General features: G+C 43.8%; 2 protein-coding genes across 2 annotated transcripts; one reads left to right on the top strand and one right to left on the bottom strand.

The window, feature by feature from the left end:
* Positions 1–18,225: 18,225 nt before the first annotated feature.
* Positions 18,226–32,532, bottom strand: ptar1 (protein prenyltransferase alpha subunit repeat containing 1). The gene is made up of 7 exons (XM_083978922.1): positions 32,423–32,532; positions 31,134–31,303; positions 30,431–30,497; positions 29,485–29,589; positions 27,969–28,218; positions 25,016–25,386; positions 18,226–20,871 (listed from the first exon to the last, which is right to left on the bottom strand). Exons 1-7 carry the CDS (start codon positions 32,506–32,508, stop codon positions 20,487–20,489), a joined length of 1,434 nt encoding a protein of 477 aa, XP_083835048.1. The 5' UTR covers positions 32,509–32,532; the 3' UTR covers positions 18,226–20,486.
* A 10,472-nt stretch (positions 32,533–43,004) lies between these two features.
* mamdc2a (MAM domain containing 2a) lies at positions 43,005–69,314 on the top strand (the record flags this gene model as incomplete). The annotated part of the gene is made up of 14 exons (XM_083978625.1): positions 43,005–43,129; positions 43,318–43,490; positions 51,537–51,787; positions 55,249–55,333; positions 55,407–55,544; positions 57,438–57,694; positions 59,586–59,679; positions 62,555–62,701; positions 64,236–64,501; positions 64,605–64,701; positions 66,013–66,159; positions 66,274–66,533; positions 69,065–69,149; positions 69,253–69,314. 14 exons carry the CDS (start codon positions 43,005–43,007, stop codon positions 69,312–69,314), a joined length of 2,187 nt encoding a protein of 728 aa, XP_083834751.1.
* Positions 69,315–72,089: the final 2,775 nt, after the last annotated feature.

The following is a 72,089-nucleotide window of genomic DNA, read 5'->3' as shown; positions in this document are numbered from 1 at the left end:
TGCACCGGTCAGCCAAACTACCACTGCGTCGGCTGCATTTCGCCTTGCGCCAAGAGTAGACCAGGTTGGAGCTGGCGGGCTTTCGGCGCACTCTCTGAGGGAGTACAGCATTGCAAACTGTCTGTTTGTATTGTAAACAGGTCTGTAATGGACCAGAAACCATGTTCAGTGGTGGCTTCAGAGGTGTTAACTGGACACCACGCCAACTGCTCCCCTTCATGTCTCTATGCTAAGGGGGGCTAATTCCAGCTCTGAACTGAATATGGAGACAAAGCAGATGAGCATATATCCCAAAATGCAATGCTGTACTCCCTCAGAGAGCTCCTGGCAGCCCAGAGATCCCTCACATCATACAGGGTAGTGAAGGTATAGTAGCTTTTATAGTGCCAGTGTACAGTGGTTCAGCTTCCTGCCTCAGGACACTTTAAACTCTGGAGACTGGAGATCCAGGTTAATCTTCAACCAGCACACTGTATAAAGGAGAGATACTATAGAGCACTGTCAAAATCACATCACCCACACTGATGTTAGCTGTGCTCCTGTCGTTCTCTTCAGCCAACAACAACACAAGCTAATTACAGAGTTCCAGACTGCCCTAAATGGGGGCATTTTGCCCTTTGAGACAGTGCAAGTACATTTTTCATCTACTTGTATGTGCAACCAGTAAATTTCCCCCCTTCCCACAAATTTAAATAGTTCCAGGTGTCTTAAAGACATGTCTGTGACATGCTTTGGTCAAAATACCCCAAGGATCAAACATCACGGCTCTTTTCATCCTCTCAAAACAGCCCTGTTCAGAACGGCTGGTTTCAGTGCCTGTCCCTTTAAATGCAAATTAACCACTGCTTGCCCCGCCCCACCCCTTCTCCTGGTCCCAGGTAGGGGTGGTATTATGCAAATTTGAAAGCTAGTTACATCACTGGATGACAACTGAGGGAACAGCTCGTAAAACCACGTGGATTTCATCCTAGGGAGCCTGCACATTACAGATTTATCTTGTCAGTTCTCACATTTTAGAGGCCGAAGGCAAGACAAACACCCAAACATATGTTAATGAGCCTTCAAAAAGTGATATTTTCCTTTAAGTTAGGGGCCATTGTGCTCCGAGTAAAAAAAAGTAGTCTGGAGCCCTGAATTACAAGGTAAAATGACTGTACTCAAAACACTTTATACCACAACATTCATACACTGATACATCAGGGGAGAGTCTGGGTTCAGCATCTCAGTACACTTTGACACCTAGACTGTCCCTCTAATCAGTGGCTTTATCTTTTGTCTAACAGCTCCTCGTTGGAGGGATTTATCCCACAACAAAGTGTCACATCACAAAAACTATTCACAAAGGGTTGAACAGACTGGCCCCCATTTAGATCTAAGTGCAGTTCCCTGCTCTAGTCTAATCAGGTCACATCAAAACACACCAGAAAACCACCATCTATCCTCAGAGTGTTTCAGTCTTCAGTCGCTGTGCTGTCAGAGGCGCAGTCCTCGCCTCGGGCTGCTCACGGAGGCAGAAATGTACATCGCCGAGTGGATGCAGTCTGGACCCATTTCCCCACGTACATTATTCACTCTGAGTGCGTTTATACTGGAGGAGGCCTCTCCCTGCCACCGCTCCACCAGGATGTCCACTTATTTCATCCTCTGTGGTCTGAAGCCAGCGCTGACTGAGGCCGAGGCCGCCTCTGTCCACTCACATACAGACAAACAGGGTGAAGCTGGTGGACGGAGGTGGAGCTGTCAAAACAAGGAGCCAGACCGCAGCACTGACGAGTCCGACCTCTCAGGAGAAGCAACTGGCTTCTTGAATCCACCCTCACTGATGTAGAAGCTTCTTGTTTTCAGAGCCTGAGTTAAGAGCCCAGTAAACATGCACGACGCAGCATCACATTATTACATCAGTGTTTTCATTTCATTATCACCTCAGAGGAAACTCAGCTCATCATCCTCTTCTTTTATTAGGAATAGCTGTGTCTTTGTGTTTCCATCAAATCAAATCAAATTCAGTTTGATGCATGCGTATAAAGCACAGAACGCGACACACACTGATAAACTGAGGGCAGAGCTGCTGCCTTCTCTACAGCTCACGCAGGTTCAGACTGAAGGAGGTGAATCTTATTTCAGTGTTTCACTGAGCCACGTACGAGTTGTTTACTGCTTGGTCCCTTTCAGCTGCAGTGGAGCTCTGTCCAGAGGCTGCTGATGCAAATCAAACTGTTCCTGTTGTTGCAGCTTAAGCTTCTTTTAAAATGTGAAGGAAACACTATGTGTTTGTTACAACATCAGTCAAACAACATCATTTTCGGAGACACACTCCTGATGGAAACACCCTGCTGGAAGGACGCAGGGGCTGATGGACTGTGATGTAGAGGGTGACAGGTGGATTTGAGACACAATCAAAAATCAGTTGACTTTTTTTCAAACTACAGGACTGATAGAAAAGCATTGTCCAACCACAACTGGCTGCACTCGGCCTTATAGTAGAAGATCTTGCACTCTTCATGTGACACACACACACACGTGGCTTGAGAAGTATTTTTCCTACAAACAATCAATGGACACGAGAGGCTGTGAAACACAGAGTACTACATCTTTCTGTAGGAGCAGCAGAGGTGTGATCGAATTATGAGCCAACAGGAAGTCTGCTCGCCCTCACATGCTCTGTGAGCGTCCAGTGTTCAGCTGTGAGACTCACAGGAGCATGCGTCCTACTTACAAGTAGGCAAGCACCAACGAGGAGCCCACTGCCGCCCGGTGCAGTGTTTCAGATTCCTCCTGGATCATCGTCTGGACTGGAGTTGAAGTTGAAGTTGAGGAATTTTAGCACTTATGTACTTTTTGTTAAAAACTCCTGCACACTGTCTTCACTTGCAAAAGGAACATTTATTTGCAATGTTTCCGTACTAGACCTTTATCAGGTAAACAGTTAGTCACCAGTGACAGGGTGTCTTAATAAGGGAGTGATTACACACATGTACTTTTTCTATACATGTCTATCATACACATGGTCCATTTTAAAAAATTAGGTGACCTACTTCAGTGTGTCTATTCATATAAGAATTTACTGTAATCTTTGATCTACTGTAACATGCCTGTTTGAGGCAGATTTTTTTGTTACCCAAAGTACCCACACTTAGTCTGAGTTTTTTATATTTAAAAAAAATCTCTTTAGATGATTAATTTTTTGTTGTTGTTATAATGTCTTTTGGTTAATCCTATGATTGAAACTCTGACGTCATGATGATAATGGGCCACACATGTGTAATCACGTCCTTATTAAAGACGCCCTGTCACTGCTGACAAATTGCTTGCCTGATGAAGGTCTAGTACTGAAACCAGTGGTGTAGCCTAGTCTATGTGATACTCAGGTATACTCAGTATACCCACTGAAAATGCATACCCACTACAAATTTGGTCAACAAGCAGAACTGAGATCAGAGATCATTAAATCCAGGTTTAAAACATTTATGTTTTCATGTTGAGCTCTTTTAAAGAAACTTAAATCCTTATCTTGGATTCACACTTTAAGTCCTCTTAATTGTTTCAATACAAATCAATATTTCATGCTGAAAACTCATATTTTATGCACTATTTTATTCTAGTTTTATATGTGTATGTGTTAGATTAATTATGTTCATTTTGTCTTCTCAAATATATTAGTTATATTTTTCTTGTGTTCAGACAATTGAAATCAAGAGTGATGTTACCTGCTTGACAGTTTCGACTGTGACTCCAGTCTTCCTCAGAAGCGTCATCCGACGTGTTACTGACGTGTCATTTATCAGCTGGTCGGTACGGCGGACCTGTCAGAGTCCGCCGTACCGACCGCGCCCCCTCCGCCCTGGGTGGTCTCTGGAGCACGGAATCCCAGGTGTGCGAGAGAGTGTACGCCCCCTCGTCCCGGTTGATGGTGTCCCTCGCCCGCTTCCTGATCTCTATGGCCTCTTTTATCCAATAAACGCTCCAAAAAACGTTCAAACGCTGGATAAAAGAGGCCATAGAGATCAGGAAGCGGGCGAGGGACACCATCAACCGGGACGAGGGGGCGTACACTCTCTCGCACACCTGGGATTCCGTGCTCCAGAGACCACCCAGGGCGGAGGGGGCGCGGTCGGTACGGCGGACTCTGACAGGTCCGCCGTACCGACCAGCTGATAAATGACACGTCAGTAACACGTCGGATGACGCTTCTGAGGAAGACTGGAGTCACAGTCGAAACTGTCAAGCAGGTAACATCACTCTTGATTTCAATTGTCTGAACACAAGAAAAATATAACTAATATGTGTATGTGTGTTTTGTTTTTATGTAAAGCACATTGCCCCTTGGTATGAAATGCACTATATAAATAAAGCTGCCTTGCCTTGTCTACAACAAAACTATCTAACTATAGTTTATGTGTTACAGGTGAACAGTGCACCCACCATAAAAGCAGTATACCCACTGCAACAAATTAGACTACATCACTGACCAAAATGTAAATAAATGTCCATTTTGTAAGTGAAGACAGTGTGTGGAGTTTAAGTCTGTGGAACAATTTGCCCTCCTACACACCTGTCTGTTTAAAATAGATGTGCAGGGTTCTTTTCAAGTCAGCACTTCCTGACAAACAGTCAAAGTGTACATGCTATTACCAGCTACACTGTTTGCTAGCTAACTAGCTATCTCTCTGCCGGGATTAGGGTTAGCATCATCTCTCTCTCTCTCTCTCTCTACAACACACAACACAACCAACAAATGGATCTGTTCCAGAAAGGAGCTGCTCTGCTCCTGCCACAATATTCTGTCTCAAATTTCTCAAACCTACAGCAGAGCTCACACAGAGATGATACATCCCATAGTGAAATATCAATATCAGCCCCATTCAGTCCCTGAATTAACCTGCATCTTCAGTGATCTGATCCCAGTGGTCAGCTCCGAGTTACAGACAGTTAACCTACTCACACCTGCTGTAAAATCTGACTCATGTCTGATTGTTGTAGCTATAGCTCACTCAGTAGAGCAGGCACCCCATAAACAGAGACTATGGTCCTCACTGCAGCGGCCCTGGGTTTGATTCCCTTTGCGGTGTGTTACACAGTGAGAAAATATTGTCAGTTCATTATGAAACTGTGTTGGGACTAATAAGACTCGTGCTTGTCCTTCACTGTGGTCAAGATGCATTTGAGTTCGCACTGCTAAGAGAATGTGGACGACGTGATGAGATCTGGCGTTGGTGTGTTGTTGGTGAGCCGTCCACTTGTGATCAGATCATGAGGCAGATGTTAATGTCAGGTCTGAACAGGGCCGTCATCATGACTGATCTCCGATAAGCATTCTAATCACCAGGTAAACCTAGGATTATCTTTGCATGCAAACCTCTGAATTAAACTGCTTTCCCCTCTGCTTAACAAGCTCTAGGCTTTCCAGCCAATGGGACACAGCCACCCACACCCAATAGAATGATAATAATGATAAAATGACTGGAAGTCCAACTCACACAGAGAGAATAGCCTCCGTCTGGCAGGTTCTCAGCAGAGGTTGTCTGAAGTTTTGTTACCATGACCACTGACTTCTTAGTCTCCTAGTTTGGCTGGACAGATGTGTCCTCGTTCCAGACTCCTTCAGTTTCATAGTTATTGAGGCCACTGTTACAGATATTGAGGCCACTCCTGGGAACACTCAGTGTTTTAGAAATGATTTCGTACCCTCAACCTGACCTATGCTTCTGCCCAACCAGGTTTTCAGAGCACATCATGTAACAGCTAAGTTAAACCTACTGCTGGAGGGACAGAGCACCACAGAGAACTACCATGGATGATGAACCTGAAGCACAGGTGAACACGGGGCCAAGCAGAGGTCTAGACCAAACTGGAACTTGTTTCACTGTGTATTTATTTTTACCACTTGGCAAACTAACGGTTTGATCTGGATAAGACTGAAGACAGAGCTGGAGTCTGTATGGTGAAGATGTGGGGGGGGGTTCTGGTGTACAGGTGGGTTGGCACTTGGCAGCAGGAGGCAACTACTGTAGCACCCCGTTTACACCTGGCATTCACATGCGTTTTCAGTGATCGGATTGTAATCGGATAGCGCTTGACCACATGAAAGTACAGGTGTAAAACGCACCCAAGACACATTGAGGACGGATTGTGATCCAATTGGCCATCCCTCCTCCAAAGGTGGTCAGGGACGCATTGTGACCACATTAAATACACGTCTAAACGGTGATGCGTCCTGTATCCGCATACAACTACCCAGGCAGAAATACTTCTACTATTTATCTTCTCTTTTCTTTTTTAATTTACCTGTGCAAATATGTGATCGGATCTCAATGTGGACACTGGTGACGCATATCAATGCCCTTTCCTGCATGTCATTCCCACTCTCTTTGCCTCCCCATTTCCTGTCTCTCTCAACTGTACTATCTAATAAAGGCGTGCTTAAAAAAAATTGTATCCAGATACAATCTGGCTACGAGGCACATGTTAATGCCAGGTGTAAACGGGGTGTAGGAGGCCCAGCCAAACAAACACAAAGACAGAGCTGGAAACAAGTAAGAAATATAACAGAGGGAAAACAGAGGGGAGTGAAACTCACCAATAATATACCTTCTCATTAAGAGATGGAGCCAGCTATGATCATCCTAATTCAGTGAAATAACCTTTCATCTTTATAACGTAACACAGTCCTTTGTCTTGTCAGTGTTTTTCTCCTTTCATTTCCTTATCTGCTTATCCCTTTTCACACAGCTCATTAACGATAGAGGATCTTTATTATTGATGACGTCCATAACCCACGCACAGCAGGAATACTGGAAGTGTGGACGCACGTGCATGAGCTGCAGCAGTAGTAGAGGTTGGACATGTTCAGTAGCCTACGTCATGTTCTGAATATGTCCGCCTTTACTTTGGCCACAGGTTTGATAGTAAATGAGTAGTCACTTAGTGCTGTGTGTGTGTGTCTGTGCAGATGACACTGACGACGTTCGGGTTCAGTGTTTGGACTGTTGCCATTTCTCTGTTTGCTTACCTGCACAGGTAAGAAGCAGAGATGAGCAGGCACTGGTCCATCACAGCACACACCAGAGCCCCTCAACCAGCCATTACCTTGACTGTGATGTGATGGGGCAGCAGCTCCTGGAGCCCCGGGGCCTTATCATCATCATCATCATCATCATCCTGCTCCTCCTTCAGCTCACATTTGGGAGCAGGAGCAGTAGCTCCGGTTGTGTCAGAGTTTGTGCCTGTGCCTCCCTGGTGGTGTGTTCTCCGTTTGTCTGGAATCTGTGTCACTGGTTCACCACGGCAGGAAGACTTAAGGAGGGAGGAGTGGAGTGGAAGGAGTAAGGCTACTAATGAGCAGCCTGACAACTTCCTGTTTCAGACAGATGCAACCACAGGAGAAAACTCTACAGGTCGAAGATGAAGACCAGGAGAAACTGTAGTCATGTTGACCCCAGACCTTCATCTTTCAGCTCTCTCTGAGAACCAGACATCAACCAGTCCAGGTTGTGGAGAGGAAGCCTGTGGAAGCTGAACTTCGTCCAGCTGCTCATTTTGCTCTAACAAGTCGGAAACACGCAGAAACAAACCATAGCATTAGCGGTAGCAAGTTAGCCGTGCCGTGCGGCGGTCGGAGATGACATCATCCAGGTCAGAGGTCAGAAGGTCAACCTACAGACCCTGGATGTTGATAACAGCTAACCCCGGACTCAGAGGGGGATAATAGTGTATCATAACAAAATATTGGTCAAACGAACGAGCAGTGTGTTATTTAGAGGGTGCATTGCGCTGCCCTGTGTACTCGCATTATATGGATATACGTGGTTCTCGGCTGGATCTAATTCCGTTGGAACGACTTGTAATGACACCAAAGTTATCTGGGTGAGCAAATGATCGTATTTTATGCTAGAAATAAGGTCCAGATTGTAAAAAAAAAAAACTGTAATTATCCTTTAAACAACGGACTGTTAGGAGGCAGCTTTTCAATAGAAGATTTCTGCTCATAATTACCAGATTGATGCAACATGAATGTGGCACATCCTCATCAGGAAACAACATCACATGAGACACACACTCATGATTTATCACATTTTACTCCATGTAAATCTTCCTAGATCACAGGATCAGACTGAAGCTGTGACTTTATATATATAGAGTCATTTAACACTTCGACAGCAGGTACGGCTGAGCTCAGACGTGTATAGACACTTAGCCTGGAGTCATTTTATACAAAGATTTAATGATGTATGTCAAGTCACGTAAGTCATTGTCCAGTGAATCATGTCACTGCCTTAGAGGTTTCTGATTGGCTAATTGACATCATTTGAGTGCAGTGGATCTGTGAACTCCTTGTTTGCGCTTGCCATGGACAAATCTGATGAGCCAGATTCATTCTTAGAGCAATTTCAAAACACCTGAAGGCTCCTCATTCATCACAACAGTCCACGGGGGACCATACACACCATGCAACCATGAAGGAACCACACCGCTCAGAGATGAACTCACTTTGGTAGTAAATGTGTAAATCTGACAAGAACAACAGCAGAGAACACTGTGAAGATGATCAGGTATGTAAGTGTGGTGTCTACATCCACAATAAAACAAGTCCTATATCAACATAACCTGTGTGTGTCTGTCCAGTGAGAAGACACTGGTCGCATTTTTAACTGAGAAACATCATGATGCATCAATTAGTGGACATATTATCCACATCTCAATATAGCCAAGTGCAAAATCTAAATGACAGGAGCTGTAATTGTTTAGATTTATCAAAAGACAATAAAACTTATATTCTAAATATAATGAAACCTATTGTTTGGAACAGACCAAATCACATCACTGTTTGCCATGATTGAAGTGACTTATATTGCATATGTCTGCCAAAATAATCACAGTCAGCCAATCAGATGTCTCCTCGATCATTCAACATAAAGCAGTGAGGTCAGTGAAGCATCATGGGAAGAGACAGTCACACGGAGACAGACAGCAGCTCCTCTGCTCACAAACATGAGCGCGTCCTGCAGCTCAGCTCGATTCAAGCCGTGTTTCCACTCACATGTACAGTACTACACAGTACTACACGCACTATCACCAGCATAGCGTGGAAATTCATCAGGGTATAGTGTTGTCAAAGCAAACACTGTTGTTGGGCGATCACAGCATTTCACACTGACAGTTGACCCACTAAATATCCTGCTCTACAGCTCACCTGAACTAAATAATCTATGTCAGATGACATGCTAATGTGTCATTTCTTCTTCTTCAGCCAATACATTTGAACATTTCTGTTGCAAAACCAAGATGTTGATTACTGTACACTATTGACTAGTAGGCTATATTACAGTTATGCTCAAAATAAAAAAGAACTTTTTTGTAGAAAAGTCAAATGTTACACAATTGTGAATCTTCTCCATGTCTCTTGTGTGATGTTTTGTTAAGCTGTGTTTTCTCCTCTTCTATTACTCAAATTAAATAGGACAGATTTCCAGCAGTTGGAAATGGCTCCCTGGGCCACAACTTCAGATGTGAAGGAAATGTTTCTGTTTCACTCTTATGAAATACTGGTTTGGGGAATAGTCTGAAAAAAAACTGAGAGAAAAGGAAAAATGTCCACACACCGCTAAATAGAGCTCCCAAAATGTATTTTATTAATACGTTTCGACCACCTATGGGTCTTCTTCAGGTCATCTGAAGGTATGTTTGGGGTGGGGCCCATAAATAGGGGAGGATGAAAGTGGACAGTACAGTTATGGTTCACAGTTTGACACTGTGAACCATACCATCCTCCTTCAAAGGCTGCGCCAACAGGGTGTTGAGGGCACTGCACTCGACTGGCTCACCTCCTACCTCACCAACAGACAAAAGTTCGTCTCCAAGGGGGCAGTTGTCGGTCTGAGAAGTGAAGCTCACTTCCGCATTCAAAAAGCTGCAATCCCCCCGGCTGTCGCTGGGGGCTGGCTCCAGAAGGGAGCAACTCCAATTGAGCCCCATGTTAAAATAGCCGATTTTACAGCTTAAAAAAACATATTTACAGCCTGGTACATTTTATTTTTTTGGTCTTAATCGATAGTTTCTACCCCCGCACACACTCTGAGGGGGGTGAATTTTTTTTAAACTCTACCGTTTTACTATTATTAGGTTTAAAGTTCTGGCCAATCAGGGCGCAGAACCGTTGAGTGACAGGTCCGGCGACCGCTGCTATGAGGCCAGTGGGCGGGCTCTCGGCCGGCCAACGGCCGCACCGCTCCAAATATGGCAAGTAGAATCCAACATGGCGCGGCTCAAACCCCCGTAGTAGCGGCACAAAACAGACTCCTCCAAACCAATGGGTGACGTCACGGACGCTACGTCCATTCTTTTTACAGTCTATGTTCGTCTCCCTCTCCGGCCACACATCCACCCTCTCCCCGGTCACGCAGGGGGTCCCCCAAGGCTCAGTCCTCGGCCCCCTCCTCTTCATCTGCTACCTCTTCCCCCTTGGTCACATCATCCGCAATCTCAACCTGGACTATCACTGCTACGCCGACGACACCCAGATCTATATCAGCACCAAATCCACCCAGAACCCTCCCCTCACCCACATCGAAACCTGCACCTCCACAATAAAAACATGGCTGACTCACAACTTCCTCAAACTCAACAGTGATAAAACAGAGCTCCTCCTCATAGGCACCAAATCCACCCTCAGCAAAACCGGACCCATCTCACTCACCATTGACACCTCGACCATCACTCCCTCCCCCCTGGCACACAACCTTGGCGTTATCCTGGACCCCACCCTCTCCTTCGATCACCATGTCAGCTCCGTCGTCAAGACCTCCTATACTTCCACCTCCGCCGCATCGCCAAAATCCGACACTGCCTCTCTCCCCCTGCTGCCGAATCCCTCATCCACGCCTTCATCTCCTCCCGCCTCGACTACTGTAACTCCCTCCTCACCGGCATCACTTCCCATTCCCTCCATAGACTTCAAATGGTCCAGAACTCTGCTGCCCGCCTCCTCACCCACACCCGGTCCCGTGAATGCATCACCCCCGTCCTCCACTCTCTCCACTGGCTCCCCATCAAACAGCGCATCAACTTCAAGATACTCCTCCTCACCTTCAAAGCCCTCCACCACCTGGCCCCCCCCTACCTGTCTGACCTCCTCATTCCCCACCGCCCCACCCGTGCCCTCCGATCCTTCTCCACTCTCTCCATATCTAAACTCAAATCCTTCGGCGACAGAGCCTTCTCCCGTGCTGCACCCCGACTCTGGAACTCTCTCCCCCCATCTGTCCGCGACTCACCCTCACTCCCCACATTCAAGTCCCGGTTAAAAACATACCTCTTCTCCCAAGCCTATGACCTCCCCTACCCATAGCCGGTCTCTCCATCACCTCGCTCATTAACGTGTCACTGTGTAGGCTACTGTCTCTCCCTCGTTTCCCCCTGTATGTCTCTACCCTGTTTCTTTTGTGTCTTTGTAAGCGTCTTTGGGTTATTGAAAAGCGCTATATAAATCAAATGAATTATTATTATTATGTGATTTTCACCTGTTGCAATCACCGAACCCCATCTTAGTAAGTAATACATACAGACAATCTCTAATTAGATCATAACAATGACAACAACTCAAACACCAAGTAGCAATATGAAAGACCTGGAGCAATAGACAAAAAGTAAATGAGAAATAGAAAATAACTAATCACAAGTATTTTTCGATTCATGCGTTTCCATTAGTGATTTAAACACACAGTCTTCTGTCTCCAGGGGTCTCACCATCAAAACAATAACCAGAGACAGTGTTAGGTGGGTGATGTCATGAAATGATGTGGGATCATTACCGACTTTGCTCCCAGTTTGGATCATTCCCTCATGCAGTGTCAGTGTTCAGGTAATCAAACCAGCCGAGTGGTTAAAGACCCTGAGTGAAGAGGTAATTATGAACCAGGTTGTTAGCTGCAGCTGGATCCTCCACAGAGTCCTGTTCCACACAACAAACACACCAGGGGGTTCAAACCGGTAAGAAACACTAAATGAAACATTATCAGACGTTCACCAACGCTCTTCAGTGGACACAGGACAGGACGTCTCCAGCAGCTGAGAGCTGAGCTGTCCAACAGTTACTCAGCCTGTTTCTTTTAGTCTGGTGACTAAAACCCTTCATCTGGTTCAAATCTCTGTGTGACTAGTGTTACCATGACTGAAACTGCTGATTTGAGGCTGATAGAATCCTTTGGGAGATTGTTGAAACGCACTAAAAGTTGGCTATGTCAGAAATTCAATGTAAAGTGAACCTATATGTTTTGAGTTAGTCACATACAGACAGACAGATGGTCTACCATTTGGAAGATTGGTAATTATTATTAACATCGTTTATACGGCGATTATGGTCCTGTAGTCCGATCTACACAATATGAATAGCAAAAAGAACCAAAAAAAATCCATTCAGTCTATCAGCCGTAGGCCTGCATTGACCAATACTATCCATTCGTCCCGCCTTGTCCCGCCTCGTCCCCACCCCCTTCTGCTTAGAAACTACAAGTAGTTTGTTCCGGTCTGAACTGCTCAGTCACTGACACATGAACCCATGGATTCAGCGCCTGCTGGCCCCCCACACCCGGCCACTGAAAGCCCCACTAGGGTTCAGAGAAGCACAGTACAGAAGCACAGAATGTGTTGCCACCGTTATTACCGGTACCGGTGCCGCATCAAGTCTCCCTGATCCTCTCCCTGACACACAGCCGCTTCCAGCCGCCGCTGCAGCCTGAGCGGGGTCGCTCTGCACACAGCCACACCGCGGCTCCGCTGAGCTACAGACGCCGGTCTTCCTGCTCCTCTCCCCCAGACACAGCGCCCTGTGCTGGGCCACGCGGCGAGCAGCCTCCCTCCAGCTCTGGAGCTTCACTAGGTGCCGCTAATGGTGGCGGTGCCCGTACCGGCGGTTGCCGCGGTCCCGTTGCCACCACCAGTTATAGGCTACCGGTAATTACAGCGACGACGGCAACTGAGCATGAGATACATACCATGGTAACGAACGGAGTGTCTGCCAGAAAACACAAAGAAGAAGAACGACTTGGAGCGAGAGCAGGGAGCATAGACTGTAAAAAAGAAGAGGGAGCTGTCTAAACAGTAAAGTCAAGTAAAAGTTAAACTAAATGCGGGTGGTTGCCAACCATGGAACAAAAGGAACTGAGGGTGGCTCAGATTTAGATGAAGAAATTAGTTCAGAGAGCTCGGAAGACATTTGATTCAGAAGATAGAAAGATACTTTATTGATCCCAAACTTGGAAATTATCAAAATGAAAATGGAAAAATAAATGAAATGTCTGCACTTTCTGTGTATACTGTATTTTGTTGTAGTATGTATTGTACTTTCTGTGCGTTTTTCATGCAAAAATGTTAATAAAATGATCAAATGCATTCAGTGGCACTCTCTCATATAAAAAATGTGGCTAGTGGAAATTCTGACTTTGTTGATAAAAAAAAAGTTAATTTAGAACCCTGGTCACATCGTACCTGTGCAGAGGGGTTTGAGTCAGAGTTTGAGTCCAGCTCTGATTCTGAATATTTCGGATACACACACTTGGCAGCGGAGAAAAGTAAATATGGCAATGGTCGAGCCACATCGGCCCTCATAGTCATCGCAGCATAGCCCTCAAGGCTGCCGTTGCCACCGGAGGCCAGTTGTGGGCCCAGTGTGTGTCCTTTCCCTCACTTCTTACTAAGTTTTTTATGCACAATCGCTAGTGGTAGGCTACTGGAGTCATGCCGTTAGGGGCGGGGTCATAGCTAGCTAGAGTTTATCTACATCACTATCTCTCCATATTTTGTCCCAACCCAAAAAAAGAGAAATCCTTGACTTAAAAACTGTTTAAAGGGATAGTTCAACATTTTGGCAAATTGGCCCATTGCCATAATCGCTATAGTCATAGCAGTAGGTTCATTACCTTTAATTGTAGGTGTAAGCTATTTTCAGTACGGCGGAGCGCAGCAGCTGGCTGCTCAGAGCTACGCTATGGAGGCTAATGGAATTTCTTGGTTTCCCTCATTAAACTCATCAAATTCAACATCCCAAAACTCCACAGCGCTTTTGTAGACAAGTTGTGACCTGCACAACCACCACGCTATGAGATAATGACAGAACGATACGAAACGGAGCCGTTTTCGAGGTAAATACAGGGTAAATACGGAGACTGCTTGCTGAAAAACTGTCCCTGAACGCAACGCGCATCAGCGGTTTTGTATGAATTTACCTCGAAAACGGCTCCGTTTCGTATCGTTCCGTCATTATCTCATAGCGTGGTGGTTGTGCAGCTCACAACTTGTCTACAAAAGCGCTGTGGAGTTTTGGGATTTTGTATTTGATGAGTTTGATGAGGGAAACCAAGAAATTCCCTTAGCCTCCATAGCGTAGCTCTGAGCAGCCTGCTGCTGCGCTCCGCTGTACTAAAAATAGCTTACACCTACAATTAAAGGTAACGAACCTACTGCTATGACTATAGCAATTATGGCAATGGGCCAATTTGCCAAAATGTTGAACTATCCCTTTAACACTCAAACTCCAGTTATCAATCTCTTCAGCAACCATATTCTAATTTATCTAATATGTTTACAATCAAATCTCATATTTCACTTAAAAACAGACTTAAGGCATGAAGCAGGTTAATGGAAATGCACAGTACTGAGGGCACTGCATGTTACTGCATGTGTAAACTCATGTCTAGGTTTTTCAATAACAAGTGTGAGTGTGGATGTACAGTAGTAGGATAGTCTATTCACCTAGGACAGAGCTGAGCAGCTGCAGCACAGTAAACAGTCAGCACCACTCAACTGCATGATGTCTGCCTCAGACTTTTTGAGATTCAACATTTATTATTTCCTCCTTTCCCCTGCTGGAGCTCAGCTAGCCAGCTGTCAATCACACTCAGACACGCCCCTCTACCTGCTGACAAACAGGGGCATCTCTAACATTTCCACACACACACACCCTGTATCCTCCTAACATCTCCTAAAATCTAACACTACATTTCAAACACACAGTAAGAATAGAAGGTTTCTATTAGACTTGACATATGGGCCGAAGCCCCTCAGGAATGGATGGAGCAGGTCTGTGGATGGAGATGCTGCTGCAGCCCAGACTGCATAGTCACAAACTAACCTGCAGCATCTCTGTCAACAACAAGCAGGCCACACAAATACGCACGCACACGCACACGCACACACACACACACAAATACGCACGTCGCACACACACGCGACATGTGTCTCCGTTTAGCTTCTGCATCACGAGTTGATGGAGCGGAGCTGGACAGAGACTGAACCCGCAGAGCATCAGTATCCAGTCAGGCCGGAGCGTGGACCGGGGATCAGCCAGTGGGCAGCTCTGCCGGGACCCTGCACCTGCCAGAACTGGGCCTCTGAGGGCCATTTCATTCATGTCAGGCCGGGGGGCGGTCGCGCCTCAGCCCGGTACAAAGGCTCGTATACAGAGGCAGCTCTACGCGTCTGTCCCTCTGGATCCCGGTATGGCATTTCCTCTGAAGCGCGCCGTTATCCGTCCCCGTAGCCACTCCTCAAACCGTCAACACACACCGAGCAGCGACACCACAGCGCCGTCCCCGCAGCCCAGCACCGACAGACACCACCGCCGCCTCCGAGCTGTCGATGCCGGGCAGATACCGAGCCGCAGGAGAGCCGAGCCCCGGGAGGACTCACCTGCTTTCAGCGGGGATGTAGCTGCTGCAGGCTGGGGATCCGCTCCGCCGCCGCCACACAGTCCTCCATCTTCCCTGTAGCCGCTGCCTCTCTCCCCCTCTGTGTGTGTATGTGTGTGTGTATCTGTGTGAGTGAGTGTGTGTGTATGTGTGTATGTGTGTGTGCTCGGCTGCCTCCCAGCCCCTCCCTCTCCTCTCCCACCGCCACCGTCATCATAGGACACAGAAAACAGCCTGTTTGTCTGTTTTCTTCAATGGTGTCAGGGAGAAAAATGGAAGAATAAACAAACAAACAAATCCAATGAAATGAAAACAACAACACCAACAACTACAATCTCACATTTTACCTGTGAAACAATTGAGGACTGGCCGGTTTCATTTTTGGTGTAAATTACAAAACAGTTTTTATTAAAGACCCTTGTGAAAATCAGGTGTTGGTGCTGTAGGCGGTTGTCACTGCCGCTAGATGTCGCACTACACCACCAGCATCCGTCTGTCCGGCGGCCCTCTCCTCCCCTCCCCTCCCCTCCCCACTGTTCTCCACAGCTAAATAGAGTATCTTTCTCCACAGTGTGATCATGGAGCTCAGTGGAACTGTCCACAAACACATAAGTACAGATCACACAGTTCCTCTGAAGACGGGACCGAGACAAACAACCCAGACAAACAACCCAGCCACACCCGTTTAGTTAGCCCACACTAGCATGGTTGCTATTTGCTCCACAGCAGTGCTAAAAGTCAGCCAGCTACCAATGACATTTGCTACATTTGTAGCCTAATATGAGGACAGAATTACAAAGATAATATGCTACTTAATTGTGTAAAATTGTGAACACTCACCTCTCTAAAGTCTGGATCTGACCGAGGCTCAAACATGACCTGAGGTCATCTTGATGCTCTTTGCTCCTTCACCTGGTTATCCTGGTTTAAGCAACTAATTTTACAACAAGGGAATGGAAAAGGAACTTTAAACAGTTAAAAATCTGAAACACCTTAAAGGGGAACTATACAAGTCAGTCTATTTCCACTGTTTTGCTAACCCTCCTCCTGGCCGTGTTTAACATCTTGTGTTTAACAAAGCCAGCGCGAAACCAATCCATGGAGCGGTATTGTTGTCTATCATATACGATGTTACGATGTGTAGGCTATATTTGTGTAGATTCAGATTCAGCTTCTTATCTGTCATAAACAAGAGATTACAGGGCGCGTTTGTTTCGCGGTGCTGCAGAGACAAGAGCTGAAGACACCAGGGTCGGAGGCTACAAACAAGCTTAAAATATAGACTTATTTAATTTTTTTCAGAACAATTTCTCATGTTGGGGCTTCAATACAAGAGGGACATTACAGACGAGCAGTATGGAGGTATTTGGATGGTTTTTGGTGTGTCTTTTTGGACGAAGAAAATTGAGCCCCGTTCGCAACCGTCATATGGACATGCAGTGCTGCGCCGAGCCCCCCTGTAACTCAGAGAAGGCACGGAGGACTCTGAAACTTCTCTCAGCCCTTAAGCCAGGGACACACCTCCCTGATCACCGGGCCTCGTCAGGTCTCGTCGGATGGCGTCGGGTCCGCGTCTGTTTGGTGTGTTCACCTCCGTCGAAAGCCGTCAGGTCTCGTCGGGGCCGATTCAACATGCTCAGTTGGGGCTCGTCGGCCGTCGGGAGAGCAGACTCGTCGGGTACTCTGATTGGCTGTGTGCCAACTATGACGATTATGACGGGCGGTGCCGTAGCGAATCAGCGCGGTGTGTGGGAGGGGCAGAAGTGACAATAGTAAACAAACCACACATAAAACCATGGATCGCATAAAACACATGACGCAGGCAAAGACGAACTACATTTTGGATCGTTTTTAAGATTTGTTTTCCAAAACGTCTTCTCAAAACTAATACCAAGCTGTTGTGTGCACTTTGTTTTTAATCTGCCTGGTTTCTTCTATGGTTTCTCCGTTAGGTCATTTCCTGTTTTCATGTTTCCGATTACGGGCACGAGACTAGCGCCACCCGCTGTTATGGAGAGTTATTGCATCTTGCGCAAGCGCAGAACGTACAGGCTGCTGTGTAGTCGGCAGTAGTCGGGGCGGTGTGTTTCACTGCTTCCTCTCTCCCGACGGTGTCCGACGAGAGGCGACAAACTCGTCGGACAAGCGGCCGTCGGCGTCGGGGCGGTGTGTCCCTGGCAACATGAGGGTGAGTAGATAATGAGTGAAATTTGAATTTTGGGTGAACTATCCCTTTAAGGTAAAAATGTAGCATATAGCTAAAAATCTTGGTTTTCACATTTTGTTGGGAAGCACGTTAACTGTTCTAAAACACATTCATAAAGATTTTGATTTTCATGTGCATTTTGAGATGAAGTGGATTTAGCTCAGGTTTGATCATAATTGCAGGAAAGTTTAAGCCAACACAGGATCAGTGTCGCAGGTCCTGCAGTGGGAGTGAAGGAAGGCTGGTTTCTCCAACCATGACTATGAACAATTTAAAGCACATTGGAAATCAGTGGTTCATGAAGTCACGCGCACACAAAGAGCAGGTGAAAACAACCTCTATTTCAGACTAGCTTTATTCTCTTGGTAAGCAGTTGACAAACACTGAGAGTGAAGATAAAATACTTTAACTCTATAAATAAATAGAGAATGAATGAGATGCAAGGGATTACTTGTGAAGGACAAACCCTCGACCGAAGAAGAAATCTGAGAAAACAGAAGCTACATTATTTTTAAAAGCTTGTAGAACCATTAAAAAACATTTCTGCATAGATAGACTTGTATTCAAAGTTTGTGTTCTAGGTTTGTAAGGATGTTAAAATCCCCCGACGTACACTTAATGATATGCACCAAACTTACAGGATTCATGGCTCAAAATACTAGTTTGAAGATTATATATGATAACGTACACAGTGATCTGAGGTGGTGACATCTCAGAGAAGCTAAGTACAACATGGGAAGGGTGACGAGGAAGCTCATGGTGACTGTGCCAGCAGGTCAGCTGTTCGGGCTCCAGACCGACACCAATCTGTCTTTGTCATAATATAATTTAATATAATATCATAAATTGTGACCATGGCTACACTGATGAAAACGTGTCATGTATTTGTTCACTTGTGACTAAACTAGTAACAACAACCCAAAAACAAAAAAAATGCAAAGATGGATCCTGTTCAAACTGCAGCCAGTTCGACCTCAGGTGTGTGTCAGACACACAGTTCCTTTCTCAGTACAGGTGACATTGTGTAGAGGGAAGAGCTATCGTCTGCAGCATGGTACAGCTTTTAAAGGAACGCTACAACTGATTCCTTTAATCCAAAAACAGGTGATGAAGATTTTGACCTTTTCGATGTTACTCGTGTTATTTAATGACGTAGTGACGTAAAGCAGCTTGGCCTAATGTTAACGCGCTCGGTGCAAAATAACAAAACTCACTGTAATATTATTGTTATACCCCAGAAAAACAAGGACAGACTATTATCATCAATAGTCCAAAGTGCTGTTCAGTTTCCCCTGTTGAACACTACACACCTGTAACAGCTGTAGTGACGGCAGCTTGTAGCACCAGTGGATGTTGGAGAACCCTGTCCTTCAAAGTCCCATCAGTCCCACTGAATGTTCCTCTACTCAGGTGTTTAGTGCTTCAGGTTGTCAGGAGGTTACGCACCTGTACGTTCCCTCCGACTGACTGTTAGCTAGTGACGAGCTGTCTGGGCTTCTGTTGTGAGCTACTGTAACTCAGCACACGGCTACATGTGAGGACTGACCGATCCGGAAAAGAACCACGAGCAACAAACCAAGGATCGGCGGAGGAAAGGACCGGGTGACAGGGTTAATACAGGCTACTGCTTCAGAATGGAAATCTGAGGAACCTCCAGTCCTGAGCTTAAAACCGCCGCTGCTACGAGAAGCGGGTGGGGTGGGGATTTCAACACATTCAGCTGAAGAGGTGCTGAAATAAAGACTTCCAAATGTCAACTGGAAGAAGTTCAATCAGAGAGCACACAATCCCCCTATTCCATTCCAATAGAGCAGATAATTTAAATAAAAATATTAATCTTTCACAATAAGCTTAATAAAACAAAGGATTTTCCACTCACACTCTTATGTCACTTCCTGTGACAGCGTCATTAAGCACTGATTCTTGTTCTCAGATAATCAGGAGAAAACAGACTTTTGAAAAGAAATTTACTCCAATAAACTGCTACCACTGTGACTATTATTATTATTATGATGAGGTGAAACTACATAATAAAATTAGTTGTAACCATCTAATTAAATTATGGCACATTTCATTGGATAATCTATTTATTCAATAATGTTCTTATTTATGATTTCCGCCATTTTGGCCTTCGGTTGTGTAACTTCTGCTCCTCTCTCACCTTCCTCCTCCTCCTATCGCAGCTTCACTGAGCGTTTCTGCCGAAACATCTGGACAGAGGTGCAGTAACGTGCGAATGAAGCTGAGCTGTAAAACAAGCAGTCGTCCTGAGGCATCGAGACACCTGACATGAGAGTAGTGTGTGTGTGTGTGTGTGTGCGTGTGCGTGCGTGCGTGCAGATTTCCATTCTGAAGGAGCACTGGCTCAGATGGAGCTCAAGAGGATCCAGATGTTTCTGAGGAAGGACATCCCGTCCTCATCCTCATCCGCTCCACTCGCTGTCAGGAGGACAGGACAGTACCTGGGCTTCCTAAAGCCAACACTGCATTTGAACAACTATTAGTTACTGTCAGCACTATAGTGGGGAAGCTGATCCTACGTCTGCGTCTAAAGGCAACTTCAATGTAAAGACAGGATGGGGCTAACTGTTCTGTCTGTCTCAAGGCTGCTGCCCGATGACAGTGCCTAACCACTTCCTGTACGCCAGGGCGAAGCGTCTCTGCTCGGGGTTGGAGCACCTGTCCAGGATCCCGCTCAAAAAGCTGTGCTCGGAGGGCAGGTTGGGGGGGGGCGGCAGCTGGACGCCTCTCTTCAGTCGCTTGCTGTCGCGCAGGTCTGGCTGGGACGCCCTGTCCACCTCCATGGGTTCACTGACACGCCTCTGTCCGTTTACGGCCTCGCCCCGCGCCGTGCAGCTCGCGGCTCCGCCATCCGCCAGGTCGGGGTCGCTGTTGCTGAGGTGGATCGACTGGCTGCCTCCATTACTGCTGCAGTGGTGCTGGTGGTCCCTCCTCCACTGGTCCCACAGGTAAAACACATGCCGCCTGAGGGGGAGGGGAGGGGGAGGGTTATTTATCATCACTTAAAATGTTCTACATTAATACAGGTAATGCGGTACGAGGAGTATGGTCCTCATGCTGCACAAGCAGCTGTTTGTCTTGGATTCGTTGTAAAACTGTCGTAAACAGTGCACTACTGGGCGTCCACGTCCTTTTAGCCTCAGAATGTTTAAAGGGATAGTTCAGCTTTTTTGAAGTGGGGTTGTATGAGCTACAAATGCCCCAGTACACTAGATAGACCTTTCTACGGCATCTAGTGCAGGAGTTCCCAACCGTTTTATCCCCGCGGACCATTCACTGGTGGTACAGTACGTACGTACGTTCTCCTGTTTACATTACACCTACAATATAAAAACAATTGTGGACGGTCACATGGTTTTCAGTGCTTTTATGGCGATCTCAGGATATTCTGCTTTAATCCAGAACACAGGGAGATTTGAAGTTTTCTGTGAAGAAGCGGCAGAGAACAGGTCTCGCACATACACAGTGGAGCTTGGAGCATGTGAATCGCGTGTTGCAATGAGCCCGTAATTTAAAGCAGATATCAGTGGAATGTTTTTGTTAATATAAGTCCTAAATAGTCCTATTTTCCGTCAGCAATCACTCAGCCTAAACACGAGTCTCTCCGTCACTCTGCTCTGCTGTAACCCGAGGAGAAAATTTTCCTTGTGGGATACAAGTGTTATCCAATGAGGAGAGAGAACGGCATGAAGGGCTGTGTGTGCAGCCAAGGGATGCGCGTGAATGTGGTGACGTAGCACGAGGACCAATTGATGCCTGACAAGGGCGGGGGCTGCTAACTCATGGTGCGTTCAAAGAAACTCGTACTTTGTGTTTTTCCTTCCTGTGAAGTCATACCAGTTCGATCTGGTACGAGTTCACGGGTCGGAAGTTACGAGTGGCCGTTATAGGGAACTTTCACAGACAACAGGATGGTAAAAACACGAGCTACGGGTTACCTGGAACGCTACCAAGTCGTAGTTGTGACTTGAAGCTGTAACTTACGGTTTCAAAAGCCTGCCTTGAACGCAGCATTAGCCGAAATGGCCGTGAAGCTGATATCTGCTTTAAATAGGACTCTTGGTTTTTCTTTTAGAACAGCTTTTTTTTGTTGGCAGGCGTTGGGTCTTCTGTCATCTCATTATTGAGTTTTTCCCGGCGACGTGTGTTTTTCACTCTTTTACGTTTGTGGACCTGCCTGTCAATTACGCAGCGCTGGGAAGATGCACAAACGTGCAAAAAAAAAACGTCTTCTCAAAACTAATACCAAGCTGTTGTGTGCGCTTTGTTTTTCATCTGCCTGGTTTCTTCTATGGTTTCTCCGTTAGGTCATTTCCTGTTTTCCTGTTTCCGATTACGGGCACGAGACTAGCGCCACCCGCTGTTATGGAGAGTTATTGCATCCCGCGCAAGCGCAGAACGTACAGGCTGCTGTGTAGTAGTCGGGGCGGTGTGTTTCGCTTTAATCTGATTAATGAGGACGTGTCTCATCTTGGACTGCTCCCCTTCACACCTGGCAGGAGGCCACACACACACACACACACACACACACACACACACACACACACACACACACACACACACACACACACACACACACACACACACACACACACACACACACACACACACACACACACACACACACACACACACACACACACACACACACACACACACACACACACACACACACACACACACACACACACACACACGTCCCCGGCTGCAGCCGGAATATCAGCGTTCACCTCAACACAGAGGCTCCAGCTGGACATGACGCTGCTGACAGGTCCCGTCACACCTGGGACACTGTGTAAGTGTGAGGGGGTGAGTGAGGTGTGAGACTGATGGTCTGGGCCTCAGGTCTCGTCTGGAGCTTGAGGGCGAATTGTGTTCCTCTATGGCCTACTGCAGGAGAGCGATACATTAAAGGGGTAGTTCAACATTTTGGCAAATTGGTCCATTGTCATTGATAACAGAACGTTATGAGACAGAGTTGTTTTCAAGGCAAATGCAGAGACTGCTTGCTGAAAAACTGCCCCCGACGGGGTCGTCTCATAACATTCCATTATTATCTCATAGCTTGGTGAATGTGCAGGTCACAACTTGTCCACCAGAGTGTTTTGGAGTTGTTGGATTGTGTATATGATGAGTTTGATGAGGGAACCAAGAAATTACCCCCGCACTCCCCCGGCTGATCCGAAAATGATCCAATCCGTGACTCAAAAACCATGATCTGATCCAATCTGTAAGGATATGGGCCCGTTGCACCACTAATTACTATAATAAAATGTTAGTTGTGTTTTCTATGAAGTACCTGGCCCACATCATCATGTACCTGGCCACATGACGTGCAACTCTTAGCAGCGAGAAGGCAGAATAATCCTTTAAAAAATAAATAGAGACAGGCCTGAGATCTGCCTCTGGTACTGTAGGAACTACTATGAGCCTGAAGAGACATGACTGGCAAAGTGGAGGCAGTGGATCGTCGGGTAGAGTGAATTATGCACAAATACTGCACAACCACAATCTATGCTATTTTATATGTGCAAAAGTTTGCTATTTAATAAAAAAAAAAAAATTAAAGATTATATTTCTTATACTTGTGAGTATGTGTGCACTCTGCTCATTATCCACACTTCATTATCTAAATGACCAATCAGCATTTAGGGAGTGACGTGTGTGTACAGTCAGATTTTCCGGTGTTGAGACAAGGTGGAAGCAGATGTCCTCTTGCAGGGTGAGGTGACACGGTGCTGCTGATATTTTGGATTCAGGCCCAGTGGCACTGAGCAGAAAGAGGTCCTGTTAAATGAAAGGCACTACATCATATGGCAACACTGCATATTTGCTGCACCCTGGACAGGAGGCACCATCTGCCCTCCTGGACCTCCTCCTGTAGTCAGGCTACCACTCTCTCAGGTCACTTCAGTGGTGACTGGAGAATGACAAATTCAGTGAATGTCGTCACAAATACGGCGTCATTGGACTGTAGTTGAACTTCACCATCTGATGGTTAGAATGGAGCATGACTGGGAACAATCTGGTGCAGCATTTCTACATTGTACTCACAGACTTTACTGGACTCAGCTGAATTCATTGCTTCTGGCAGATGAAGACAGAGATCTTTGAAAACTGAAATCCCTCACAGCATCAGCAAAAAGAGCAGGAAACTAATCTCTGAGCAGCAGGAAGTTCTTCCTAAAGTGTAGCAGCTTGTACAGTAACTCACAATAAGAGCCCACTCCACACTGATTCAGTCTACCAGGCTTTTCCACTACGTGGTACCAGCTCCATTCGACTGGTACCAGGCTTTATTCTGGAGGACATTTCCATTACAGGATGCCTTTAGAGTAGAGAGTTAATATAGACTGATATATAGTACAGTATAGTATAGTATAGTATATACTGATCTGTTCATTTTAAAACATTTATTTATGTAAATGTGGTGATATCTATACAGAGCCCTGAGGCAGCGCTGCCGTTCTGTCCAGTACAAACATGAGGCTTCACTTTACATCTGGACTGTCGATGTTATAGATGTTAGATTTCACCTGTGAGACCAACATTTATCTTCCAGAGGGAATTATATCAGCCAGTGGTCTAAATCTCCAAAGAGCTGCAGGTAACGACGGAGGCTGACCGTCATCTATCCCGTAGGCAGCTCATCACATCTCCAAAAACATCTGCGCAAATTTCCCAAAAGGCATTATTTGGATAAACTGACAACATATAACATGTTGGTGATCTAAACAGTTACTTTCTCTAATGAAAAAATATTAAAACTTAATAAAGTGACATATTACCAGCACTGCAGCAGGAATTAAAACAGCTTTTATCAGTTATCAGTTATCAGTTATCAGTTATCAGTTATCAGTGGCAGGGTTTTCATGTCACCTCCTAGTAAGCACCTCCTTACCTATTTTGGAACCTCAACCAAGGTGGTACCAGTCTAGTTCTGTAGTAGTACCAGCCAGGTACTAGATTCCATGTACTTTTATCTAATGGAAGCCCAAAGAGGACGAGTAGAGTGGAGTCGTGCTGGTACCACGTAGTGGAAACACAGCATTTCCTAAGAAGCTGCTAAAGGGTCAAACCCCTCTGTCCCGTTCGGGTGTGGCCTCACCTGTGACTCCAGAGGGTCTCGTGTCCAGGGAAGGACTGGATCAGGTCTGAGCACAGCTCCATCTCCTCGTGGAAGAGCTGCAGGACCGAGGTGGAGCTGAGCTGCCTCTCCTCCTCCCCCGCTGCCTCCGCTCCCGACAGCTCCCCGTTAGCCTGGCTGTGGCCGTGACGGGGGGGACTGGTGCTGGGCTCTGTGCTGGACCGGTGCTGCAGTGAACAGGCAGTGGTGGTGGTGTTGGTGGTGGAGGCTGGAGATTGGGAGAGCTCAGTGATCAGCTCCTTGAGCAGGAACTGGCGGTAGTGGAAGCCACTGTGGTCAGACACGTGCATGGACACCCAGAGGCGCATCGAGGACAGCTCATCATGGAAAACCTGGACACATGGAGAGAGCTCATGTGACATACAGCAGTGCTGGGAAGGATATATGCAGGTCAGGATACACCAGAATAGACAGTAGGGTTTTGTAGCTTCTGTTTCTGATGCAACAAAAAGTTGGTCAAGGCCGTGGGAGAAGGTTCAGAGAAGCCCTGAGGAGGAGGCCACATCTCAGGTGATGCATTCACACAGGTGATGATGAACTGCTGACAGCCTCTCTGAGACAGTAACCATGTTTCCATCCACATGTTTTTATTCGCCTTAAGCAATACTGATTTAAAATGCCTTATGGAAATAGAAAAATTCGATTATACAGTATGTCATGAATATCGATAAAAAGTGAATATACAGTCTATGTCATCCTTTTTGCTGTCCCAAGCAGTATACCCCCCCCAAAAAAGGGAAGAAAGTGGATGGAGGAAAGGGGAGGGGAAAATGAAAAAGGACAAGGGTTTACCCGCTGGCCTACCTCCACGTTGGCTCCTGGGGCCGGGTGGTCTTGTCTTTAATAGTAGACATATGTTCGTATGTCACCCTTCCTGAGATTAGTAATACTACTCCCCTAGTGTGTTTAGATCTATTTGAGGAAGAGAAGACATATTTGTGTTTTCTTGGGAGTTTTTCCTCAGTGGATGTGAGGGTCTAAGGGCAGAGGATGTTGATATGATGGTGTGTAAAGCCCTTTGAGAGAAACCGTTTGTAAAAATGGGCTATAATAAAATTGCCTTGCCTTGTTATTGAAGATAATGGGTTATATAAAACATGGGAAAAAGAAAGACTGATGTTTGTTTAAGTGCTCCAGATTAATCATATCAGTATTTAATATCAAATACTTTTAATAACAAGCCCCATGTTGCCTACAATACATATAGCTAATACACAGCACTGCAGTTCTTTTGTACTGTTTGATATGCCTGTGCTGGGGCATTCTATGCTCTATGCTCTACCTCTCCAGAACACCCATCTTCCTCTTCCTTTGTAGTACAGGTCATTTCTATCTTAATGAGGCTGGGTTTCTTACTGCTTAACGTTATAATATATATATATATATATATATATATATATATATATATATATATATATATATATATATATATTATATATATATTATATATATATATATCTTTTCCAGTGTTTAAATGGCTTAAAATGACTCACTCAACCAATGGTCTTAATTTAATAGAGGCCCAAAAGTCATGTTGTAAAATCATTAATTAAAAGAATAAATGAGCAGTTAAGGGAGAGAGAGGAAAAACAGATCAGGAACAGCTTCAAGGGATGAAAGCTATCTGGATGAGGGAGAAGAGGAGGCCGGCCATCAAAGCCAAAGCCTGGAGCATCTCCTCTTTCAGCTGAGCCTGCAAACACTGTAAAGCCGGTTCAGACTGACTGGTCACCAAGTCAGATTAAACAATCACAGTGGAATAAATTCTTGCCATGTCTTGGTTGGGACTGGTAACACTTCGAGTATCACCCCGACCAATCATCGTTCACAACAAACTGTCCATCATGGCTACTGTAGCGCTGAGTGTGATTGATGAAAAAGAAAAGGAAGAAGAAACAAGCCGGTGAAGAGGACAGAATGACTGTCTGTTCTTCACAGAGAACATGAGATTCCTTAACGAATGTGTTCACCTCAAAACCCACATGAAGCACTGTTTCACTGTGTGAAATAATAACTTATTAAATGCGTCAGAGCGCTCTGTCATCCTATTGGTCAGCATCAAGGTTCACGTCCTGGGAGATGTCAGACAAGGCGAAGAAATTATGATCAGAAATGATGATCACTAATGCCTTAGTGATGTAATGGCTATTGGCAACTTCACTGGGACTGAGATTAACCCCAGTGAGCTGCCAGGGTGCTCCATTATCCAAATATTTGACCAGGACAGGGATCAATAAAATTCAAGTGACGCCTTTAAACTACCATCAACTATGCATAAATAACAGTTCACCATTCATGAACGAACAACAAACAGGTCCTAATGAAGTATTTTGAACTGAATGCTCCTTGTTGTTGAAGGGGTATTTCAACATTTTGGCAAATTCGCCAATTGCCATAATCCCTATAGTCAGAGCAGTAGGTTCATTACCTTTAATTGTCGGTGCAAAAGTGTCTTTAGATCGGCTGGGCTCTGCACAGCGCGCAGTATTTTAGGGCTTTCCCTCATCAAAGTCATCAAATACACAATCCAACAACTCCAAAACGCTCTGGTGGACAAGTTGTGACCTGCACATTCACCATGTTTGAGGTAATAACAGAACGTTACGAGGCAGAGTTGTTTTTGAGGTAAATACGTAGCCGGAACTACATTCTTCATGTACTTGTAATGTTACATTATTATTTCATAGTGTGGTGAATGTGCAGGTCACGACTTGTCCATGAGAGTGTTTTCGTATTTAGTTTGATGCGAAAGTACCGCGCAGCTCGCGTCTCTGCCCCACCGATCTAAAAACAGCTTGCACCGACAATTCCTAAGACTATAGGTAATATGACAATAGGTGAATTTGCCAAAAATGATGAAATATCCCTTTAAGATGACAATAAATTAAAAACAATAAAAGCTTCCTGGTCCTACCTTGACATTGCCCTTGGCCATGTGCTGCAGCACCCAGATGCGGTGGGACCAGGCGTTGTAGTTGCTGGGGTAGCGGCAGGCGGCGTCAGAGCACACCTTCATCTCCTGGTGGAGCGTCCTGGCCAGGTGGTCGCTGAGCTGCTGGCTCCTCCCCGCATCCGCCTGCTCCGCCTCTCCATCCTGCTGCTGCTGCTTCCTGCTGCGGCTCACGGCAGAGACCTGACCCAGGATCTGCTGTAGCACCCAGCGCCTGCGGGAAGACATCAGCTGCTGAGTGACATCGCCTGCTGACTGCTGTCAAAGATGACCTCATTACCTTTTAGTTACTGTCAAAAATCTAAAGAATTACATGAACAGGCAGCACAGTTGTGAAAACGCCACAGATACGCAGCAGTTTGGCAGTCGTGTGTTTCGGCCTCCGCCTTTAAAGGAGACATATTATGCCTCTTTTCCACAAATTAAAATAGTTCCCAAGTGTCTTAAAGACAAATATCCCAAAGATCAAACATCACAGCTCTTTTCATCCTCTCAAAACAGTCCTGTTCAGAATGGCTGGTTTCAGTGCCTGTCCCTTTAAATGCAAATGAGCCACTGCTTGCCCCGCCCCACCCCTTCTACTGGTACCAGGTAGGGGTGGTATTATGCAAATTCGAATCCTAGTTACACCACTAGAAGACAACTGAGGGAACAGCTCATAAAACCACATGGATTTCAACCTAGAGAGCCTGAAAATTACAGATATTTTTGTCAATTCTCACATTTTGGGGACTGGAAGGCAAGACAAACACCTAAAGAGCCTTCAAAATGAATGTGATATTTCCATAATATGTCCCCTTTAACTGGAGCAGAAGCAGCTGCTGGGCTGATGCAGGCCGGGAGCCAAGTGTCAGAAGCAGAGAGCGCTGCTGTAGCTATGATGCTAACGTTCAGGGTTTCAACATTCTTAAAATATCACTAACAAAAAACAAAGTGATGAACTGTCTAAGTTCTGAGAACTGAAGTTTATAGATCCTGGACTGATGGTATCCGTTTGTCCCAGAACATCTGTCCCAGCTGAGCAGATGTTTCCAGCATGTTTCCTGTCTGACCCGAGCCACAGTGAGTCTCTTCTTTCACGAAGACGAGGTTGTGTGTTATCTTATGTAAAGGATTCAAGTGGATTTGAACTTGATAACTTCCATGGACTCAGGAACTTTGGACCTTGGCCTGTGTTCTATCCAGAGGCTGCTAAAATCTATCAAACTGATTTTCAGGTGTGGCTGAATCTCACAGAATCTCACTCAATTACCAACTGCATCAGCCAACAAGCTGTAGTGACTGTAACAGGTACAAGTGTTTAGAGAACAGGCTGGTGGTGCAGTGTCCTGACTTCTACACACATACAGTAACAGCTGTTAGAGCACAGTAGCTAGTGGTGACATTTCATTTTCTGCTTCTCTTTAAACTGACTTCCCAAAAAATGTTAATACATTTCATGATAAAAAAAGGAACAGAGCCCTGTGCAGCCAAGTCTTACCGGTGTATCCATGTCTCCGGGCTCTTGGGGAACTTGGTGAGGGCCAACTTGCCCAGGTAGAGGTCCTTCTCTGGGTTAAGAACGCCACACTGCAGCAGCTCCTTCCTGCAACAACAGTCAGCCACACATGAGACCACTGTCCCCGACACACACCCTCACTTTGCAGGGTCTGTGTCGGTGTGTGTCATTTCATACACTGGTGACACAATGGAATATGATCTGGGACTGGGAGGAATGGATCTTAGACAGTAGGCCTGCACGATATGAGCAAAATGTGACACAATGATACTGTTCAATATTGCAATGACAATATGACTTGTGATAAATAAGCAAATATCCCCGTCTTTCTGCTTTTATAGGAACCTGCTAATGGTTTCCCTCAAACACTGAATAGCCTATGGCAGGGGTGCTCATTACGTCGATTTTAGTCTATCATCCATCATCCCGAATAGGCTTGTGCCGATCGGTGATCAGATATTAAAAGGGCGAACGGCAATGTTGGTTTTCTTGTTGATGTTATAAAACACGTGTAGACTACAGGCACGCTGTTCCAGCTGTGCAGCGCCACATCCACTGCGCTCTGGCTCTGAAACATCTGCGTACACGGATCCACTGAACACGAGTCCAAACGCTGTAGTTCACACACCAGGCCTGTGTGTGGCGCTGTAACACTAACCATGTTTCCATCCACTTGTCGGTCGAATTATCTGAAGATCGATAAAAATATGAATGCGAATAAAGCCGGTTCAAGTGCGTTTCCATCGAAGACCTTTAAATTGAATAAAAAGCTGTGCGTGCTCTCTGTGGGATCTGTTGGTTTCTCTACAATGAAGTAAAGTCAGTGTTTCCTCTACATTCATTTAGGAACATTACGGTCAACTTTCTGAAGCCTCCAGCTCCTGACAGCTGACAGTCATGAGGACAGCAGTGAGCAGTGTATCAGTACCTGACGTTCCAAGCGGTGGTGAAGTCTGGGTTGAGCAGCAGCAGCGTGCAGGTGATATCCACTAAAGCTGAGGGCAAACAAACACACACTGTTAGCTTCTTCCATCTTCCAACTTCATTTATTTAGTAGTGTGGAAAAATGATGTGACCTGGTCTGTCAGATTAAACATGGTATTACAGTAACCAGGCCCTGGGGCTACATGTTTACTTAAAATCAATGAACTCGGACCCATCGGTTCTGTTCTTGGTAATGGAGAAATTAAGAACATGATTTTTTTTATTATTGCACCAGAAATGTTCTGTTCTTCTTGTTTTGTTTATTTCTCTTACAATAAAAACATACAGATGAGAGACATATTAAAGTACACACATTGGTAAGCAGTATTGTTAAAGTTATTCAGAAAAGAAAATTTAATTTGAGCCCACTATGGGTCTTGACATTAGTGACATAACTCATCTATCAGACGATGTAGCCCAAACTTTGTGCAAAATTCTATTTTCGAGTAAATCCGTGATGAAAGTGGGGTAGTTTTTTTTTTTATTATGCGTCACGTTGCTCACAATTCATCAGCCACTGATATTGGATCCGTCATCCGTTAATCAAACATCTGAGAGACACACACACACACACACACACACACACACACCGAGCTCACATCTACTCCGTCTGGTTGTGCAGGTGGAGGCTGAGTGAGTTCAGTTACCTTCCCTGTCCAGCCACTGTTTGCGCTGGCGATAGAGCAGCAACTTGTTGTGGACGTACGGCAGCAGGAACTTGACGCACCAGCTCTCCACGCCGAGCTTGTTCTCCACCAGCACGATGGGGCTGCGGTTGTAGCGGGCCTCCGGACACGGGATCACACCAATCTCATCGCTGAGGGAGAGGGAGGAGATGGAGGGAGTGAGAAGCACTGACGCCACATGATCTGACTTCAAACCACGAGCTCAGGGACAGAGAGACAATTGATGGAAGACACAATCAGTTACAGCCCAGCTTGTTTGTATGTTTTGTTCTTGTAGGATGATTCATTGGGTGAAGGTGTGACAGGTCCTGAGTTGAATAAAGTTTAAATACTGGTCACAAATAAACCTGGAGACAGATCAAGAGGTTGTGATGAATAAATCTTAGTGTTATGATGTAAATAAAAAACGAAATATATGTGAGCAAACAGAGATGCAGCCAAAGGAGCTTTGGTGAACAGTGAACTAAGATCTAAGGTCCAGGACCGCAGCTCATCAACAAACAGAGGCAGGTTTCAGCTCGTCTCTGTCTGTCCTTTCCTGGGGACAGTCCAGTGTCCAGAGGACAGAGGATGTTGTTATGATGCTGTGTGAAGCCCTTTGAGACAAGCTGTTTGTAAAAAACAATTGTCTATATTAATAAATCTGCCTTGCCGGTCTCTTCAGCTCACATTGCTGCTTCGTTTGTTATCAGAGACAGATGAAGCGCTTACACGTAACGTTACCGGTGTCACTAGCTAAGCTAACCCTGACACTGACAGCCTGGTGCCGGGTACTTCTGTTAGAGACCGGGGCAGCTGCCGGAACACCCGGGAGCACTAATTAAAATAGAAATAATTATAAATTGATGTATGACTTGATGATCCCACCACTAAAGAGCTAACGACACTGTCTGTGCAGGATGTGATAGCGTTAGATGTGACAGCAGCTCAGAGATAACCGAGCTAACTCAACCACAGCGTTAGCTTCTAGTGTAACCGGCCACAGAGGAAGAAGCCGTGTCCGTGTTCCGAACAAACCCGTTATCTGTCTCCAGGACGACGCACTGCCGAGCCGAGCCGAGCCGAGCCGAGCTGACCTGCGCTAGCTACCTGAGCTGTCAACTTTCTGTGGACCGCCTGATTCCAGGTGATAGTCCGAGCCCACACACTAGACTGGCTGGCTGAGGCTGGATGTGACAGCGGACACCGTCCCTGGATGTGTCCGCCCCCGCCGCGGTCCGCCCGGCCTCCTCGCGGTCGGCTCTACTCACATGTTGGGGTTCCTCTTGAAGGCGTTGGTGATGTCTTTAACAACTCTCTGGACCAGGACGTCCACCTCCTCCTCCGACTCCGCCATTTTTGGAGCATCTGGTGACGTCACACGGACCGAGATGATTTTCCGGTCTAAAAAAAAAAAACATTACGGAAGCTCGTTGAGGCCATAACTAATGGTGCTACCATAGACAGTAGGACGCTAGCAGCTAAACTGGCACGCGTAGCATTTTGGTTTTACCAGAGCCAGTCTACGACAATCTATATTAGAAATTCTCTGGTTCTACGATAAAATTTGTCTTGGACTGTGTACTGTAGCTGCGCCATAAATGCCGTGATGGCCACAATGACAACAAACAATACAACCTCAGCCATATCAACACCAGCAAATACATAACATATTGCACATAATCCCATAACATAGTAGGCTACACACCTCATAAATTCACCATAGTAAGAGCACTATAAAAAAAAATATTGCACAAACTCATTGATTCTAATGTGGAACTGTGGAGATTTGGAACAAAGACAAAAAATCCTACACTGTTTTTCTGATAGTTCATCAGTTTTAATTCTTTAATAATAATAATTTAATTAATGAATTGATCTAATAAAGAATTACTCCTCAGTACACGTTAACATGGTGAAAAGTTGTGAGATTTCGCACACTGACTGGAGATGCTTTTCACCGAATTTCAAACTGCGCTTCGCTGTAAGTTTTAGTTCTTATACTGTAGGTCTACTTGGTGGAAGAGTAGGCTAATGGTCTTTTCAAACACACATCTGTGGAGCCCAATATTTCAGGGTTAATTCTATGCAAACATGAAACATATCCTCATGTGGACCTAACCCTAACCCTACACAGTGTTTCTAATAGAGTGTATGAGGGTATATTAGTGGATTATTTGTGGTTGGATGGTGCTCAGACATACAGTATCTGTTTTATAGCTGAGAAAATTGGGGACACCAGCATTCAGGAAAATGAAAAGGGAAGACCTGTAACCCTATCTAATGCATCAATGCTGCCTGTTTTTCAATGTAAATCCTGCATTGCAACGTTTGTGCAACACAGAGACAACTTCTTGATGTAAGAAAATCTTGAATAGATGAAGTATCAGGTAAGTGGAGCAGCATGACAGTCTCTCATTGACTCCCCAGCCTTAAGTGAAGTCTGCAACTTCACTTTCACACAGTGACACAGTGTTACATAAGAGAGCATCTGTGGAAAAAGTGTGTTATTCTGGTGCGAGGGAACCACAGTGGGGGAGTTGAATGTTTATTGGCCAGAAACTGCAAAAACTATTGATTCAACCTGCTTCCCTCTAGTGTTGTAAGCAGCACAATGGCAATATGTTTCCTGTATCCACCAAGGGAAACACAGGTTTCTTTATTGTGCATTATCTAAAACCAGAGTCAGTTCACATCAAAGTGTCAGATCCACTCATTTCCATATTTTCTTCTTGTGTCAAATGTTGGATTAATCAAGTGCAGGATCAGTGGTGCACTCTGCAACCTTGATGTTTTATTACTTACACATGTACATAAGGATCGCTCAATCAGTAATTTCTGTTTCTCATTTAGACCGGTTACTGTTTCATAATTTTTATTTTTGTCGTGCATCATGAGAATCACACAGTCTTGTCCAGCCTCCTCCGTGATCTAGTTTGGTTTCTTAGGTTACTTTGCTGTCCAGGAACTAAGAATAAAGGCCAGCAGCCGCAGGTGTACAGACCATAATGTAAATAAACAGTGAGGCTTTTAATCTGCATTTACTGCACTGATCTCAGTGGGTTGATTTGTACTGCTCGTTCTGCCTACATTTTTATCTCGTTGCTATCTTGTGCAATGCAACAGTGGTCAGCCAATATGATTCAAGGAAATAATTCTAGTGACCCCCTGACCTGTAGCAGAACTTCCTGCAGTAGATGTTCTCTTGCAGCAGCACATTCTCTCTCTCTCTCTCTTTCCTCCTGTATGAATCGTTGATGTGAATGATGTGGCCTCTTGCGTTTCTGCTGTCTGTTCTCTCACCAGGTCGTGGTGGTGGGAGGAGGTAATGCAGCCCAGGTTCAGTCTGTTTGATGAATGCTGCTTGATGATCTCCTGGATCACAGTATGGATAGATCTAGCACAATAAGATCTATATTTTCAGCAGTATAGATTATAAAGTCTCTTATTCTTTACAGTGATGTGACAACATGAAATAAGTTCCACTGATCTTACCGGTCAGGACCTTTATTGTGAGAGTAAATCATCACAACATATTTTGGTAAGATCAGTCAGTATTAAAGCTCACAAAGTGGAGACAGATTCCAGGATTAGATGTTCCTGTTACTTCTTACTGAAGACTGATATCTTTTCAGGAAACAGCTGCTGCGTCCATTCACTGGTTCTGTTTTTAGTCTGATAAGAGGTTTGTTGTTCCCTATGTCACTCAGGCATTACATGCAAACACACATTTTTCTCTTCTTGTTATTTCTGTAATGTTTGTTCTCAGGTTTTTATCTAACCTGGCTATACCTGCTCATTTGCACCATTGTGTGTTGTACATGTTTTGTATTTTCTGTAGCGAGCTATGAATCAATACTAGAATAACAACCTCCTGGTTATCTGCCTCCTCCACTCAGACTAAGGTTCAGATCACATTTATCCACGGTCATAGAAAATATGAACCATTTCCATTTGTGTGAAATGTTGTCATAATTGCTGTGTCTTGAGTAAAAGTGTTTTTGGAGGGCACACTGACTTTGACCTTTGACCTCTGACCACCAAAGTCTAATCACTTCACCATAGAGTCCAGGTGAATTTTTGAGTCAAATATGAAGGAATAAGTTCTGGAGATATCACATTCACAAAATTCACGTTGACCTTACACTTTCATCCATCACAGTCTACTCAGGTCATCTTTAAATCCAAGAGTTTGATTATGCCAAATTTGAAGAAGCTCAGAGTTCTGATGAGATGTGAGCATGAACTGATGAAGCCTCTTGGATGAGTGGTGAAACGTCCTACTAGACAAATAACCAAGTCCAGTTGCTTTCGATTGAAAATTCCTTTGAAACACTTCCAGTCAAGACATATCAAAATAAACTGGGTACACACATTGTGAGCCTATAATTCAGATTACAATCAACTTGAAGAGGTGAGGTCTGTGTCGAGCTTTTAAAGGGGAACTATGCAAGTTCAGTCGCTTTTTCACTGTTTTGCTAACCATCCTCCTGGCCATTTGCATTTTTATTTTCAACAAAGCCGGCAAGAAATTAATCCATGGTTCCTCTTTAATGCTGGCGGGTGAGATCTAGTTGTGGCATAACTTTAGTCAATATGAACATTCAGCTCTACAAGCATCATAAAGGGAAATTAGCTGATTAACAATTAAAGCAGAAGTAAGCAGAATGTTTGTGTTAATATAAGTCTTAAATAGTTATATCTTCCGACGGCAGTCACTTATATAGAGTGTTTGGTCTGAAACACGGGTCTGTCAGTCACAGCTGTAAGCCGAAGAGAAAACTTTCCTTGTATCCTACAACCTTTATCCAATGAGGAGAGAGAACGGCATAAAGGGGCGGTCCTCTCTGTGTGTGCAGCGAGCCAAGGGATGCGCGTGAATGTGGTGACGTAGGGACGAGGGCGGGGACTGCTAACTCCATCGGCTGACAAGATCGCTTACTTCTGCTTTAATTTTGGACCAGGCTATAATACATTTTCTGCTGTAAAGTTGGACATATTAACATTTGTAACACAGTGTGTTCATACGTGAGATTAAGGGATAGGCTACTGGCAATTGTCTCTTTTTAAAACCTTTGACAGAACGAGGCCAGCTGCTATCCCTGTATACTCGGTGCTGTGCTAAGATAGGCTTACCACATCCTGACCTCACATCCTAATACACACACATGAGACTGAAATGTTCTTTCACAGCTTACACTTAAAGAACACTGCAATCTCTGTGTTGTGCCCATAAAAGTAGGTATGTACTTTATTGGATAGTATTTCACTGAATGTAATGTTTGGGTACAGAGGGTACTTTAGGTCTAACCTTCCTCAACATGCCTGGTCACTCCATGTGGAAAAGACTTGGGAGGAGCTATCTCCTCCAGCTGGGGGACTCTTCCTCGAAGTGGAACTACAGCTGTGTTTTGTTTGGGTCTGTTTCAATCAAGAAGTTAGACCGATACAATGGCTTGAATTACCCATTAGGATTTGACTAAAGTTAAAAGGCTGTAAGCACTGTAAGCATCACCCTGACAATCCCGATGAAACACAGCAAGATTTATGAATTAGTTTTATTCCAAGCTAAACCCATGATAATTTAAAAAGCTGACCAGACAAATTCATCACATTTTGATTAAAACCTTTCCCTAATGCCAAAGCGGCAGTTTTGATGCTGCAGGGAAACACCAGACGAGAATCATTATGTCTTAGAGAAAAATAAGGACTTCACAAGAGTTAGTAATGTGCAACATTAAAGTCACGCAATGCTATTATCTAGCTAGTGTTATGATAATGTTAGTAAATCAGGAACAAAGAGAGGGAGAGTCCTCAGAAGTCAACTGTGAGTCAGTTTAGAATCATTTTACTCAGGAAATCTCAGATGGGAATTCAGTGGTTCAGTGGATCATTTGTGGGGTTGGAGAGTCGCTCAACCATGCTTTAGTTCTCACTGATAGACCACTATCCCTGAAACTCCCTGTCTGTTCTGTTTGTTCAAATGAACATGGTTCATAGTATCACTGAGAGGCTACATGTCCTGTGATGTAAGAATCTGGGAAGAGGAGAGGTGGCAAATGTGAACACATGTGCCATGGTGTCATACAGAAGGAATAGTCAGGGTCTGCACTGGTTTTAAGTTTCCAGTTTAGGTCGTCTTTCCTTACAGTGTAATCTAATGTCTGTAGGAAGCTTTCACCAAGACATCATACACCCTTGAAACTATATCATTGGATTTATCTTGGGCATTAGCTAAAAGGCTGTGGGTGGAATGTAAGAGCATGTTCTGAAGGTATGCCAAGCTGTTTCACTGCTTAATGCAACTGTAAACAGAAAGAGAAGGAGGGGGCTTGGAGCTTAAATTTAGTTTGGTGGTCTCTTTGTTTTTGTTGCCTTCGTGGATCTGATCTCCCATGTACAAATTATATACATAATGTATGGGTTTGTTGTCTATTTTAAGGTCATTGTTATTAACATGGTGAATTGAATTGAAGGGTCGCAGACTGTAAATATCTTGACTGCAGCTTCTTTGCATCTCTAAATCCCCTTTTAAGGAAGTTCATACATGTTGATTACTGTGACCAGTTATTTGTGTATTGTCTCCTACTGAGTCTTTTTAATGTTCACTGTGTCCAGAGGTGATGCAGTATTCAGCTTAGCATCACAGCCAGAACTAAGCCTTTCCCTATCTCCAAACCACCAGGACATGTTTACTGATGACGTCTAGTTCTCTGTGGCCACTTGGTAACAGAACATTGGCTATTCCATCATTTATGTTATTGCTAACTTATGACACCACTAGGTGGCACTGTTATAAAGCATGCATTATCTGAGACACTGTCAATAGAAGGATTCATGATGGCAATGACTGAATGTACTTTGCTGCACTGTGCGTAACTGTACCGCAAATGAAAGCTAAGCTGTTTTGCCTTTAGCTTGCCTGCTGAAAGACAACATTTTGTTAAAGACTCTTTTTTCCCTCCACCTCCTCCACTCATCTGTCTGCCCATCCTTGTGGATGATATATTCATAGCACCTTGATTGAAATCAACATCCACCAAGACTCAAGGACAAACTGATAAGATTTAGGTCAAAGGTCAAGCTCAGGGCGATCTTACAGATCACAGTTTTGGCCTCTTGAATGTGGTACCTAAACACCACCTTGAGAAAGTTAGTTTAAATTTGGAAAGATAAACTGAATTAACACTTAAATTAAAGTTCCTATAAGGATAATGTAGGCTACAAATCGTCATAATCAACTTTACTGTGACATCATAATACAACAAAAAATTATGACCATCATCATTAAAGAGTGCTGAGTTTTAGAGGAAGCTTAGTGAAGTGGAAGTAGAAGTCTTAATAGGTCAAAAAAGTAAGAGCAAAGTCAAGTTTAAGGTTACAATCTGGTTAAAGGATTATTAGCTGACTCAACACCACTTTTTTAAGAGAGCAGGAATTTAATCAGATTCAAGGCTCCTCAAATAATTTGACCAAAGTTTAAAAAACAAAACAAACAAACTACAAAATGACACAGTACCTCACAAGAAAACACAGAAGTCATCATCAGGCAAATAAAGATCTCAAAGGGCTGCTCAGTGTCTGTGTTGTATAGCTACAGAGCTGTGAGGCCCCATCCATTACAGAAGAAACAGAGGAGATGCTACAGTCGCATGACACTGTATTTATCATGAGTGGACCATCCTCCTTCAGCTACACCTGATGCTCAGCATCGTCTCTGATGAACCACGACGAGTCGAGGGCACAGAAATCTAGAGACTATTTGGAGCAAAGTCATGTGAGCTCTGCAGCCATCCACAACAACATGTGGATTCAAGGAGAAGTCTGGTAGTACCTTACGGAACAACCTACTCTTGTACTATGATGTAGATGTAATGGTAATTGCCTAACATATAGTCATAAACTAACAAAACATAGTTTAGTTATTGATTGTTTGAGTGTGTTGCTCAGGTCTTTTGGACATAGCGTTATTCACCTGTGAACAAGAAGGTGACACATTGAGTGATTCTAAATTTGACAATTAAAATTAAAAAAGAACTACACTAAATGTCACGATGAAACAGTGTTTATGTGTTCTCCCAGGTGCTCACACACCTTTTAATAATTCCAGGATATCAATTGACAAAAAAAAAAGTGGAGGGTGCGGTGCATATTGTGTAACTATAACTACCTTTGTCTAACATATTTATTAGTTGGTGGCTCTGTAAGTATTTATTGAGATTATTTATAGGCTATATTTTTTTGAAAGTGGCTTTTGTGTAACTAAGAATTTTGGTATGAATATGTTGAATTACGCTGAGGGTACATGCCTGTCTGTTACACTGAACACATCACCCTGGAGTCACATCTTATATTTGCCTATGGCTACTCAAACATAGTCAAAGCAATAAGATATTACCTGGAGATGGTTGGAATTATTAACTTTAACATGCACTAAAAATGTAACAGTGAGTGTCTCCTGCAGGCAGCAGGAGTCAGGAGCAGATCTCATGTCAGCAGGCTTACAAGCTATGAGACATAACAGATTGAGCCTTTACATGGTGTCTGTGGCAGTGTGAAGAGATGAGTGGTGTTTGTCCAGCACTGCAGGGACACTCCTGATTTGCTCTGAAGCCCTGAATGATGTCATACAGTGTCTATAGGTTGGACATGTGTTGGTTTGTACAGAGGTTAGAACTGTCTTCACTCTCTACTAAGTCATTATTATTGCAGAAAGAAACAAATATTTTTTTCTGAGTAAGCAGAGGCAGAATCGTAGGATTATGGGATGTAGTGTTTCTGGATTTAACTATATCCAGATGTGTAATATGTTTCCACAGTAGTCCTGAGCTCTGGGAATATCCTGCAAGGCCCACATATATTTCACATTGGATGTCTGATTCCCTGGAAAAACCAACCTCATTTTGAAACAGGAAATAGAAGAATACACAGGGATGTGGCGGAGGCTGAACCCACAAGCACACTGTTCATTTCTCTGTTATCTGTGTGATGCTCTGAGAGGCTTTGCTCTGGTGAGTTACGATGACCAACTGCAGGTCATATTGACCTTTTCTTTTGTTTAGTTCACTTCACATCCAACATCCGAGGAAAACAAATCTACCACATCTTTGTGACTGCTTTTATCTGAAAAACTGTTGTCCATTGAGTCTTTCAGTGAAGTAAATTCTGGGGCAGTGCCTTTCTACAACAAGACCAGGTTTGAACTATGTCTGGACCATACAGTCAAATCAAGTGCAACATAATTTCGCCAAACATTCAATCATGTAAAATGATCACTTGGAGAGAAAGAAAAGAAAAAAAAGACTGACTATCTTTCTCTATTTTTGTCTTTTCTTTCATTACAATAAGAGAGAGATAGAAAGAGGGCCACAGGCCAGACAGCCACCATGCTGTAGGAGCATCAAATCCTATGATACACTGCAACAGCTACCGTATGGTCATCGACCACCAAGCAATAGATTGGCAAGTGCCAAGCTGCTGCTCTGCTGACAACAAATCAGCACATAGAAGTCATCTCACTGATGCAGACCTGACACAAGTTCAGTGTTTGGCTCTAAATGTGTGAACTATATTTTTTCACTTCGACTGGCATGAAGCTGTACTGTGCTAACCAAGCCAGCTGGAACATGGCTGTGTGGGGGGAAAAAACCAATGTGATGGTGAGAAGACATGTATCAAATTGTTAAATATAGACAAACAGAAGAAGAAAGCAGCACTGTGGTTCGCTGACACAAACACCAGATCATATGAATCATTACATTGCTCTATTGTAAATTCACTATATCAGCTAAAAAAGATGATGATGATGATGATGATGTGTTACAGCTTGCTCTGCAGTTGATAATCTGTTTTGTCTGCACCACATCACATGGTCGACCATGTGCAAAGCATTAATCATGTCTCTGTATCAGCATTATGTGTCCTATAAGTTTACTCATCAGGGATGGGGTTCAGATCATCATTCATCCACAGCAGCGCTGACCTTCACTTTATTCTGCAGAACTAGATTAAACTAATTTGTGTTATGTAACAAGTTCAGCTTTGCAGGTTGCCAACTTTAAGTGTGTGCTTGCAAGTTGGACAAACACTTTGGGTAATTTGCAGTCATCAGTTGTCTATTATAGACCAGCCTGTCTGTTACACAATATAAAAACTCTAACTTCATATCTGTGTCAGGTCATTCCTGTTTATAATAACAGTAGAGGGATCTCATTAATGAACGCTGCTGTCACAACACTCACTTTTTTGGACATGAGAAGACTTGTATTAACCAGTATGTTTCTGAAGAAGAGGGGAGGGGGATTAAAGGCCTTGGGCCATTGTTAGTGGTAGTTTTCTTCAGGAGGGGGCTATACCAAACTCCAAAATAAAACTTGACTATTATATTATACAGGGCCCATTCTAAGGCGCGTTCCCCACGTTACTGCACAGTACAGCACCACTACGATTAGCAATATTGTAAAAGACCAACACCACACATTTTCTTATGTAAACCTTTGTTCTTCTTGCTGTAATTGTTGTCTGTATTGTTGTTCTCTGGACACCATTGTAAATGAGGACTTTCCTCAATGGTCTTCGAGAATGAATAAAGGTTAGAATATGATAATCCATCCATCCACTGATTGATTATGAAAGGCTTTGTTGAAGACAAATGCACACGACCAGGAGGAGGGTTAGCAAAACAGCGGAGAAGTGACCAGACTTGCAGATGCGCTAAATTATGTAATTTTTAAATCGATAAAAGTTGTATTTTAATCAACAGTAGCCTATGTCTCAAATTTATTTCACTCGTAAGATGTGTAATAAGCGGGAAAATGTAGAGTTAGTCTGTTATTATGAAGAAATAAACCCCTTCATGATGTATGAAACCATCCATACATCCAGTCGGGGTTTATTTCGCCAAACAACCTAAAACTCTTGGAGTCAATATTGACATGTTGGCCGCAGCTTAAAGGGATAGTTCAACATTTTGGCAAATTGGCCCTTTGCCATAATCCCTATAGTCATAGCAGTAGGTTCGTTACCTTTAATTTTCGGTGCAAGCTATTTTTAGAACAGCGGAGAGTCGCAAGCTTCTCAGAGCTACGCTACGGAGGCTAATGGGATTTCTTGGTTTCCTCATCAAACTCATCCATTACACAATCCAACAACTCCAAAACGCTCTCGTGGACAAGTTGTGACCTGCACATTCACCACGCTATGAGATAATAACGGAACGTTACCAGACAGAGTTGTTTTAGAGGTATATTCACGCAAAACAGCTCCGAGCAGCTCTCAGCTCTGCTCCGCCGTTCTAAAAATAGCTTGCACTGACAATTAAAGGTAACGAACCTACTCCTAAAACTATAGGGATTATGGCAAAGGGCCAATTTGCCAAAATGTTGAACTATCCCTTTAATTGAGAATGTCATGGTGAAGAGATAATAATGCAGGCATGAGCCATCAAACATTGAACATTCCTTGATAGAGTATAAAATAACACAGTGCGTTTCAACATTGAAATTGGAACTCGGGGCTTGGAACAACGTCGCCTCTGAGTTGAACATTTCCAGATGAAAAACCAACAAAGAAGTTGGAAAAAGATTTCTGCGACCCAAGGCAACAAGGAAACATGTGACCAATCGGTAACTTTAGATAACATAGAACATGTTTAAATAATCTTGCAGGTGACATTTAACTGACTTTAATCTCGCTTATCTAGAAATATATAATTTTCGAAGTATACCTATTTATTTATTTTTAAAGTCTTATTGAGGTACTGGAGTGGTTGGGTGGCGCCCTAGCGCCCTCTATTGACCAGCCGCCACTGCCCTGGGCTCCGGGCCCCTCTGGATCCGGCCCTGACTCATGAGGATGACGGAGCAGGGCAGCAGAGGGAGGCGGAGAGGCTCAGATGAAACCTGGACCGCAGCTGCTCCCGCCCGCCTCCGGGACTTCCATTCAACCACCCAGACCTCCCGCTGGCACCGATACAACATGTGAGAGACAGAGACGGTCAGTCAGGCTTTGTATGAGCGGCTGCTTCTGCCTGGACCGACGGTGATTTAGAAACGATCTTCAACCTCTCGGCGGCGGACACGATGCGCTCCGTGTTTCTGACTCTGCAGGGGAACACTTCATTGTGTTCTTCAGACTTTGGTCCTGTTGGTCGTGTTTCTGTGCGCAGACACGGAGGTTTAGCGCGGATGCTCAGCTCTGCTCTTGTTGCAGCGCTGCTGCTGCTGAGCGGGCTGACCGGGGCGCAGCAGCTGCTGCTGCCCGGCTCCTGCAACTTTGAGCTTGGCACCTGTGGCTACGCGTCGGACCCGGAGTACGGCAGCTGGAGGATGAATGAAGAAGGTAGGCTCCAGTGCTCCAGGAGCTCTGCATGCTGACACAAACAAACAAACAAACAAACAAACAAACAAACAAACAAACAAACACACCGCCATTCAAATGCACCACAGTCAAACTCACTTGACCAAAGAGAAAGAGAACAGAACCAAAGTGAGGTGATTGTCCGGTTAGACAGTGACCACTGCAGGTCCAGGCAGAGCAGCTCTGACTAACCACTGACCCACATACAGACGTTTGGGAGTTGTTCTGATGTGTTCACCTGTGACCCCTCATCATCCATCATAGCCTACTACTTCCAAGGAATCACAGACTGCTTTTGTTTATCCTCTGGATACTTTAACTGTGTTAACTGAAGTTCACAATCTGAGCTTCTCCTGCAAAAAAATCCTCAAATAGTAGGTAATTCATAGCCTACAGTTTGCATATAAATTATATCCTGTAAGTCTTAGATGCTGTTAAATTAATATTCGAGGAAGACACCATGTGTGCTTACTATGCATAACAATACTCACAAAGAACATTCATTTTAGATTTGGATATATTTCATATGTTTGACCCATAGACTGTAAAAAGAATGGACGTAGCGTCCGTGACGTCACCCATTGGTTTGGAGGAGTCTGTTTTGTGCCGCTACTACGGGGGTTAGAACCGCGCCATGTTGGATTCTACTTGCCATATTTGGAGCGGTGCGGCCGTTGGCCGGCCGAGAGCCCGCCCACTGGCCTCGTAGCAGCGGTCGCCGGACCTGTCACTCAACGGTTCTGCGCCCTGATTGGCCAGAACTTTAACCCTAATAATTGTAAAACGGTAGAGTTTAAAAAAAATTCACCCCCCTCAGAGTGTGTGCGGGGGTAGAAACTATCGATTGAGACCAAAAAAATAAAATGTACCAGGCTGTAAATATGTTTTTTTAAGCTGTAAAATCGGCTATTTTAACATGGGGCTCGATTGGAGTTGCTCCCTTCTGGAGCCAGCCCCCAGCGACAGCCGAGGGGATTGCAGCTTTTTGAACGCGGAAGTGAGCTTCACTTCTCAGACCGACAACTGCCCCCTTGGTTTGACCCTAACCCACTTTTAGTAGACATCACAAATCTGTGCAGTACGGTTTTCACCTGATCATAAACTGTTGCCCATAAAGTTGAAATAATTTTGTTTTCAGCCACATTCCTCTTTTATATGTTTGGAGGTTGATCAATAAAGTTTTGAGTAGACACATTTCTCAAAACACTTTATCTATCAAGAATAAATCACACTGTCACAATCATTTAATGAGAAGAGGTAAATTATTCCAACTTCATGAGCAACAGTGTATGAGTCTATGCAGACAGAGTTGATTTTCTTCTCCCTGGTGAAGCGTGGTCTTGATCTAACCCTAAATATTTCAGTTGATGTCAGTGTAGAAAACTGCACCTCTGCTGCAGCTGTGAATAAAGAGTGTGTGGAGCATTCAGCAGACTGGAAAGAGGACTTTAGTCATGCAGAACTTTTTGTGCAGATTTAGACTTTAATCAAGTAAATGACACAGGTCGGTCATGAATGCACAGATGTACTGTAGCTGTGCTGCTCCCTCCCTCCACGGCTGCAAACACCTTGTCTCAATGTTCAGGTCTGAGTGACTGATCCTGGAACATGTCAGTGCTTATGAAACATGGAGAGTTTAGTGAGCTCCTTGTATCTGATTCAAAATTCCCAAGGAATTTGTGAAGATGAGGGTGGACTGCCAAGGCAGAGCTGGAGAGAGGAGCAGGAAGAGAGGACTGTTCAACAGCAGAGACCTGTTGTTGTTGAAGGCCTAAAGGTTCACCTCTGTCTGAGAGAGCCCTGCAGGTGTCTGCCTATAGCTGTAGTGTTCCACATGAACAGGCCCACACCACCACCCCCCTTCCAGCTGCAGTGTGGCTGCAGTGGCTGTGACACTGGTGCCAGACCAGAATAGTTGAGGTGAGCGGTGGAGTCAGGTGGACGAGTTTCTCATTTTGCGGCAGAGGAGGGAAAAGTGTTGTGAGGAGTCTCATTTTTGTGACCCCAATATCTCAGTAAAACCTTGAAGGGATTTTCTTCAGATTTGACACAAACTTTCATTTGGACTCAAGGATGAACTGATCAGCTTTTGGTGTTTAAATGTCTTAAAGGGATAGTTCAACATTTTGGCAAATTGGTCCATTGCCATAATCCCTATAGTCATAGCAGTAGGTTTGTTACTTTTAATTGTCGGTGCAAGCTATTTTTAGAACGGCAGAGCAGAGCCGCAAGCTGCTCAGAGCTACGCTACGGAGGCTAATGGAATTTCTTGGTTTCCCTCATCAAACTCATCAAATACACAATCCAACAACTCCAAAACGCTCTGGTGGACAAGTTGTGACCTGCACATTCACCACGCTATGAGATAATAACAGAACATTACAAGACAGAGTTGTTTTCGAGGTAAATTCATGCGAAACCGCTGATGTGCGTTTCCATAGGGGGCAGTTTTTCAGCAAGCAGTCTCTGCATTTGCCCCGAAAACAACTCCGTTTTGTAACGTTCTGTTACTATCTCATAGCGTGGTGAATGTGCAGGTCACAACTTGCCCACCAGAGCATTTTGGAGTTGTTGGATTGTGTATTTGATGAGTTTGATGAGGAAAATCAAGAAATCCCATTAGCCTCCGTAGCTTAGCTCTGAGCAGCTCGCGGCTCTGCTCCGCTGTTCTAAAAATAGCTTGCACCGACAATTAAAGGTAACGAACCTACTCCTAAAACTATAGGGATTATGGGTCAATTTGCCAAAATGTTGAACTATCCCTTTAAGGTCAAGTTCAGTTTGTAGCCATTACTTTGAAATGCTGAGTGGTTTATTCAACGAGGCGGTTCCACTCTTTGTGTCTGGTTCAGCTCAACTCTACGGCGTCCCTGTACATCACATTTACTTCACATGAGTTTCAAATTCTCACAATGTTGAGGGTCCTGTGTGGCTGACCTGGGACCAGGTGCACTTGCAGCATGTGATGATACATGATTGAAGATGTATCCTGAAGTTATTTTGTCTATGATCTATTTTTATTTTATTTTATTTTTTATTTTTTTTGGGGGGGGTTGCAGCTTTATTATCCTGATCACAAAATAACAACTTCATTTAAACATTTTTTACCTTTTCCCAGAAAACAGCAGTGGCCCCAGGTGACTGTCAGAGTTGTTCTCATGTATGAAATCTGATGATGAGACAGGTTCAGTTGCTGTGACATGCAGCTAATAAACAACATTATAACATGCAGTCACTGCAGTGTTATGAAAGTGTGTCACTAAGTTCCCCACAGTGACTCCTGATCCAAGTCCCTCTGTCTTATTGTTTCTGTTGCTCTGCGAGCTCGGAGCCACGGCTCCTCTCTCTGTTTATGACCATCTGTCAGCACCGTTTACCTTCCCACTGGTGAGATAAGTGTAAAGTGTGTGTGCCATCTCTGCTCCGGCCAAGCCTCCATCGCTCAGTGTGCACTGACTGCAGCTCGTCTGAAAGGCTGGACCCCAAACAGGAGCTCCAGATGAGGCCCAGCGCTAAACCACTGACCAGACTGAGGGGGGCTGAGCTCCAGTCTGGCCTTGGAGCTGGTGATAGACTACACCCACTGTGGCAATAAATAGGCCCATAAAAAAAAAGAAGAAGACGGGATCACCGTGATGTTTTCTGTTTGGTTGCCATGGCAATGTGAGCTCGAGCTACGGAGGCTGCACCAAAAAAAGCTGTGGTTTAAGGAGGATGGATATCAAAGGTGATTATACTCAGTAAAAACAGACAAAGATCTCAGGCCGGAGGAGAGTAAACACAGAGACGGGGATGGATGGAGTGAGGTGGAGATCTGTCCCACGGACCACCACCAGAGTGCTGAATGTGAAGGGTCTGCTAATGGTAGTGGCGCTTAACACTGAGGAAGAGTCCATAAACAGCTCTCCTCTCCTCTCCTCTCCTCTCCTCTCCTCTCCTCTCCTCTCCTCTCCTCTCCTCTCCTCTCCTCTCCTCTCCTCTCCTCTCCTCTCCGGCCCTCAGTCCGAATCCGTGCAAACCTGTATTAGGAGGTCTGGTTTCAGAATGACAGCTGCAGATGTAAAAGTGTAATGGAAACAGAAGAGTGATGGAAACAAACCTCTGATCCATCAGTGCTCCCCTCGCTGTCCCCAGCTGTGGTGCCATGAAAACCACTGAAACATCTGATGAAGACTCAGACTCTGGCACTGCCTCTTCCGCCACTGCCGTCCAGTGTTCTCTGACTGGGCCAAAGTGTTTCATAAGTGAACCATGATGAGACACAGATAGACACACACCATCAGTGAGGCTGTGCATGTGCAGCATCAACAGCAGTGTAACTACAGAGGCCATGATGAATTCAATGTTTTCGATCATTTGATTTATCATCACTTAAAGGGATAGTTCAACATTTTGGCAAATTGGCCTATTGCCATAATCCCTATAGTCTTAGCAGTAGGTTTGTTACCTTTAATTGACAGTGCAAGCTATTTTTAGAACGGCGGAGCAGAGCCGTGAGCTGCTCAGAGCTACGCTACAGAGGCTAATGGGATTTCTTGGTTTCCCTCATCAAACTTATCAAATACACAAAACTCCAAAACGCTCTGGTGGACAAGTTGAGACCTGCACATTCACCACGCTTTGAGATAATAACAAAACGTTACGAGACAGAGTTGTTTTAGAGGTAAATTCATGAAAAAAACGTCGGGGACAGTTTTTCAGCAAGCAGTCTTTGCATTTGCCTCGAAAACAACTCTGTCTTGTAACGCTCCAATATTATCTCAGCGTGGTGAATGTGCAGGTCACAACTTGTCCACCAGAGCGTTTTGGAGTTGTTGGATTGTGTATTTGATGAGTTTGATGAATGAAACCAAGAAATTCCGTAGTGTAGCTCTGAGCAACTTTAAAGGTAACGAACCTACTCCTAAAACTATAGGGATTATGGCAATGGGCCAATTTGCCAAAATGTTGAACTATCCCTTTAAGGACAAGACAGAGCCTGATACTGTTATAACCAAACAAGCTATAGAGAAGGTTCACACTGCAATCATATGTGGAGCCATTTGAAGAGAAGCAGTTTTTGGCTTGATCCCATCCATACCATAATGAATAGGTGAGGAGCACAGTCATCATACAGACAGTGGAACAGGAGGAGATGACACACAAAACACATGGGAAGGAGAAAAACCCAGAGCTTTGGCCACGCTGGGACGTCTTCTTTTGCAGAACCTCATTCCATCCTCTGTAGATTGGTCCGCTGCTAATAATAGTCCCGGCAAATGCAGTTTCCTCTACTTTCAGTGATACTTTTGAGAAGTTTAAAAAATGAAACTAGATTAATGTGACATCATGTTGATGCAGATGTACAAGCAGCCTGTACTGGCGTGGTTGGGGCCACAGACAGGGGGGTGGCAGAGTTTTAGATGTGTTTAAACTCTACAAATCTTAGAGTTTATATTTTCACTGACAATATTTTAGAGCAGTCTTTCTCGTAGGAATTCTGTTGCCAGCTCCTCTGACGGTTTCTCCTCCGAGGCCGTCTCCACAATTTATGTTTATGCACAACCACAGTGCGTAATGGTGTAATTTCAGCCTTGGTTGTGTTCACAGCCGACGTGTGTCTGAGTGAATGGGGAGCTGAGAGGGAGGAGGTCGGGGCGGGTGGAGGGTGTAGAGAGCTCAGCGCTGTCTGTGGTCAGGCTGAGGCAGCAGGAAGATCACAGTCACAGTTCAGCTCTGATAAACACTCGGTGTCAGTGAGCTGTGCAGCCCGGGCCGCACAGAGACGTTTCACAACGCTGCAGTGGATGTTCCAACTGTGAGCCGCTCCGTTCTGCTGATAGAAATATGATCCTCTCACAATCAAGTCTGCACTAAAGAAATGGGTTGTTTTACATGAGTCAATCAGCTGATTACTGTTGCATAATCAACACAGTTGATTGATTTTAAAGTTAACAAATTTAGATTTAATGAGCTCTGTGAGTGCAGCTGTGCAAAAGCTGCACAGCCGCTCAAACATCATCATCATCATCAGTACATGTGAGATGTGCACTAAATTGATTCCATCATATTCAGTCTGTTGCCCAGTGATCGGTCTATTGATCGGCAGTGATGGGAATAACGGCGTTACTAATGGGCACTACTTTTTTTCAGTAACGAGTAACCCAAAAAGTTACTGTTTCCCGCCGTTACAGTTACCATCAATAAAATGCGCTGTTACTCGCCGTTACTTGACTCAAGAAGTTCCATGACAAAATAATACACCAGTTAAAGTGTACGTTATATACACATTTTTTTCAGTCCATCAACCAGTTGGAAAAAAGCTGTTTATGTGGAATAGGGCTGTCAGATCGAACTTTGCGATTGGAACAGAATTTGAATTATTTTCAAAATGAGAACATTCAAAGGTGAAAACTGACGTTCGAATGTGTGCCTTCCGCAACAACGCAAATTAACGTAGTGTGTCTCGACATTCGGGGTAGTAAACATGTTGATAAAACAAACAATTTTGTTGTTTTTGTGCGTGACGTAGAGCTGCAGCTTCAAATATACGAGCAGAGTTTTTTTAATTGCCCGCTTTGGCTGGGGCGGTGGCCTATGTGTTCCCACACTACATGCACACCTTTTTTCTTTTTATCAATCGATCCGCGGACGGACCACTTAGTACGTGCTGATCACAGATCAACTGTGATTCGTTGCACCACTACTTATAATATTTCGATTTCCATTTTTGTTCAACTTCACGTTTTATATTGAGTTGGTAAAACTTGAGTCTGTTGTAAATGTTACATGACAGATTTGGTTGGAATGTCCTTTAGTGGGCGTGGGACGTAATAATAAGCTGGTACAGTATAGGTGTATAATGAGCTAAAGAGAAAAAAAAAACATAAAAAATTTGAATATAATTCTAATATTTAACATCAGAAGCATTAGAAATTTGAATCTGATTTGGGGGAAAGATTGACAGCCCTAATCTGGAACTAACCAACTCACTCAGTATTCCTCCGCACAGCCTGGGTGGAGGAATACTGAGTGAGTTGAAATGAGAGTGAGAGTGAAATGAACGGGAGGTTACGGTTATTTTAGGGTTACAGTAGTTACTTATGATTACAATAGTTACTTTTCCTGGTAATTAGTTACTTTTGTAATGTAGTAATAAATCTAACACTAACTTTTTGGGGAAAGTAACCAGTAACTATAACTAATTACTTTTTTAAAGTAACGTGCCCGACACTGTTGATCTGCGATGGGTCTGTCGATGAGTGTGTGTGCAGCCTCGCCCCTCTCTGCACTCTGCTGTGTGTTGACGTGTATCTGGCCTCTTCTACCTGCTCCTCTGTTGTAGCTGCTCTCAGATCCTCCATCAACTTCATTTGACCAAATAAGGGACTACAGATACGGCTGTAAAGCTCCCCCCTCCCCTCCCCTCCCCCGCCTCATGTAGAGCTGCGGGCACTTACACCCTTTCTCCATAAACTCTGTTTACATCCCCGAGCCTCTTCTGCTCTCAGACCAGAATGACGATGGAAACTCTTCTCCATGTGTCACACGTGTCACTCCATTGTGTAGGTGTCCTCCTGTTTATTAGTGTAACAGAAGCAGCTATCGTTGTCTATCAGAATATGTGTACAGTATTTATGTGGAAAGTGTTGATGTGTTGCTTGGCACCAGTCTAGCACCAGACCAGTTGCCATAGCCAACTAAATAAGTAAATAAACAAACATCTCCTAATCTTCAAGAGGTTCAAGATCCATGATAATAAAGAACTGTTTTTTATTATTTCTGTTAACTGTTGAATTAAAGCCAGATCAGACGAGAGGCAGTGAAGTTGTAGCCTCATACCTACAGCTGAACCACAGCTCCACTGAGGTGACAGCTTCAGCACAGGAGCTGATGAACTGTTGGTGCACTTTTTTCATCTTTCAGTTTTCTTTCAGATCTTAAAGCATCTCTTTCATGTTTTTTTTGTTTGTTTTCTTCATTCTGACAGCGCTCTCAGCTTGTACATTACTCTGCCTGTACTGACACATCTTCTCATTGTGCTCACAGGACATCTGATAACAGTGGACTCAGCCCTCCTGCGCGACCAGGAGCATGCGGTTCTCATCAGTCCGGTCCTGGACCAGCAGGACTGGAGCTGTGTCAGGTTGGTGTACCAGATCACCGGACAGGGCTCCCTGCATCTGCACCTCAGACCGGACAGTGATAACTTTGATTACCGGCTCTGGACGGCAAACAAAGCCTCTGACAGCTGGCTCATCGCAAGTGTGGACCTACACAACTCCACCATCCCCTACCAGGTGAGGAAGTCTGCAGAGACCAGAACCAGGTTCTGGAGGCTGAGTCCTACGGTGCTGCTGAGGTCCGCCCTGTTACCGTAAGAACAGTCCGAGCAAAGCAGGAAGTCTTAACCCATGACAGTTTTCGCAACCATAGCCTTGTGTTTATTATTGTATCCATGGCAACAACCATCCTCTAACCTTAAGGGAGTACTTATTTTAATCCAAAGCACAAGCGTTTCCCAAACTGACCCAAACCATAGCCGTTCCATAAGGTTAACACCATGTTTATTGTTGTAACCATGACAGCAAAGGTCTCGTTCGTCTGCTGCTGGTGCTGCCATATGGGTTGTATCAGAGGGTGGGGGCAGTTGATCCACAGCATGACCATGTAGGCTGCAGGTCTTGTTGGGTTAAGGACTTGAAATCCATCCCCCTTTTATGAAAATGTGAGTGTTTACCCATGACTAACAGTTCTCCCTTATCAGTCCTCACCAGCACATCTCTAGTCTTGTCTCTGCTGCAGCTGTTGTTCAGTTTAACTGTGCATTTTAACAATACTATTGTCTTTGCTGCTTCCCACTCAGTGGATTTTCTGCAGTTAATCAACTGCACAGTAAACAATCTATCACTTATCTGTTCACACCAGCTCACGCATGCACAGTGTAGGTGGATGATCATGGGACGTGTGTTTTCAGGTGTGTCAGTGTGAGATGGTTTTCATTTGAAAATAAAACATATCAATGTGGATGTAGCTGGAACAGGACCTGATTTATTTCCTGGTTCTTAAAAGTCCTTGTTTAAAGGGATAGTTCAACATTTTGGCAAATTGGCCCATTGCCATAATCTCTATAGTTTTAGCAGTAGGTTTGTTACCTTTAATTGTCAGTAGGCTACAAGCTGTTTTTAGAACAGCGGAGCAGAGCCGTGAGCTGCTCAGAGCTACGCTACGGAGGCTCATGGGATTTCTTAGTTTTCCTCATGAAACCCATCAAATACACAATCCAGCAACTCCCAAACGCTCTGGTGGACAAGTTGTGACCTCACCACGCTATGAGATAATAATGGAACGTTACGAGATGGAGTTGTTCTTTAAGTAAATTCATGCAAAACCACTGATGCATGTTCCCGTTGGGGGCAGTTTTTTGGCAAGTAGTCTCTGCATTTGCCTTGAAAACAACTCAGTCTCGTAATGTTCCGTTATTATCTCATAGCGTGGTGAATGTGCAGGTTACAACTTGTCGACTAGAGCGTTTTGGAGTTGTTGGATTGTGTATTTGATGGGTTTCATGAGGGAAACCAATAAATCCCATTAGCCTCCGTAGCGTAGCTCTGAGCAGCTCACGGCTCTGCTCCGCCATTCTAAAAATAGCTTGCACCAACAATTAAAGGTAACAAACCTACTGCTATGACTATAGGGATTATGGCAATGGGCCAATTTGCAAAAATGTTGAACTATCCCTTTAAGTGTATCACTTTCTGATGTGGATGTGCCTGCACTCTACAGTGTGTGTCACTGAGACACAGAGAAGCTGCTGAGCTTTCGTTTTCTCATTATGTAACTATAGGGATATTAAGGGACATAACACTATGTCTGCACCTTGTGTAATACACAAACACACACTTGTACATGCGTAGCTGCAGCCATGGATACACCGCTCTGACCTGGTTGGCTTGTGGTTTCTTCTGCATCTGACATTTTCCTCTCGTCTTCTTCCAGCCCAGCATTCTTAGTTCAACCTTTTTATGTGCGTAAACTTTTATATAAATTCACTTTTTCTGGCTGATGTACAGAAAGTGAACCCTCCTTAAACACACAGTGAGTTTCTCTGATGTAACTTTCTGAATGCCACCTCCTGAAGTCTCTGTGGGAGGAGCAGTGATTAACATGAGAACCTGAGGGAGTGAATGGTACAGCATGCTGAGTTATGAGGGGAAACAGAGCCACGTCATGCTGGTGGTTAAATTAATGACAGAACACAGTTATCTACACTTACCAGAGTCTGCAGCTCAGACTACAGGATGAGAACAGTCACACAACAACAAGTCCTCAGACTCTCAGCCATTCACACAAAGTAGTCAAAGGGAAGAAGTTAGAACTGATACTCCACTTTGACTGTGTCTGACTTAGCATCTGTCTCTCTCTGCTCTGTTGCTATGATTTTTTTCCTTATTATTCTTTCAATGCTGCAAATTGTTCTCATGGACACAATATGCCTTGACAGAACTTTACGTAGCACAAACATTCACTTGGACACAAGGAAACAATTTGATTTTGATGCTCAAAGGTCAAAGGTCAAAGGTCAAGGTCATGGTGACTTCACAAATCATTGTTTTGGCTTTACAGTATGAACATGAAATCTCTTAAAGGACAATTCCGGGCAAATTCAACCTGGGGTTATAGTTTCCTAGTATTTTAGGTCTAAAAGAATCTGAATATTTTCTTTTTAATGTCTGTTTTGCAGTAGCTCTGTCTGTCCCTGCATCACCACAGCAGTGTATAATGGATCGCAAGACTTCACAGCTGTGTTTACAAACACGTCGTCTTTCTTGACGTGAACAAACCCCTCGGTGTATGTTTGAAGCCATCTGATGCTGTCTGTGGAAAAAAGATGCGTTTTTGTGGGATGTAAACAGCCTAAACAGCTCCCGTTAGCTGCTGTGGCGATTTGGGGACAGACACAACTACTGCAAAACAGGCGACATTCAAAAGAAAATCTTCAGATTCATTGTTTTAGACCTAAAATACTAGGAAACTATAGCCCCAGGTTGAATTTGCCCGGAATTGTCCTTTAAGCACCTTGAAGGAACCTCCTCTAATTTGGCAGAAACATTCTTGGAGACAAAAATGAATGGATTAGATTTAGTTGAAGGTTGCGGTGATCTCATGCTCTAATGAATTCAACACATCAAGGAATAATGGCCATAAACACATGTGGCCATTATTCAATGCTGTTACTGAGGCAGATGTTGTGGTGACCATATGTCACATCAATGTGGCTGATTGGTGGAAGCTCACAACCACAAAGCAGGAAGTCTGGTTTGTCTGTCCTAAGCATGGACACCCGCCACTGTGCAGAACATACAAAGCTATTCACTTAATACACTGGTGGAAATAATGAATCAAACACAAGTGTAACCTGGATCAAGTGTAGCTGAAACAGACCAGTGATGCAAAACAGTTTAGTCTCATAATACCAGCTTCCACTGTGCTGTCTTGTTGTTTTTTCATTAACTTTAGTCACAATGTTTATTTAATTCTGTTTGCAGGAAAAACTCAATAAAAGGCACTGAAGTGGATTTAAGACACATGTTAGACAGACAAGATGTTATTTACTGGATTCAGGTTATTCATTGCTGCTTCACTGTAAAGTCCTGTAATTACAACCTGATGGGATTTTAATTTGGAGTGACATAATGCGACGTGATGTAATCCTGGAAGCTCTTCAGACACAGCGTGTTCAGACTCTTTTCCTCCACAGATTTTGCTGGAAGGTCGACCTGAACCTGGCATGGGGAACAGCGTGGCCATCTTTGAAATCCACATTGTCCCTGGTTACTGCATAGGTCAGTGTCAGCTTGTTTCAAATGTGAGGACCGGTGTGAGCAAGTGTAGTGACTGTAATGTTCCTGTGACCAGAGTGTAACTTTGAGGAGCATCACCTGTGTGGCTACAGCAACAGCTGGAACCCAAACGTCAACTGGTACGTTGGAGGGAGCGTGGCCAGAGAACCAGAGTCCAACCTGCTGGACGATCACAGCAGCAGTAACCAGAGAGGTACACACACACACACACACACACACACACACACACACACATAGAAACATACAATATCTGCTGCATTGGAGGTTCCCAAGAAGAACAGTGGTCTCCATCTTTATGTTCTGACATGAGGTCTGGAACATCCAGGACTCTGCACCCGGACTAACTGAGACATCAAGGAGAAGAGAGGAGGCCAAGAACCTGATGGTCACTCTGAGTTCCACAGATCTTGTGTGGAGTATGGAAACCACACTAGAAGTGTCCTCTCTGACTCTAAACCTCAGCTGTAATGATGGAGTCCAGCAGCAGCTCGGTTCTGCTCTAACATTCCTCTCTGTGGGTTTGCGTGTTCAAAATGCTTCAGCTAAATATACAGCTTCCGTCTGTCACCACTGTGGTGAGCAGGCTGCAGCTCCCAGCTGCTTATTATTGGGAGCACTGAGCTCTGACTGGCTGTCCACCAGGACCTTCCCTCTTTGTGGAGTCTTCAAAGCTGAGTGTCTGGACACAAGTTTAACAATAGGTAATGATGTCACATAAACAGTGACATCATGCTGCTTTGAAATGAATCCGTTGCTCTCAATATGCACATACACTGCACCAGTTTATATCATTTACAAATCTCACAGGCTGGGCCATATAGAGATAGACAACACACACACACTCAAATCAAGTCAATCAACGAGTTTGGATTGAAGTCTGTTTCCTGATTTAGCCGCTATTCTTTTTTCATTAAAGAGGAACTATGTAGTATTTTTACCTTAACCTTCGTCTTGTGTCAGCTTTCTGCTACCGTCTCTTGTGTTAGCGTCGGTTTTGACCCAAGTCTTAAATCAGCTGTTAAACAGACTAAAGACAGTTATTCATCATCCCATTAGTTTCTCATCTCTTGGTTACGTTGTTAGGCTTCCTTATCCATGAAAAGGTTGGTTTTGCACTTATGATTTCAGTTTTAACTCTCTCTATTGTTATAACCTGGTCGAAACTGACCCTAACAACACAAATGTCATAATTTTAACCAGAGCGTTTTCGAATTTTGTGAAAAAAATTTTTTTTTTGTTTTATTTTGTTTAAATGTAGGTTCTTGACAAAGTCAAAAAGCCTTGATGCAATAAACACATTTGTGTGGTACTTTTATGCATTAAAAGGGTTAGGGTTAGGGTTAACCCTAACATTTTGACGGTCTTCATAGGAACAATCTCCTCATAGACGATATGATTTGACTGTGTCAGTAGCTTCTTCTCATTTACTTCTGAACGCCATTTAGAGTCACCAATCAACCTAGTGTGCATGTCTTTGGACTGTGGGATGAAGCTGCAGAACTTGGAGATAACCCACGCAGACTCACAAACTCCCCACAGAACAGCCCCAGGCTGAGGCGTTGGTGCTATCACTAGCCACTCCCTGTGTACGCCACCCCCATAATCAGTTTTTACATAAAAAACACAAGTTATAAGAAACAGAGAAGAAAGAAAAGTGTCACTGAATGTGTAAGGCAAAAACATATGAAACAAATCACAGAATGATTAAATGATAACTTGTAACAATAACAGAATCAAAAACACAATTAGTTCATTTTTCTAAAGATATGAAGATATTTTGCCTCTAATTGACAGGATAGTGGAGAGAGAGACTGGGGAGTGACACACAGTACAGATGGGCACAGTCGGGAATCGAACCAGTGATCACTGCACTGGGCATTACAAACATGGGACATGCACTTACCACCAAACACCCCAATACATTTATTTCTGATAATGAACTGTAAAATTATTATTTCTATGTAAACACCAAAACTTGCATCACTCTGGAGAACCAGTATTTGTGCAGAAAATGGCATACCGGTATATATAGTTTTTGTGAGTACACACCATTTATTGCATCTGTGTGTGTGTGTACTTGCTCCAGGCCACTACATGTACGTGGACTCTGTGTACGCCAAGCACTTCCAGGAGGTGGCCAAGCTGACCTCCCCCATGACCACGGTGCCCATGGCCGGCTGCCTGTCCTTCTACTTCCAGCGAGACCAGGAGAGGGGAAACATCTTCTCAGTCTTCACCAGGGACCAGCTGGGCCACTATGAGGAGATCTGGAGGCCGGAGGTGTATGCTACTGCTGGCTGGACCCTGGTCAGTGTGGACATCAAGGCCCCCCACCCACTGGAGGTCAGAGCTGCTGCATGCACATCACTGATTGAATTTAATTTAGTTTATTTGATAAGGACAATGCAGGTTAACATACTGTAGTAACACTTCCACTCGTTACAAACAAGTCAATGTGACTGATGTTCTGCATACAGAGATTATAGATTATATCCAACTCCCGTCCCAACAGTAGTTACAGTAGGCTTTTAGTAAAACATGCCCAGTGTGTCAGCTCACACAAAATAAACTCTACATTTATTAATAATAATCATAATAGCCTAATAATAATAATAATATTAATACTTTATTTGGATAGGGACAGTGTATATTGATGAACAATAGTAAAAAGAATACTGTTGTAAATATGCCGGATTATAACATTTGCATCCGCATTTCCTAATAAATACATAAAATACAGATAACAGCACACTACATACTGTAGAATAAAAACAATACAATAAATAAAATACAGATAACAGTACACTATACGATAAGATAATACAGTAAAAAAAAAAAAAAGATCACAGTGTAGATGGGATAAAACAAAACAACAGCATTAAAACAACATGATAGATAAGTAGTTATTCAAGTAGTCCCAAGAGAGGGAACACTGTTACAAATTCCAGAAAAACATGCCAAAGTCAGTGTTTCGGGGAAGAGTGTCTGGGCAGCAGATCCAGGGTCTGGTTTTGTTGTCCTGATAACAGAAGCCATGGAATGTGGGATGTAGAATGGGATCTTCCTGATCAAAGACCCTAAAGGATTTGAATATGTAGAAGGAGGGTGGTGGATGTCATGGCACCATCAGGTAAGAACTCAGGTGAGGCTACAGATGCTGACTGAGGTGAGGGGGACAGGTGTATGTCTGTGGAGATTTTCTGTGCTCTAACCTAAAAAAACAAACCTACATCAAAATTCTCTCTGTCAGTCAGATGTGAAGTGAACACGACCTGGAGATTCAGCCTGAGCCACAGTCTGAGGATGTTATCTCAGGTGTCTCCAAGATGCTACAGAGCTTCATTCAGAATCCTCCTGTTTTTGTGAGATCCCTTCACAAAGTGCGACTAAATACGAAACATAAATAACTGGCTGGCTCTGTAATACCATTATGCCTAAAATACTTAATGATCAGGAAGGGCTGAGTCCACTGTGAATTAGCCGTTTCACTCAGACTTTTTACCTGCTGCTCTGTGTGTTTAGTATGGCGTGGTGGTGGTGGCGTTGTGTTTGGAATGAACCTCAGGTACAGTATGTGTGTGTTGAAAGTGTGTGTTTTCAGACAGGTAGATGTTGATGTGTCCACTGTCCAACTTGTTTCTCTCTGTTTTTTGTTTTTTTCATCTAACACGACAGAGAAAAAACGCATGTGTTCAGACGAGAGAAAAAAACACATGTTACTCCTCAGTCTGATTGTTGTGTGTGTGTTTGCGCAGACAGACAGACACACTCACTCACTCACTCACACACATTCACACACACACACACACACACACACACACACACACACACACACACACACACACACACACACACACACACACACACACACACACACACACACACACACACACACACACACACACTCTGCTGTGGTTTCCACTGTGCGTCCCCTCCTTCCTCTCCCTGAGCTCCGAGCCAGAACGCCTCCCACTGCCCGCTGCTGTCGCTGTGGAAAAAAAAGCTCCTGTAGCTCCACTAACTGGGTCAGTTCCTCTGTCGGGTCGAGCCAACACTCAACCAGAGCTTTTCCATCAGGCAGCTGACTCACCCATGTTCCTGACTTTACCCTGCAGCGCTAGTCTGATGTCACTGCGGGCCCAGCAGCTGCCTCATTCATCAGCCCCCAGACTTCAACACATGTTCTCCACTGGTTCACACAGCATGTTCTCTGCGTCTGTGTCTGCTTTACCAGGTGGTGTTTGAAGTGGCCTTCAACAGCGCCAGAGGTGGATACGTGGCCATAGATGACATCTCCTTCTCCCCTGAATTCTGCCACACAGACACAGGTGAGAAGAGACATCCAGACCTGAACCTCAGTCCGGGTTCACTTCAGTGTGTTGGAGCCCAAAAACCCTGTGAGAGACGCTTTAAACAATGAGGAGAAGATCTCCACATGACACAGTAATGAGGGGGAGGGCAGAGAGAGGGGAGGAAAGGAAAAAAGTCAGAGTCAGAAAACCAGAGATGAAATGAAAAGGAGGTTGAAGAGAAGAAGGCAATTAAGACAGAGAAGAAAAATTCAGACAGGAAGAGTAGGTGGTTAACTCTCACCAAGGGCCTGGTGTCAGGATGCATGGAAAGAATGAGGGGCATAGAACATTAGGTTTATTTTCATATACTCAAACATAGAAGGGAAAACACACAGGAAGGACACACAGAGTAAAGAATACATTGAACACAACAGAAATTAAAGCACTGGTGGATGGTGGACAGGCCTGGTGAGAACACTCATCGGTCAGGTGGAGGTGATGTGTAGCGTTTATGTACATGCTGTAGTTTATCTGAAGCTGCAGTGTACTGGCCCCTGTTGACTTTTTTATGGGTAACTCTCAAAAAAAATTTTTTATTTTGTTTTCACAATTTAACACAAGTCCAGCAAAATGAAACAGGAAGCTGCCCACCCTCTCCTCCCCAATCCCACCTCAAATACCAGACATATAAACAGTATAAGATACACATTGTCAGTTGAGTTCACATTGCCAGACATCCATAAAAAAAAGATCGAAAAGATAAATAACACAAAAATGAAAAGAAGGCAGACAGAGGGCAGCAGCAGAGGTTTACATTACTATATTGCCTCCACATCTTCAATAAACCAGAAAGGCTGCTAGATATAAAACTTTCTAGTAGACCCCCTGACTGTACAGCTGATGTTCTCCAATTTAATTGGCACATGACTTTTACAGTACCTGTGGGTGGAGCTGATGTAAAAAACACGAAGGGACCAAATGGAGTGTGTGCATCCTGCAGTGGATTTTATTCAAATCCTCCTATTACATTGTGACATTCCCTCTGTACACATTCAAACACTTAAAGGTCCAGTGTGTAATTATTGGCAAGGTCTATTGGCAAAATCTGAATATACTACCCATGAATATATAAGTGTATAATCGCTATAAAATAAAATTTGTTTGGTTTTCGTAGCCTTATACAGTAATTATTCTTTTATATATACATATAGCAAGGGAGAGTGTCTCCATCTTGCGCCGCCATGTTTGTACGGCAGCCCAAACGGAAAATCCAACCAACCAGAGAGTGTGTTCCACGAGTTTCGCGTGCATAAATGAACCAACATCTGAACACTAGATGTCACGGTTTTCCCCCCATTTTACACACTGGACCTTTAAGTGGGAGTGGGTTAGAGAGCCCCCAACACTGGGTCTGCAGCATTGCTTTGAGTTCAGGATGGATGAAAGGCCATAAACGTGCAAGTGTGATTTCCTGTGTGTGTTTCCAAAGGATAAGTCACAATGACCTCAAACATATTCAGTATTTGACTGAACATGTACATAATTTCTCTTTGTCTTGATAATTACTGAAAATAAAGATATAATAAGATCAACATGGCAAATAAAAACATACTCATTAATAAAGAAATGCAGCCAAAGAAACATGGGAGTGAGATTTTATTAACTCAATTAATAGTTTACCTCTCACAAACCCACTGGTCCATGTCACTGCCCACACACCCACTTCTCCATTAGTGGTAAATATTGATTTAATTACAGTGTCTTTCTGGAAATATGTTGGGGAATAATGAATTTCCTGTCTCCCTCAGAGAAAGCTGAGGGTGTCCCAAACACTTGCTGATGTATTTATACCTTCTTAAATGAAGAGACGCTCAACAGCAGTGAGTGTGTGACTCCAGTTACACTCTCTGCTGAGTGGGAGGGGAGGGCCCGGGCTGGAATTAGGCCTTGATGTGTCAAACACAGAAACACTTAGACATTAAACAGATCAGACTCTTGCTAATGGAGAAGAAAAGTATTTCAAGTAGTCTGTTCATCGCTCTTGTTATGTGTTGCCTGTATATGTATATTTATTTCTAGTCCCATGCTCTGTAGTCCACCTGGGCCCAGTTGTTCAAAAGGTGTAATCTGCAAATTATTCAGATTTTGAAATCCCTTGTTTGGTCATCCAGGATCACATACTCCATCTTACATGTATCCCAGTTGTTTAGAGCAAAATTGGATTGGATCAGTCTGATCCAGATACAAACTTTTCAAGATTACCAAATCTGGATAATGAGTGCTCTAAATGGAACTGTGTATCACACTGAAGGCTCCTGGGTATGTACAAAAACAGGTATGACCAGCGGCATGGGGTCACTCAAAGTGTATTTTTGGGTTGTATGTTTTCTGTGCTGCTTTTTGTTCCTTCACTGTCAAGGTCTGGCTGTTTAAATCAATAATAAAAAAAGAAAATATACAGTACATCAGTCAAATACACTGTGGATATTTTTCCATGCGTTTCAAATTCAAACCTCAAATTTCAAAATTCAAACTTCAAATTTCAAAATTCAAACTTCAAATTTCAAAATTCAAACTTCAAATTTATCGCTGTGATGGTTTAAAAAATCTGTGCAAAATATAAATCAATCAATGTATATATACTAAATTACACTACCTGATTTTTTTTAGATCAAAGTTATCCTGATTCTACTAAAAGGTTTTGGGGGGGTTTGATCCAGATTAAAACCAAGACTGGATTACGTGATCCAATCTGATCTCACAATCCGTTTACAGTTTTGAACAACCCATTTTCCAAAATCTGATCAGATTACCTTTGAACAACTTACCCTCACCTCCTGATTCACAGCGCTCACTGTTTCCTCTCTGAGCTCTGTTAACAACGTTGGACCTGCTGTGGTGTGTGTTTCAGAGCCGACCTTTGACCCCTCCATAGCCAACTGTGACTTTGAGAACGGCCTGTGTCTGTACTACGAGGAGAGAGCGGAGACGAAGACGTGGAGCAGAGCTTCAGTCAAGCCTAATGCCTACAGGATGGGAGACCACACCACAGGAGCAGGTGAGTCACTGCTCCAGCAGAGTCACACACACTATGTCTCTGCACATGAACAACGGCATTGTCCTGGTCCACATGAAACACTCTATTCTCCATGTTTCCAATATTTGCAAATACAGTGAGCCTGATGCAACAGAGTACACACCAGATGTTTGACCATCATGTCCACAGCTGGAATTTAATGAGTTCTACCCTGAGGCCTGTGCTGAAGCAGGACTTAAGGTTATTGGGGTAACTTTGGGTTTGTTTATTTATTTATTTACCTTTATTTTACCAGGCAGATTGCTTGAGATGAAAGAAGAAGGGGCAGACACGAGAGAGAGAGAGAAAATAAGAGAAATATGTGAATAATGAATAATAATAAAAAATAAATGATACTCTGTGTTTTCAGCCCAGATGATGATTGTATTTCTTACTGGGCTAAATCACCATTGAAACTGATGCTGACCTCATCACTTGCTCCAGGGGAGGTTACTGTAACGTCAGAGGATCAAATCAAAACCTGTCATCAGCCAAACTTCTGACCAATCAGATCCCTGCAGTGGTCAGCGCTGTCACCTCACAGCAAGAAGGCTCTGGGTTTGACCCCTAATAGGGGTCACCGGGCCTTGCACTGTGCAAGAAGGGAACGACGCCCTTGTGGATTTGTACAGAGTTCCACCCCGAGCCATGATAACAAACAAATGACAGGCAGGCTTAACACACAATCTAAACAAAGAAACACAAAAAGTATAGAGCAGCAAACACTTGGGTATTTGATGCAAACAAAGAATAGAAGACAAAAACAGATAGAGAGATGCTGATAGAGAGGATTAAGGCCAGGACAGTAAAAATGCCTTCAGATTCTTTTTGAAGATAAAATGGGAAGACATGGACCTCAGTGACAAACTTAATTCACTCCATAGCTTGGGGCCTCTTAAAGTGACATTAAACTGGTCACTTGATGTTGGAGAGGACGGTAAGAAGAAACTGTTATTGCTGAGCCTCATTTGATATGAATTAACGTCTAAAGTAGGGATACAAGATCAATACGAGTCCTTGCATGTTGTCCCTGTGCCTGTGTGGCCTTCAGGTTCTCCAGTTTTCTCCCATGGATCAAAGACATGCACATTAGGTTAGTTGCTCACTCAAAGGTTCCCACAGGCGTGAATGTAAAAGGTTGTCTTCATATAATGAACTGGCAGTCTGTCCATATGTCCAGTAGATATTGCTCAGTTGATGAATTATCATAGCTTCATTTTGATTTAACAAATATTCTGTAATTTGACAGGATCCTGACACTGGTGATGATTTTACTCTGCTTCATCACCTCAATCAGAATATCATGAGGAGACTATGAGAGCAGAACTGGAAACAAAAGCTAAACCACCAGTGGTCCACACACTGTTCATCGTCAGTGTGGTTATTGATGAACTCTTCTTCAAGGATATTTCAAGGATTTTTTTTTATTGTCGTTTTTGTTGTGCATTTATATGCATGAGAGGACGGAATTTTGTAAAAATCTTGTCATTGATCTTCTTTGTCTGATCTCTCTCAGGCTGTTACCTCCTTGCAAACACTCGGTTCACCTCCTGGCCTGGCTACGTGGGTCGGCTTCACGGCCCCTTCTTACCAGGGAACCACAAATACTGCCTGAGGTTCTACTACATGCTTCATGGATTTAGAAAAGTAGAAAACGCTCTGGCTCTTTACATCTATGACGAGAACAACGTGGCTCAGGAGAAGGTGTGGAGCCTGGCTGAGACCTCCAGGGCCGTGTGGACCCAGGTGGAGATCACCTACATGAAACCCATGCTGTCCAAGGTATGGAGCGTCAGACCGATGATAAACCATATGTGGATCCTGGTGGTTTGACTGAACCACAACTGGTTTTAGCATTACTCACTGGTGTTCCTCTGTTTCCCAGGTGGTGTTTGTTAGCGTATGTAAGAATTTCTGGGACTGCGGCCTGGTCGCGATTGATGACATCACTGTCAGTGTGGGGGACTGTCAAATCACAGCAGGTAACTGAGACGTAACCTGACAGCTGTAAACCAGCAGAGTGTCTGAAGCTGTAACGGCTGAGGTTTCACTGCTGCTTGATACAGTGTGGTTCACAGCTGCTGTGTGTGTGTGTGTGTGTGTGTGTGTGTGTGTTTCCAGTGCAACCAAACAAACCCAGGCTGTTGTCATGAAGAAGTCAATAGAAAAAGAAAATGACATCATCCTCCTCATCCACAGTGGCAGGAAAAAGCATTTGGACAGATTCACAGTTTCCTGCATTAGCTGGTCTTAAAATATGATCTGATTTTCATCTAACCCACAATTGTGTTGAAGTTACATTCAACAGAAGTTAACAAACTCTGAGCTTCTTTGTTACTGATCATCTGAGCTGAGCTTTTTCAGCTTGTCTTGTCCACTTGCACTAGTTTGGTGCTACTGCATAGCACAAGTCATCGATTGTTAAAGGGATAGTTCAATGTTTTGGCAAATTGGCCCATTGCAAATACACAATCCAACAACTCCAAAAGGCTCTGGTGGACAAGTTGTGACCTGCACATTCACCACGCTATGAGATAATAACGGAACGTTACTAGACCGAGTTGTATTAGAGGTAAATCCATGCAAAACCGCTGATGAACATTCCCGTCGGGGGCAGTTTTTCGGCAAGCAGTCTCTGCATTTGCCTCGAAAACAGCTCTGTCTCGTAACGTTCTGTTATTATCTCATAGCGTGGTGAATGTGCAGGTCACAACTTGTCCACCAGAGCATTTTGGAGTTGTTGGATTGTGTATTTGATGAGTTTGATGAGGGAAACCAAGAAATCCCATTAGTCTCCGTAGTGTAGCTCTGAGCAGCTCGTGGCTCTGCTCCGCCGTTCTAAGCTTGCACCGACAATTAAAGGTATCGAACCTACTCCTAAAACTAGGGATTACTGCAATGGACCAATTTGCCAAAATGTTGAATTATCCCTTTAACATGGTAACATTGGCCTATTGCATTTAATGTATTTGACTTAAAATGATAGGTCTAATAATTTTTTTAAACTATCTGACTAATATCAGACTGATCTACAACCAAAGCGAGATTGGACCAACACCACAGACTAGTCTGACTCCAGGTCTGATCACTCCTCCACTGTGCTTCTGTTCATGTCATTAGTCGCAGGGTTCATAACCTGTTTGAGCTATACTGTTTAGAGGTTTCAAATTCCTCCTTCTCAACTCAGTTTCCTACAATACCTCTTCATCTCCTGCCAACCGAGCCGGTCTGAGTGACTCCTCACGTCCTCCAAATATAATACATCCATGGTCCTGACTGACTGTGTCCCCCAGGCTCCCTCCCAGGCCAGTGCAACTTTGAAAGTGGAGTCTGCGGCTACATCCAGGATAAGACAGGGGACAAGGCCGACTGGCTGCGAGTCCGAGGACACACCCCCACCTCCTACACAGGACCCAGAGGAGACCACACCACTGGGGTGGGTGAGTCATTCTCCATTCCCTGCTTATTTCATCAATTCACAAGCATGATGTTGTAACGCATCTTCCCACTGTTTCAAACATGAACGATTTTCACACACCATGTGCTCCCTCCAGGTTATTTCATGTACATCGAGGCTTCACTCATGCGTCCGGGTCACAAAGCTCGGCTGCTGACCTCTGACCTGCGGGGCTCCTCGTCCCCTCAGTGTTTGATCTTCTACTACCACATGTATGGATCAGGCAGCGGCATACTGAGCGTGCTCCTGCGCGACAGCAGCGGAGAGCGGGACATGCTGCTGTGGAGGAGGCGTGGGGAGCAGAGCGTCAGCTGGATGAGGGCCATGGTGGACTACCACTGTGATACCCGACACCAGGTATGGAGAAATATGTGCATTACAGACTCTATATACTTAAAGAGGAACTGGATGGATGGATGGATGGATGGATGGATGGATGGATGGATGAATGGATGGATGGATGGATAGATAGATAGATAGACGATAAAAATACCAAATGCATAAGGGTATAAATGAACATAGTTTATGTAAATTATAGTAATCAATGCACATTACCTCCCTTCCCCTTGACAAAATTAAAAAGTGTTGAGGACCACTCAAAAACACTTGTGAGACACACTAAAAAGTCATTAACCCTTTGATGCACAACATGGGTCTAAAGTGACCCGCGTGAGTTTTTTTGTGCTATATCTTTGCGAAAAATTCATTTCATCATGTAGTATTCCAGGTATTCATCAATCAACTTGTTTTTCATCATAATACATCCTGTTTGTAATGCTATGCAATGTAATGCACAACATGAGTCTAAAATGACCCACATTCATTTCCAGTGTGATTTCATGCTCAGTGATAGTTTCTTCCCCGGTATCCCGTGCACTCATGTTAAACTCCACACAGGAACGAAACACCTGGCCTAGATTTAACATTTAACAGTGTAAAAGTGGCTTCTGATTCAATAGAACTATTATTATATAAAATACAGTAGCATGTATCCGCTGGGGTGGGGGTTCAGGGTAATTGTGATGGTTAAATCAATGACTTGTAACTTGTCCAGAGCCTCCCAATTGGTGCCCCAGCTCTCGTCTCTGCGACACTGCCACACAAACGTAACGCACCCTGTAACCCTGTAATCTCTTGTTTATGACAGATAAGACTACACATCGTAACATTGTATATGATAAATAATGTCATCAACCACCATTGATTGCTTTCTCTTTTTCATTGAAAACAAATGCACATGGAGTAGGCGAGGGTTAGCAACACAGAGGAAAAGAGACCAGACTAGTTCCCCTTTAACCCCAGTAGATACCTAGTATCTTACTTTGTCTCATTCATTCTTGTTCTGGACCCTGCGTATCACATCACACAACACAGATCAGCACCTCCAGTCTGTTCTGGATGTTTCAAACAGCTGTCAAAACAACCACAGCCACAAAACTACACAGATAATAATTCCTGTAAAACATGGTTTAGACTGAAATGGATAAAGAGTGTAGCATGCTGCTGCATCTCTTGTTGAGTGTTACAGTTCTCTGTTGGGCCATGATCTCATCATGTTGTATGACAGGGTTGTAGTTCATCTCTATTTCACAGCAGTGTTTATGTTGAGCTTGGTTTTGTCTACAATGGGTTTACTGAAGCCAGAGTGTCCCTACTCAACCTGAACGTACCAGCTGTTCAGCATCACAGCTGGCTCACATGGACACTAAGATCAGAGGGTGAATTACACAAGGACAGTCAGGGGGGGGTGTGGGTTGACTTGTTCTCTGGGCCCCAGAGGAACACACTGCACTGCAGGGACCTGAAGTGTCAAGTCCTTTAGCTGTCAAATCAATGTAGTGTTGTGAAAAATACAAAAATATTATTTACCTCTGGAGAGCAAATTAATACGTATGTTAAGTACTGTAAAAGTACCTAAAAATTGTACTTCAGTTCAGTACTATCTATCCATCAACTGTCAGGGCTTTTTTTTGGCTTAGTTTGCTTATTGCACTTTAAATGCATTGCTGCAACCTTCTCTTTATTTCTACTACATGTCTTTATTCGGACCTTCTATTTATTACATGTTTTCTGTGTGGCCTTATGCCTTTCTTGTATGTACAGCATCCCCCCTCTATCCAAGACACATGTCTCCCACAGAGACAAATAAAGAAACCTTTGACCTTTTTTGACCTTTGCCGGGGATGAAGCCTGCTGCTCGTAGTTTCAAATGTGGAAGGGGGTCGGGACGAGGAGCAGGGGGGTGTCAAATTGAGCGAGGCGATTGGACGGAGGATACTGTATGAGAGAGAGCGTTTCTTTGCGATTTTGTTGGTTCCTTTTTCTCTTCACATTGTGTAGGTTGTACTATTGGGCCATAACCACCATCTAAATGATGTTAATAATAACGATCAATCTTCCTCAATATCGACCATAGCTTTAATATTGTTCAATGAAAACAGAGGAAGTCTCTGTTATGAAGGCTACATGAAGGTAAAAGAGCTAAGAAGTCTATAAACATGAAATAATAAACTATATATTGATGTTAAAATGTATTTCTATAACAAATAATCCTCCATTGTCTCACTGCTCATTAAAGAACAGCAGGTTGCTGACATTAGACCATTTGGAGATGAACCAAGCGAACAATGGAAACATAAGAAACTAGTAAACATAAGAGTTCATCTGTAGACACATGACACAATCACATTCAGTCAGTCAGAAGGTAAAATGTACTAAATGAGCTACTGGGAAAAGAAACTTGATGTTTCTAAAGTGTTTTTTGTTTAGTTTTTTTCTCTGTAAAAATATATGTGAAAAATAAAATATTACATACATAAACAAAACAAAAAAAGAGGAAAAAATGAGTCTGGTGGTTAACGCTGTCACATGGTTTGTGTTTGTCACAGATTATATTTGAAGCCATCAGGGGCCCATCATTACGAAGCGACATTGCTCTCGATGACATCAGTTTCAGAAGAGGACCATGTGAAGGTACAGTGATGATCCTTAATGACTCTGAACAGCTGTCTGCAGTCTGACTGCATGTTATCTGTACGATGTGAGTGTTTAACGTCTGTGTCGTCTCGTCCTGCAGATCCTGGCGACATCACTCCGTACTCAGGCTTCTCCGAGTATTTCAATGAGATTGAGAACTGACGTGGAGACCGGAGGGAAGAGCTTCTGTATAAATGCTTGGTAGTTTCTCAGAGTGTGAATGTGAACGATGCACCGAGACAATTTACAGACTTGTAGAGCAAAGCTTCTGATGCAGCGTGGACCTGCACCTGCCTGTGCTGCTGTCTGTCCTCACTGCCCAGTCCAGTTCCTCAGTGTGGTTTCACTATCAGATCATGGTTCAGGATGATACAGGACAGGATCATACAACTCTTTTACACACAGGGATGGGTGGGATTTCTGATCGCGACAAAACCCCTCATCACATCCTCATTCACACACTCACAACTCAGACTTCAGACCTATGGAAGCTGTAAGCAGCCATACATTCATACATTTGATTTCCTCCGTTTTCCCACAGTAACAAAACAAAACTTTGTTTTCCTAAGATAATGACATAATTATTGGATTGGATCTCAAAATAAAAAAAAAACATAGTTTATAGAGGTTTTTCACTGAAGGAAACATTATTTAGTGCAGCAGTGTCAGAGGATTAGGAAAATATTGATCAATGCATCACATATGTCTTTAATCAAGATTTAAATAACTGTACTGTGCTTTGCTATAGGCAATATACAGTACACATTAGTATCTATCATCTAAGAAGAGGTCAGGCAGCCTCCAGCTTTATCTGTATGTTATAAGCCTGTTATATATAAGTTTGGTTTTCTTGAGATCTCAGGAAAATAATTAGGGCTTCCATACAGACCTGTTGACACTATGCACAAAATATCCCATAATGTTAGATATTATGTTTAGTCCGTCATAGTTGTGATCCACAAGGAAATCCACATCCAGATCCAGTTTGACTCCAGAGTCCTGCTCAAAGTCCTTCAGTGTGTCAGTATTACAGGTCTAGATCTTCTGTTCTAGAGAACAAGATGCATCCTGAAGCCAAAGAAGTTGTATATATGATACTCATTTCTAGGAAGTGTGTCTGCAGAAGTGTGTGACTCAATAATAACTCGCCACCTGATAGTTGTCTGCCTACTCCACTAAGATATGTTTCAGTCATGTAAAATATGAAGCATCTGTTTGAAAATTTACCATAATTACTCTGTGAAGTCTGTCACACCGACCTACACCTTTGAGCTTTAGCCACCAAATCTAATCAGTTTAACTTGAGTTAATGTTCGTGCCAAATTTGAAGCAGGTCCATCAAGACATTTCCAAGATTGTGTCCATGAGAATGAGATGAATAGACTGGACAATAATAAAAAGTTTCAGTATTCAGCAGAACACTGTGTACAACAGTGATGTGTTTTAGTAGTTCTTGGAAACGACGAAGGAGTCAGATGAAGTGGATCAAATTTTCTGACAGGAGCATTAATATAGGATAAACCAATCTCCACGATGGAATTGATGATTTAGTTCAGCTCAGGGAGGATCAACGGATTCAGAGCTGGAAACTGTATGAGGACACTAGATCTCTGGGTGTTGGTGCATAGTGTCAGGGCTCTGACTGCTGCCCTGCCGAGGATTCAGGATACACATCTCACAGTGACACCACAACAACATGAAGAACAGGCAGTACGCTTCAGCTCAGGCACGGCCTCTCCACGGCCTGGAGCTTTTCAACATGAGGACTGGACCTGACAGGCCTAATAAAACTTTGTTATAATAACCCTCTGATCCACAGTTTCTTCTCTTCTGTATATATTTGTTCTTCGGTATCTGGTTTTTTGGAGGAGAGGGGATATCACGTCACACAGTTGCTTCAGGTGGCACATGGGAAATGCTCAGCTACTTTCAGATTCATTATAAAACTCACATCTGAATGATCTCTGATAAGTTCTTTTTTTATCAATGAACTCCATTGTGACAAAGGATCTGAGTCCAGCTTCAGGCTCTTACTTCTCCTGGCAGATCTGGTATCACCTGTTCATCTGGTCAAGGTGCTGGAAACCTTTCTGTTCATTAACGTCTTCATTTTTTTTTTTGCCAAACCTGCTGCAACCACCTGAGTGCTCTGCTGTGTATCTATCTGTCCTGCTGAGGTCTGAACCAGACTCCAGTGCTGACCTCTGACCTCTGTAGTGCACCAATGTGGCATGATTGTTAAACTTGTCATTTTATGTAACAGAATTATAGATCACACCTTATAAATCATTCCACAACTACAACTACACTCTGTGTTGTTTTATATAGTGTATATTTGCCATGCTGCTGAGAACCTGCAATAAATAGTCTGAGTCATCGTTTGAAATTTCACCCTCATGTTTTATTTTTTTGGCTGAGAGTTTGGTTCATGAGCCTAACAGCATCACATTTGATTGAAAAAAAGTCAGAGCATCAACCCGTTGTGTGACCCGCCTCACACCCCTCTGATGGCACAGAGTAACTGCAGCTGAAAACCATCCATCTAATGAGTGTGGGGACATGTCAATCGTGAATTTGTGAATAATCTCAGAGGGAATATTATGGAAACATCATATTCTTTTTTCAAAAATGAATATTGATTTCTTCTAAAAATTACTATGGAGTTTATTACTTGATAGAGCAGGAATCAGGTCAGTTACTTTACTGATCCAGATTCACTGTACAGAAATAACATAATAACAGAGGATCTGACGTTGACATTTTTTGATACAGAAGCTTTTCAACTAGTCTTGAAATAAATGTGGAGCCTGTGGGGAGTTTTCTATGTTAAAAATAAAAAATGTAGTGAAGGTTAAACGTATACAATGAGTTAACTGATATGTACGTATATAATATAAAACACCAATGTGTTCACTTCCTAACACTGACCTAAAAGAT

This window comes from Trachurus trachurus, assembly GCF_905171665.1.
Source record: "Trachurus trachurus genome assembly, chromosome: 9".
NCBI classification, from domain to species: Eukaryota; Metazoa; Chordata; class Actinopteri; order Carangiformes; family Carangidae; genus Trachurus; species Trachurus trachurus.
The sequence above is the reverse complement of the archived record's forward strand: the minus strand, read 5'-3'. Positions and strand labels throughout refer to the sequence as shown.

Coding starts and splice junctions, on each gene's coding strand:
- ptar1 (XM_083978922.1), bottom strand. CDS start 32,508: ATGGCGGAGTCGGAGGAGGAGGTGGACGTCCTGGTCCAGAGAGTTGTT. Junction 29,590..30,430: donor ACCACCGCTTGGAACGTCAG/GTACTGATACAC, acceptor CTGTTGTTGCAG/GAAGGAGCTGCTGCAGTGTG. Junction 20,872..25,015: donor GAGACCCTCTGGAGTCACAG/GTGAGGCCACAC, acceptor CCTCCCCCTCAG/GCGGCATGTGTTTTACCTGT.